At 32.9% G+C, this 51,044-nt stretch overlaps 4 protein-coding genes across 8 annotated transcripts in view; 1 reads left to right on the forward strand and 3 right to left on the reverse strand.

Annotated features, from left to right (window-relative positions):
* The window catches only part of LOC114166649, a 3,613-nt gene extending 2,953 nt beyond the window's left edge, over nt 1-660 (reverse strand). Inside the window, exons 1-2 of the mRNA XM_028051407.1 lie at nt 249-660; nt 1-110 (exon numbers count right to left, since the gene is read on the reverse strand). The exon at nt 1-110 is cut by the window's left edge and continues 262 nt beyond it. Coding sequence (XP_027907208.1) covers nt 1-110; nt 249-563 — 425 coding nt within the window. The 5' untranslated portion in view covers nt 564-660. The remainder of the gene's footprint in view (nt 111-248) is intronic.
* Nucleotides 569-10,005, reverse strand: LOC114165617. The gene is made up of 3 exons (XM_028050198.1): nt 9,286-10,005; nt 678-1,034; nt 569-589 (listed from the first exon to the last, which is right to left on the reverse strand). Exons 1-3 carry the CDS (start codon nt 10,003-10,005, stop codon nt 569-571), a joined length of 1,098 nt encoding a protein of 365 aa, XP_027905999.1.
* Nucleotides 10,006-24,890: 14,885 nt separating this feature from the next.
* Nucleotides 24,891-34,661, reverse strand: LOC114166777 (probable disease resistance protein At4g27220). 4 transcript variants are annotated; one of them, XM_028051599.1, is made up of 7 exons: nt 34,533-34,661; nt 34,163-34,223; nt 33,938-34,022; nt 26,551-29,631; nt 26,219-26,467; nt 25,366-26,084; nt 24,891-25,143 (listed from the first exon to the last, which is right to left on the reverse strand). In XM_028051599.1, the coding sequence occupies exons 4-7, from the start codon at nt 29,590-29,592 to the stop codon at nt 25,062-25,064; spliced, it is 4,092 nt and encodes a 1,363-aa protein (XP_027907400.1). In that variant the 5' UTR covers nt 29,593-29,631; nt 33,938-34,022; nt 34,163-34,223; nt 34,533-34,661; the 3' UTR covers nt 24,891-25,061. The 4 variants fall into 4 exon arrangements, with proteins under 4 accessions (XP_027907400.1, XP_027907397.1, XP_027907398.1 ...); XM_028051596.1 differs by having other exon boundaries at nt 33,916-34,022; XM_028051597.1 differs by having other exon boundaries at nt 33,916-34,022; nt 34,523-34,661.
* Nucleotides 34,662-47,329: 12,668 nt separating this feature from the next.
* Nucleotides 47,330-50,321, forward strand: LOC114167268. 2 transcript variants are annotated; one of them, XM_028052303.1, is made up of 4 exons: nt 47,330-47,486; nt 48,226-48,857; nt 49,056-49,766; nt 49,838-50,321. In XM_028052303.1, exons 2-4 carry the CDS (start codon nt 48,228-48,230, stop codon nt 50,072-50,074), a joined length of 1,578 nt encoding a protein of 525 aa, XP_027908104.1. In that variant the 5' UTR covers nt 47,330-47,486; nt 48,226-48,227; the 3' UTR covers nt 50,075-50,321. The 2 variants fall into 2 exon arrangements, with proteins under 2 accessions (XP_027908104.1, XP_027908106.1); XM_028052305.1 differs by lacking the exon at nt 47,330-47,486 and adding an exon at nt 47,535-48,150.
* Nucleotides 50,322-51,044: the final 723 nt, after the last annotated feature.

The following is a 51,044-nucleotide window of genomic DNA, read 5'->3' on the forward strand; positions in this document are numbered from 1 at the left end:
ATCAAGGTTTCCAAGTAAGTGAAACAAAAGTCGGGGATTTGCAGTGAGAGACGCCATATCTCTTGTAGGTCTTCCCTATCTTTGAACTCAAGATTCGATCTCTTACCAATCTTGCGAAATCATCACATGTAAACGAATAAATAAAAATATGAATTATTTTCTGTATGATTATTCTATATTTATTTTGTTTGTTATGACAGAAAATGTCCCTTATTTGCTACCAGAACGTTGAATAAATAAACACGTACCTTGCTCATAAATTCCTTCCACATAGTAGAGCTAAGATCAATTTCCAATGGAATAGCTTCTCCATAACCAACTATAACTTCACACAACTTACTTGCCTTTAGAGTACCTGGACATAAAGTTACCATCTTGTCGCAAGCTGTTATTGACAATTCCTCCAACGACGGAAAACTTAAACTTCCTCTGTAGAACCTTCTTAGATTCTGTAAGCAATCAAGATTCAAACGACTGAGGTTCGGAAATATTATCTCATCCTCATCTGATTCCTCCTTATTAGACACTATCTCTTCAATTGATTCACAATTATTTATCTCCATTCTTTTCAGTTGACCCAAACTCTTGGCTGTTGAGGATGTGAACAAATATGATAAGCTACGACAACCTTCTACTTTCAAACATATCAGATTGGAGAAAGACACTGTGCATGCTACCAAGCTTTTTAAGCTCCCACATTTAATGACTTCAAAGGTTTCTAAGTTTCTGACAAAGGAATCAGTCCAAGAGTTCTCTAACCCAATGGAAACCAGCTCTCCAAGGGACTCCAATTGTAACACTTTCAGCTGTTGTAACACATTATTACCACTTTCACAACAGAACATCTCCTTGAAGGAATCATCACACACCACAAGTTTCTCTATATTCGGAACCTCTTCTAGAATTTTATATCCAAATACATCCGAACCCAAGCAGAGAGTAAGAACATCCAAGTTGTGCAAGAGGTTTCTCTGAATTTCTCCACGCAAAATCATTTCTACTCCATTTTTCCCCACTGACAAACACTTCCATGACTGAAAAAAGGCACCAATAACGAAGGTTATGGCAATTAGACATCCATCTCTTTTATATACAATGACATAAATAACCTTGCACGTTGAAAGTTTGCTGATAAGTAATTATCGGTGACAAATTAACTACGTGATTGTTTATAAAGGTTGGAGCAACATTAGTTTTAGAAAAGCAAAAGTGAAGGCTGAGAAATCTTTACTCATTCACAACTTAAAGTATGGGCTTGAATCATAGATAATTACTCAATAACTAATTTTTGGTATTCTGATTTATATATGTGTCCAATTACATGTCTAAAATTAATGAACGTTTAGTCACGTTATAAGAATAGGTTATAGGCATGTTGGGAATTCATCATCAGTTATACTTTTACAGTGTTTATTACCCTGAGTTACATAGATTGAGAGCCGGGGGCCAATTATGATATGTAACAACTGTCAGAGTTTTTGATAATGTGGAGGACGCTGTTTGATCTATTATTTTAGGTGAACATACATTTGTTCGTAGAAATGTAAGGAAATACAACACTTGCACCAAAGTGTAAGTCACATGCTGAAGGATATCACTCTCTCTTGTCACCAGAACATCTCATTTATATATAAGAAAATAATTTTTTGACACTACAAAAACCACTTACAATTCTCTTTTAGAGGTAATATACTAACTAAAAAAGTGAAGTATCAGTGCAGAAAGCATATTTAATTATGCATGCTTCGTTTTTAAAAACGAAGCTTATGATGTAGTGACATTTTTTAAATTATTTGTAGAACTATAAACACCGGTTCTAACATAACCGAAACGTATACCCGTAACCTTATAAGTATTGTTTTTTTGACTCATGTTCTAAATAAAGCTTTTATTTTTATGTATATATTTGGTGTGACTGAAAATGTAAGATTTGACTAATGTGTATGGATTTATTGATCCTAACTCATTCATTGGGCAATAAGTCAAGTGACATCCAAACACATATCACCAATTGTTTAGGACAGGGGAAATAAATAAATTTCACCAGTAACAATGATTTTAGTTTCAATTTAGACGCCATTGCCATATTCTTGTAATTTTCCTAAGAGATAAGAGATAAAACTATTGTATGATTTTGTTCATTTCACAAACCTTCCTCAAGAATCTCAAACAAATAATAGATTAGTAAGAACTTCAATTATTTAGAAATTGTGTTGATATATTTATAGTACAGTAAACAAATCGGCTCATATAAATGTTTACCATATTATACAATATATAACGACAATTTTTGTGCTGATATTACGATTGATTGGAAACAAGTAATAATTTAATTTATCCAAAATACTTTACAAGTTTTTCTTTTTATATAGTAATTAAAATTATTCTCTTTTATCTATAAATACGACAATCTCACGCCAATGTATGAGAATTCAATAACGTATTACGTATGTAAGAATATCTTGTGTCAGCTATATTATAAAAATGTACAATAATTTGATCTACTCTACTATGTAATCATTACATTATTTAAAGTACTATCTGTATTCTACTGTGGTTTATGGCTGTATTATGTTTTGAATCGGTTGTCTATTCGTTATTATGTAGGCAAAATCATAAACGAAAAATATATTCAAAAAGAACTTAATAATACACTTAGGTTATTATCAAAATCGAAACATATTAAGAAGTAAAAAGTATAGGCTTTGATTATTACCAAAACCAAAAGCATATTACGAATAATATGTTTTTGTTGTTACTACAACCAGTTCCTTTCCCCTTTTAAATATTTTTAAATTATTTTCGATAGTGATCAACAATAAACTTTGATTATTTTAAGAACCAAAACATGTAGTATCAATTAATAGGCTTCAGTTATATAAAGGAACAGAAAGTTATTCCCATTCTTTCTATTTTTAAATATTTTTGAATTTTTTTTGACAGGCTTCGATTCTTCTAACTAGCCAAAGCATATACTTCAAATAAAATTAGTTTTCTGAAGACAATATGTCTCGGTTATCTCCCAATAACTTGTGCTTATTTCTTTGTTTTCTGATTTTAAACTTTTTCAATTATGTTGGATTTCGCTTGTCATAACGATCGAACTATTTTTGAAGTATAGACTATCGTGAAGAACTCGAGCATACCCACCATTTTTTACTATGTTTGTATATACTCTGGTCGGATAACCAGAGTATACCATCAAAAATAACTAATGTTAAAGTTAGTTACTGTATTAGTAAACTTTTGTATTTGTAAAAGACAAAAATTAAAAAATAAAATAATAAATATAAAGTGGTTGTAAAGATTTATTGAGTCTCAAAGTATTATATTGCCTGTAAAATATTTCATTGTAAAATACATGCAGAGAGTACATATGGTGTCTCCACTAATCTAATCAATGGTGTATATGTGGGTGAGTGTAGGTCATATAAATGGTAGATATGTTGCGGGATGGCTAGTTTCTGCTGTATCGGTAGCTGCTATGTTAGATATGAGGACGTTTGTTTTTTAGTTTATGGTTAGTGACTATGTTTTTTTTTTTTCTGTTTGGTGTAGATCTATTATCAGCGTCACATAATCAAAAGACAAACATTTTGGATGAAAGAAAATACGGGATATTATATATATATATATATATATATATATATATATATATATATATATATATATATATATATATATATATATATTATGTCTCTATAAACGAAAGTCAAATCCGTGAAAATTAATTAATTAATTAATAATTACGCATAGTGAGAGCTTTTATCACATTAAATTCTCACTACAATAAAAACTGAAATTACCGACGAAATTTTACCGACAGATATATTTTTGTCGGTAAATTTGAATTACCGATGGATTTTACCGACGGATTCTCAAATTTTAATTACTGACGGAAAAATCCTTCGGTAACACAAATTTCATTTACCGACAGAAAATTCGTCGGTAAAATTCGTCGGTAATTCAAATTTTTTTTACCGACAAATTTTTCCATCATTAAAAGAAGCGGAAAATTTTCCGCCAAAATTTGAATTATCGACAAATTTTTCTGTCAAAAAATCTGTCGATACTTACATAACTCAAAATCCGTCGATAAAAGAAGCGAGAATTTTTCCGCCCAAATCTCACCTTATAAGAAGACGATAAGAAGAAGAAAAGAAGAAGAAGGAGAAGGAGAAGGAGAAGGAGAAGGAGAAGGAGAAGGAGGAGGAGGAGGAGGAGGAGGAGGAGGAGAAGGAGAAGGAGAAGAAGAAGGAGAAGGAGAACAAGAAGGAGAAGAAGAAGAAGAAGAAAAAGAAGAAGAAAAAGAAGAAGAAGAAGGAGAAAGAGAAAGAGGAGAAGAAGAAGAAAAAAAATGAGAAGAAGGAGAAAGAGAAAGAGGAGAAGAAGAAGAAGTAGAAGAGGAAGAAGAAGAAGTACAAGAGGAAGAAGGAGAAGAAGAAGAGGAAAAAGGAGAAGATGAAGGAGAAGAAGGAGAAGAAGAAGAAAGAACAAGAAGAAGACGACGGCGACGGAAAAGAAGAAAAAGAAGAAAAAGAAGGAGAAAGAGAACAAGAAGGAGAAAGAGAACAAGAAGGAGAAGAAGGAGAAGAAGGAGAAGGAGAAGAAGAAAAAGAAAAAGAAGAAGAAGAAGAAGGAGAAAGAGAAAGAGGAGAAGAAGAAAAAAAAATGAGAAGAAGGAGAAAGAGAAAGAGGAGAAGAAGAAGAAGTAGAAGAGGAAGAAGGAGAAGAAGAAGAGGAAGAAGGAGAAGATGAAGGAGAAGAAGGAGAATAAGGAGAAGAAGAAGAAGAAAGAACAAGAAGAAGACGACGGCGACGGAGGTGGCGGCGACGATGGTGGCAGCGGTGACGACGGTGGCAGCGACGACGACGTTCACAGCGACCACGAAAAAAAAAAAGAAAAAAAAATTGAAAGAGGGAGGAGGAAGAAGATGAACAGTGCAACAAATTTACCGACGGATATTTTGATAATTACCGATGAATTTTTCGGTCAGTAATTACCGATGGATTTCTTCGTCGATAATTATTGACAGATTTATCGATGGATTTTTTTGTCGATAATTACCGACAGATTTACCGACTGATTTTTCTGTCGGTAATTAACGACGAAACATGATTTTCATCGGTAAAATTTTACCGACAAGCATTTTACTGACGGATTTTATACCATCGATAATTTGTCGATAATGTTGATTTAGCGACGAATTTTGACCATTGCCGACGAATTTTGACCGTCGATAATATCGGCTTTTTTTGTAGTGTCTGACAAGTATGAGGTGAAAAAGTACTAGCTCAAGTGATTGAGAGTACTTGGTTGTGTTGAAAGGACTTAGGTTCGAGTTCTATGTATGTCATTTATGTGTTATATACTTTATAATTCTTTTAATAGTGTGCTGGATCGTGATAAGTGAAAACATAACTTTAGAATTGTGTGAATTATCATGAAATATGAATTTGTTAAATGGTTGTGCATTGAATTGAACATTGGCATGGTTATGGGTTTAAACATTGGTAGAACCAAATTAAGCTTTCTTTTTGCCAATTTTTCGTTAGGCATGAATATGAAAGGGAAGAGCAAACCCTAGCTGAATGGGCAGCCAAGGGAGGCTGAAAAACAGTCCATAATGGACTTTGAATAGTAATTAAGTTAGCTTAATGCTAATTCTCGTTTTTCTCTTCATCATTGCTAATTAAGGCATTTTTTAGTGGGAATTAAGGGAGAGAGAAAGAGTTTTGGTGCTGTCATTGTTGAGCATTGTGAGAGGTGCAAATTCAGATAGTGTGTGGTAAGAATTGAGTGCAATTGGGAGCTGAATTGAAGGGAAGTGTTAGGCAGCCTAGTGATCAAAGAGGAACTCTCCAAATTTCCAATTTTAAGCAAAAGAATTCTCGGTTAGGAAAGTTTACCACACTAATTTTATGTTTTGATTGACTGTATAATATGTATAACTTGATTATGCATGATTTCCCTCTGTCAAGTTTATATTTCTGGGTTTCTGGAAAAATTCCAAAAATCGCCTAGCAAGTATGCATAGCTGCCAAGCGATGCATGCTGGTCTTATGGTTTCTAGGTTCCAGATGAGGAACCGCCTAGCGGTACGAGCTTGACCGCTAGGTGACACATGTGCGCCAACCCAATTTATGGGTTTTTGATGAACTGCCTGGCGGTGATGAACACTCGCCAGGCGACGTGAGTCAATTTGACTCAATTTTTGGTGTTTTGGGGTTTTGGGTTGATTCTGTTCGGGGAAAAAGATAGTACTAACTATTTGGAAATTATTGGAAGTCAAAATTCGCTAAATTATGTGTAATTGAGGGTTCCATTGAGTGAAAATTGTATGAACATCTATTTTAGAGTTGATGATTTGGGGATACTCAAATTTGTACTATGTTAAGAGGTAATGTCAGAGGAATTTCGTATATTGAGGATTTTATGAAGGAACCTTGAATCTAAACACGTCAATGTAGCATATTGGATCCTAAATCAATTGAAACCAGAACGGTAGGGGTTAAATAAGGTTTGCAAGTGTTGAGAGGAGTTCTAGGTTCCTGGAATAATAGGAACCGCCTGGCGGCACTCAGTTCGCCGCTAGGCGCTGTATCAGGGATGCGGGCTCTGTGGGTTTGCTGTGTTGTGGTGGTTGGGAAACTCATTAGGATCATGTGAGGTACAATTTTTGTTAGAACTAGAAATATTACAGGGATGGGCCTAATTTGGAACTTAGGGTAAAAGTTACCGAGGTTTAACTATGAAGTATTGTGGTATGGATGACTTAATGTAATGGAAAATTCTATTTTTGGGGAATTGTAAGACAATATGGTTAAGTCATTGTAATGGAAGGATGGTATGAGGGGTAAGAGTTCATAAATGCCTATAGGGGTGATTATATGGATAAACATTAATTTTAATCCATGGAATAGATCACAGTCCTGAGAGGAATTAGACTATACTAAGACTAAAATATTACTAGTAGGATTTCTAAATAATTGCGAGGATGAATTCATAGCAGGGGTGTAAAGCATAAGAGTAACTTAAGACTATGTGTGACTAAGGATTTTAAGGATATGATTTTGAATGAGAAATTCTGGGTGTAGCAATTATGTAAGTGCTTTTATTGAGCCAAGACGTAAAGATTGGATTGGTTGAGTGACTATGTGAGTAAGGGTGTGAATTGTAGTACCTGAAATCAAACCAAAATCAGTACTACGCGAGTACTTGTGTGGCGCCTGGTGGCAGTATGTGACCCGCCAGGTGGAAGTTACCAAAAAAAAAAGAGAACTCGAACGTGAGGCGCCTGGCGACAAAGGGTGTTCCGCCAGGCGACACCTGCAAGAATAATGGCAACAGAGGCGCTTAGCGCTTGACGATACGCGTCCCCCGCCAGGCAGTCTGGAAGCCTGATGTGCCTGGTGCCTAGAGTGCTGCGTTAGGCGATACCGTGAAGGAAAGGTGCTTTGCTTGCTTTGATGTGAGTGGTCTACAAGGCTTCTAGTATATCTTAAAGATCAACTTGCTGGTGTTCCTGAGTTGTGGCTCGGAACGTATCCCTTGAGTTGTGGCTCCAGATAGGGGTTAAGCACGTTGTATTCCTTGAGTTGTGGCTTGTAATAGCATCTCTTGAGTTGTGGCTCGGGATGACGGATGAACACGAGGAACTCTTGAGTTGTGACTCGGGTTGGCGAGTGTTGTCGATGTGAGTGTGCACGTTGTGGCGTGTACGGATTGGGTCTATTAGATTGCCCTCCTCAGTAATAAGCTGACGAGTTTGGTAGTTTTAGGACATTACGAATGTTATTTGTATTGGAAACTCCACCTGACGTTACGCTGTGTGATCTATAGCACGATTTCCCGAACGTGCTCTATTAGTTGTGGCTGAGAGGTGTGGCAACAAGACATCTTGAGATACTCACTAGAAGACGTAGAACACGATGAACATGGTGGTGACCATGATTGTATGAAATCAAAGGATGAACGTTCTTTGGTGTGATTGTGATATAAATATGTTGTATATATGATTATTTATTGTTAGCTCACCCTATCTATTTGTGTTTGGCGATGATCGTGTACGCGATACACGGAAGCAGATGATATTGCAGGTGGATTTCGTGAGACATAGAGCTGGAGTGGGGCTAGCTTGGGAATTTATCAGAGATTTTAATATGCTTTTGAATAAGTTGTAAACTTTTAAATTATCATACTTGAGTTTTGTAATTGGATTTATAATTATGGATTGTTTTGGAATAAATTCTGAGGTATTAAATGTTTTAATTTCTCGCGTTTTTTGGGGAAATGATATTTCAATAAATGGAAGTTATTATTTATTTCTTTATTTTATTTATTTAAATCCATAATATCTGGTCGGAATGTTACAATATGCAACCTCTAGAATATCCCATGCTTCCTTTGAAGATGCAACGTTTGCAATTTTCTCGAAGCCTGACTTGTCCACAACATTGTACAAGAAATACAAAGCCGACTTCTCTTTCACTCGCTTCTTCTTCAATGCGACAATCTTGCCCACCATCTGATTTGCATCATCCGCGTGTTCTTGATACTCGGTCTCCACTATCTCCCAAGTATCTTGGGATCCCATAAGGGTCTTCATCTGTAGACACTAATTATTGTAATTTGTCTTCTTCGACAATTGCGGCACCGTCATACCATTAACAACTTTTGTCATCTCTCCTTCTTTTTTCCAAAGTACTAAAGTGCACACCTTTTCTTTTTCACACTACTCTTTCTCCTTTTTTTCACTCGGTACTCAGAGCATAAAACTTTTTATACATTTTTGTTGGAGAAAACTCACACACACACTAAAAGAATATGCAACATAACTCACTATAGTGTTTTTATTGATAGAGAATGGGCTATTATATAGTCACTTACAAACCAAATATTAAAAAACCAAACTTAATCTTAATCTAATATAATCTAATATAATCTAATATGCCATATTAACAAACTAAATCTTAGATATTCCAACCGACTAAAATAAGAACTAACTTAAATCTAATTCACCGAATATAAAATACCCTATCATTTTGCTAAATAAAAACAATTCTGTAATCTAAAACATAATCTAAAAATTACCTAACAAAATTAAAATTATCTAAAAAAATTAAAGATTATCTAACTGTTAATAGGCAAAGAAGATAGAAGATTTATACGTAAAGTTTATGTTCACAGTATTTCGTACTTCATATGGAACGATGACAAACAACTAACGAGACTGATGATTCCACATTAAATTCAGGAGGAAGTAATGGAAGAGTAGTACGTACCTTTTTAGTACTGACTTGATTCTCGGTATGTGATTCTAGATGTGCAAAATTGTCGCACTGCCGTGAGCTGTAGTAAAAGTACTTGAACATGGGCAGACCCTTTAGTTCCAATGATCTCACCAAGGGACACGGGAGATCTTCATTTGCTCCGCTTGGATCTGTATCATCCTCAGCAACAATTGTCATCAGTTCCTTACAGTCTTCCACTTCTAGATTTTTAAGCTCTAAAAGATCTTGGGCTATTGATGCTGGAAACACATTTGTAAGGCCTCTACATTGCATAACATTTACTTCTTGTAAATGATTCATATTTAAAATTCCACGAGGATCTTCATTCCAAACATTCTCCAGATTTGGTAGATCGTATAAAGTTAAGTTCTTCAGACCAAAAGTTATTGTGTCTTGTGTTGTACATTTGACACCAATAATGGCTTTGACGGAATCACAGTTATTAACTTCAAACGTTACCAAATTAGTTAAGAAAGGAAGCAAACTAAATGGTAGCAGTACATCTTCCTCTACTAGATCTTCAAGTTCCACAAGATCTTTAGGTTCTATTGGTGGAATCACACATGTAAGGCGTTCACATTTCTCAACATGTATTTCTTCTAGATTATGCATGCTCATAATTCTGTGAGGATTTTCATTCCAAACGTTCTTTAGATTTGGCAACTCAGATAAACTCAATTTCTTCAGGGAAAAAGGATCGGCTGGTCCCATAAATGTCACATCTCTGTTTTGTGTTGTACATTGGACATCAAAGATGGTTTTGATAAACTTACAGTTTTGAACTGTTAATGTTTCCAAATTAGTTAAGAAAGGAAGTAAATTGAATGGTAGCAATACATCTGATGAAAACTGGCAACCATCCACCGTTAGAGATTCTAAGAGACCGAAGTAGGAGTTTGGAATTGACCGTGAGCCAAGACATAACTCTTCTATATCTCCCTCACTCAAGTTTGATATACTCTCCTGCAAAAGAACTTACATTTAGAATTATATTTTCGTCACATTCAAATTTGTTTGAACGGTTTGGGAATTTTCCTTCTTTTGATATAATAATAATAATAATAATAAAAATAAGTATAAGACAACATAATAATAAAATGGATTAAATATATTTTTTTTCTTCAAATTATTTTAAAAAATTATGTTCGTTTTCTAAGTTTATACGTATTTGGTTCATAGACTTTATCCTTCCAACCGACGTAGATGTTCAACATTTTCGTTTTTAAACTTCATTTATCACGTAATAAACGTTCAATACTTCGTTTTCTAAAAAAAAATGTTTTATTTGATTTTTGATTCTTGTGTTATTGTTAGAGTGACATTGAGCTAAGTGTTAAGGCTGTATTTATTTGCTTAAAAGAGGAAACAAATACATAAATGATTGCTGTAAATGAAAAGAATTATGATTTATGAAAGTGCAAGATAAAAAACCTGGTTGTCAAGAAATTTCATCTTTCCTTTTATTATTCAAAAGTCAAATTTTATCTGTGATGAAGAATAGGATTTTGCACACCAATAAGTGTGTGGTTTATTTGACAATATGTAAAAAATATAATATTTGTAATCACACTACATATTTAAAAAAAATTGAAGAAGAATCGGTCCTTATATACTTCTAAATTAGGTAAAAATAAATAGTATATGTTGAATTGCTTCACAAATTTGAGGTAAAAAAAAAAAGGTATTCCCCATTTAGATCACTTACACGAGTTTCAAAAGTTCTTAGATCAATAATAAATAATAGGTATCAATTTGGTGAAGCTTGAGATTCCAGATGCTAAAAGAAAATAGGTATAATTGACGACCATTATTCGTTAGTAACAGCATAGTCAGTAATATTTACGGACATAATGTGAAATATGTTGGCAATTGTCAACAAAATCATTTTTGTCATTAAATTTGTTTTACAGATATTTTGTCGTTAGTAATTACTGAAAGATGTATTCTAAGGTAATTATCGTCATCCTTCAACAACTCTGTGTTTACACTTGCAAAAGGGAAAGTAAGTTGTCTATCTACTAGAAAAGTTGAATATACGCATCCTACCCAAGCATGCAAGGAAACTATCCAAATTTAAAGGTTAACGAAGGAACTTAGAAACAAGCAATAAAAGATTGTTGTATATTAATAGTAAAAGTGTGTTTCATATTATAAAGAATTCTATCTTCCACTATAGGACAAAAGTGATAGGTATAATCTATTACTTTGTTCGAGAAGCAGTAAAGCAAAGCAATGGAGCTCATTCAAGACTTACTCAACAGAAATTGAAAGTTTTAGTTTCGGCAAGTCTTAGATAAAAATAGAAAAATAAAGAGATTTTTGTGGTTTATGATTAGTTGAATAAATACACTAATTCTCGAGAATCAAAAAATATTTTATATTTGTTGATAAATCAAGTTCGCTTTTGAGAGTTTGAAGCCGGACTCCGGCTTCACACGATTGTCTCCTTTGTATGCCTTTTACAGAATATCTTACGTTTCTTTTGAAGACTGAACATTCATCCTCTCAAAGTCGGACTCATCAACAACTCGGTACAACACATATAGAGCCGCTTTCTTCTTTTCTCGTGTTGCTTTTTAATGTAGCAAGTTGAGCTATCGTCAGTTCTCCAACGTCCTCTGGTTCTTGGTGCCCATTTTCGACCACCTCCCATACTTCCTGGGAACCAAAGAGAGCCTTCATCTACAAGCTCCAGTTATCATAGTTGACACCTTTTGATAACTTCGGCAAGAGCATGTTGTTAGCAAGGTTGGTCTTTTCACTCAATCTCTCTTACTCTCAAATACTCTTTCTAATGCACTCATACTCTCGAGCTCCGATGCCAATTTGTTGACAAATCAAGTCGGCTGATGTAAAATAAGAACTCAGTGATGAAAGAACACTTTGTATATTATGCTTGCTGCAACTTTAAAATGAATAGTACATGGTTATTTATAGGTCCCTAAGAGATGACCCTTCAACTACATCGAAATCCCAAAAGGCACTCTAGACTTTAAAACATATTCTAGACTCCAAGACGTAATCTACACCCAACAAGGTATTTCAGTACATGCCACAATCATTACCCGACGCTTTCTTTAGTTATCCACCTTTCTAAAATTATTCTACCCACACGGCAACTACCTAGGACACGTTACTGCATTTAATGTTCACCCATCAAAATCCCCCCATAAACTTAAATGTTCTTCTTGTCCTTCATTCCAAGTATCATCTTGTTGTTCTCGAACAAAGTGGTCGATAGTGGCTTTGTAAACATATCTGCAGCTTGAGCTTGGCTTTCGATGTGCACTAACTCCACATTTCCTTCTTTCACTTGTTCTGGGACGAAGTGAAACCGAACATCAATATGCTTGCTTCTCTCATGATTGACCGGGTTCTTCGCCAATTCAATGACCGACTTGTTATCAACTCGGATCACAATCCCTTTTTCTTGATTTAACTCTAGCATTCTTAGAAGGCTTCTAAGCCAACAGCATGGCAGACACTCCAGAATGTTGCAACGTACTCGGCTTCACATGTTGACAACGTTACAATGGACTGCTTCTTCGAAAGCCAAGTGAACGTTGTGTTCCCATGAAGAATACACATCCAGACGTGCTTTTACGGCCATCAATATCTCCACACCAGTCGTTATCCGAGTAGTTGACTAGTTGGTAATAATTTGACATGGTATACATTAGGTCAAGCGACATATATCCTTTTATGTACCTTAGAATTTTGTTTAGTGTCTTCCAATTAGTATACCTCGGCTCGTCCATATACTGACTTGATATTCCATAACTTAGCATTAAATTTGGTCTGGTATTTGTAGGATACCTAAGGCTTCCAATCAGACTTCGGTATTTGATCGCATCAACTCAGTCTCCATCTGCATACCTAGAAAGCTTTGTGTCGGGTTCCATATTGGTGGAAATCGGGTTCCAACTTGTCATCTTAAACTTTTTCAAGACCTCCTCGGCATACATTTCCTGTGACACAAAGATGTCATTCTTTCCTTGAGCAACTTCCAAGCTAAGAAAGTACTTCATAAGACCTAAGTCGATCATTTCGAACTCCTTCATCATATCTTCCTTAAACCCTTGAATCAGCTCGACATTATTCCCCATGAATATAAGATCATCAACATATAGGGCAATAAACATCACATCTTCTCCACTCTTCTTTATGTAAAGAGCATGTTCATAAGGACATTGCTCATACCCATTCTTCTTGAAGTTTGAATTCAGACTTGCTTCACACGATTGTCCCCTTTGTATACCTTCTGCAGAATATCCTACGCTTCTTTCGAAGACTGAGCATTCGCTATCTTCTCAAAGTCAAACTCATCAACACCTCGGTACAACACGTACAGACCCGCTTTGTCCTTTGCACATGTTGCTTTTAATGTAGCAAGTTGGGCTATCGTCAGTTCTTCAACACGTCTTTTAGTTCTTGGTACCCATTTTCGACCACCTCCCATACTTCCTGGGAACCAAAGAAAGCCTTCATCTACCGGCTCTAGTCATCATAGCTGACGCTTTTTGATAACTTCGGCAGAGACATGCTATTAATAAGGTTGGTCATTTCGTTCAAACTCTCTTACTCTCAAACAATTTTTCTAATACACTCAGACTCTCAAACTCTGATTCTATTGAGAAATCAAGTCGACTGATGTAAAATAAGAACTCGGCGATGAGAGAACACTTTGTATATTATGTTCACTGAAACTTTAAAATGAAGTACATGGTTATTTACATGCCCTGAGAAATGACCCTTCAACTCCAAGACGTAATCTACGCTCAAGGTATTTCGGTGCATGCGACAATTAGGGGTGGCAAAATGGGTTGGGCCCAACGGGCCAGCCCGTCAGTCCGTGCTAAAAGGAACGGGCTGGGTTGAAGATTTTAACCCGTCAGTCCGTTTTGGCCTGTCCCGTCCAACCCGTCAACTTGACGGGCCAAAGTACGGGCCAGCCCGTCTTGGTCCGTTGGCCCGTTTTAAATCATTAACATCTACAAATTAAGTTTGAATTATTAGTTATAATTGAATAATTTAATATGTAAATATAAACAAATTTTAAAAATAAAACATTAAAAAATTTGAAAACTAATTAAAAAAATATAAAAAAAAACTAGACGGACCAGCCCGACCCAACCCGTTAGCCCCCTATTGGCCCGTTTCTATTTAACGGTCCGACCTATTTTTTGACGGACCACATACGGACCGGGCCAAAACGGGTCAGGCTGACCCATTTGCCACCCCTAGCGACAATCAATACCCGACGCTTTCTTTACTTCTGCACCTTTCTAAAATTCTTCTTCCAACACGGCACTTAGCTAGGACACGTTACTACATTTAATGTTTACCTATCATTAATATTATTTTAATTAATAGTCTATACACGAAGCAATTGTTTTTTAATGGTAAAATAGTTGTACAAATTGGTATATTAAAAGAGAATAAGAAATCTAGTTAAAGGTGAAATTTAGTGTTTAATTTATTTGTTACAAAAAGGAGCACCCAAAAATCACTTTCTTTTTTATGCTTGATGAAAAAATCAAAGGTAGAAGAGTCACTACAAGAAAAAATATTTTTAACGGAGGTTTATTTTTACATTACCCAGGATTAAAACCTCTACAAAGTTCTTTACCCGGGGTTTCGATTTCCCCCGCTAAACCATCCCTGGAGAAGGTGTTAGCCAGGGTTTTTACGAACCCCAGGAAGCACCAATCAATAACGAAGGTTTTTTATCCTCATGTATTTAACATAGGTTTTAAAACCTCGGTTAAGTTTTGTGGGTTTATAACCCCGGTTAATTACCATGAATTTTGAAACCTCCGTAAAATATCGTGAATTTTGAAACCTCCATAAAATACTATGAGTTTTAGAACCTCCATAAAATAACATAGGTTTCAGAACCCCCATAAAATACCATGGGTTTCAAAACTCCCTAAAATACCCTGGGCTTCAAAACCTCCGTAAAATACTATAGGTTTCAAAACCTCCGTAAAGTACCATAGATTTTTAAATTATTATTATTATATTTTTTTACTCATTTATCATTTATGTATTCATATATATTTTTTCAATCACAATTATTTACATTTATTCTATTTTTTTAATCTATATTTTATGAAATTATACATAAATAAATATAAACTCATCAAATTGACAAATTATTTATAGATGACTAAATGTATTTCAAAGTATAACAAATATACGAATTCAAATTCAAATTCAAGTACAATATTAGTCAGCAAAAACTATCATGAAGTACTGCAATGGTTCTCAAAACATAAAATGATTCAATTAACTTCCACATTATATTATATTCTTCAACTATCACATATGATTTTCCTTATGTACAGAACTTGTTGTATTAGTTGGCACACTTCCTTGATCAGAAACCTATAATATAAATGTGAATCATAATTACAAATGTAAACTCTGAAAAATAAAATAAGTTATGCAATCTTAAACATTACCGGTGCAAGATTGAACATAGTCAACTCAGGAGGCAATTGACTTTGATAATTTTGAGAAAAGAAGTTCAGGAATTATTACTGTGTGCCTTGGATCCATCTTACAATGTAATGAAAAGAAAGATTAATCATAATCCAGGATTCAAGTTGAGTGGATGAGAATGAAAAAAAATTTAATTATAATTTGTCGACAAAAATTTTCCATTAAATTTCACGAAAATTATATCAGATAGCTACAACACCATAATAGTACTTCGTGTAGCATATGCATCAAAGGGTAGTATATTAAAGAGTATCATACGCTGACAATCTTCTTCATATTTTTGTTACCTTGTTTGGAGTTTGAACCACTTTCTACCCCAATTCATAGCATTAGTTTAAAGAAAAAGCTTTGAAATCATACCCAACAATAAGATCGAAATACAGAAAGTAGCAAGACAGCAAATAAATGCGTTAGTTATCATACCCTGTCCAGTTGACTGGTGGAAACAACATATAGGCATATAAGGAATAACCATATTTTTGGCCTGTAGAAAAATGGAAAATTTCAAAAGAAATAAATGACTTGTAGAATCCATGGACGCAAGCAGAGATGGTTATAAACAAATACACACACAAAAGAAATATATATATATATATATATATATATATATATATATATATATATATATATATATATAAAAGATATTAAGATGCAATCATAAATGAGCTGTTTGCAATTCCATTATTTTATATATAAGATATATATATATATATATATAAAATAGTTGTTTCACTCTAACTTACCATGTCTTATGTGTATGCTACACAGAAACAATTAATATTAATAATGCATGAAAGAGATGTCAATAGAATTAGATGAAGAAGATATGAAAGAATAATTGAATTTATCTTTTGTTTATAATTTTATTTTTAAACTATGTAAATCCTAAGTCTTAAATCTTAAAGCCCGGGAAGTTTCTATTGAAAAGTTTTATAAATGTTAATGTAAATATAATTCTAATATATCTTTAAACTATCTTGATTTGTAATAATGTAACTATGATGAACTGTAAGCATCACTAGGCCACTACGCAACTGAGATCTGCGACCTTGGCAGAAATATTTATCTTTGGCTCGGCACTCGATGTTTCCTACCTGATGGCTGAAAAATAATTATTTCAAAGCTAGAGATTACGCAAACAAGTTTTGTCTATTTTAAAATTCATGTATTTCCTAAGGATTGAACACAAACACGACTGTAAATGCTGGAAGTTCCTTAATATATAGACTTACTGTGAACTCAAAGACTAGGAAAAAAGATTAAATTGGCAAGATTTTGATCTAGCTAGATTCTCGTGTATCTCCTTAATTCTCTCTCCTCTCTTAACTTTATCATCATTATCCTATGATTGTCAAGATCCAACACTGTCATGATTATGTCAAATTTTTCCTAGCCCTGATTTAATTCAGGATCTAAATTATCAATAAAGAAGTCCATGAGCTAAATCTCCTTTCCAAGTCAAAGGCTTAGTACCCTTGACAAATAAGAATGCCTAAAACGTTATTGGGAGATATCCCGAATGATGAACAATTCCATTTAAATTTCAACCGAAGAACAAAAGGTGATTGAATATACTTACAGTTCTGTCAAGGCCTTAAAGAATTAGTGGGTCACATTGAATAATACCATATCTTCTGCTTGATTTACTGTTTAATTAAAAAAAATCCAGAGCAACAATGTAAAATACTGCTGGAAAATTTAACTTGACTATGAGAGACAGAGAATAAAGCTCACATTGACTCTTTTGTCACTGTTATAAATGAATGAATAAATGCAGGTCGGATATCACGTGCATCATCCAGTAATTGATCTGATGATGGTTGTATATATGCTGTTTGCAACAAGTGCTCAATTAAACAAATAGCAGAATCAAAATTTATAGTGTAGGAGAGACTACACAAACCTTTGTCTTTATGACTGTTCCCCACGGTTTTGTATCGTCCTTGTCCTTCACCAGCGCCTAACTGCGACTAGCTTTTGCTTTAAATGAATTTTTTCCATAGCTTTTGTTCTTCTTTGATGTCACCAACAGACTCGACTGCTTCATTTTTCTTGCTTCTATCACCCTTTTCTTCTTAGTTTTCTCCAAAAACTTGTATATTCTAACCTGAACCATCAAATAATAAACAGTACATAAGGTTGTACCCATAACAAGAGATTCAATTAAGATACAGATAGATATACAATGTCATTCCAGGAAGTTTACTAATCAGAATAAACTGTAGAACATACATAACCAGACAAAAAGAATGAATATTTTCCCGTTACAAAGTCCCAATCCTCGAGCCTAATAGTTGTATCAGAAGGTGTATGTGATATGTGGAGATATAGATTAGCTTTAGTAAGGACTGTACTCCTCAGCTCTAAAAAACCCTTACATCACACATATCCAGTCCCATTTTATGATTGCCACACCTGGTTCCAGCCAACCTCCAACATAAGTGTACATTTTTTCTATTAAAAACATAACAGGAAAGCCATATTTTTATTTCAACATTACAGGTAACTATGTAGATCTTCAACTCCTCGAGATATTCCACTCTTCCATCTCCATCCTTTTAAACTTCCTCCACATCCCCACGAGTTGCCTAAGGGTGTTCCTAAGTGGCATATAAAAGATCTGAGAACTTTCCAGATCTTCTAAACTGACACGATAGGAACACACTCGAATTTATAGAACATAATTCAAAACAGTGCGAAATGAACAATATAGAACAACCACAAAAAAACACGATCAATGCAACATCCCACCTGATTTTCAATGGCATCACCTATACCGCACGCAGCCTGCACAACCCTGGCAGTGCCAACGGTGGCATGCTCGGTTCCGGTCATCAACAGCCCCATTAACTTATGCACTGTGATAACTGCCATCTTGTCCACCGGTAACTGCACAAAGTACGGTGCATAGGCTGTCCTATTCCTCCCTGAATTATACATTTCCTGTTCCTTGGCAATGGCATCCCTTAGAGGCTCAAACCAGCCAGCCAAGAAATAGCGACTTCATGTACGGCAAGTTGGGTGCCAACTTCTGCTCACACATGTCCGCCAAAAGCTCCCTATACTCCCTTACCGCCTCCTCCCACACCTCGGTCTCGATCTTCACCTGCCTTCTTCTCACTCCTGGTACCTAGACTGCCCCACGCCCTTCACCTGATTCTGCCACTTATGACCAACCACCTCCTTCTGCTTCTCCTTCTTCATCCCCTGCAACAGTTCTCTAATTCCACCGATTGGGGCAGCCTCTTCATCCACCAATTCACTCTTCTCTTCCTTATCCATCTCCTCTAACAGAATGTTTTAAGAGGATATAAAAGCTACCACAATATTTCTTCCGTCCAGCAGTAATTTGGCACCACTCTAACCCCAGATTTAACTAGTCTCTGTATTCTCTCCTTTGCTTGTGCAGCCAATAAAAATATTCGAGAAATATAAAATATGCTTAACAATTGGGCATGACAGTAATGATTAATGATACACAAGATCTTTGCTTCAAATCCAATATGGAAAAAGTAAATTTCCAATCATAAACAAACCTCCTTTGCAATTAAGTGGTCATACTAACAATGTTCTCATAATTATCATGAATAATCTTGCAAATCTCATCAATACCTTGCTCATAAACTCCGTGAGTCGAAGGATGTTACCTGCAATTAAATCAAAATCAAACTAATGTAAACGATGCCTAGGTTTGACAATACCTCAATTAGCTAGCATAAAGTACTTCAAGTGTTTCTTACCATAAGGGTCCCTCTTTTCTCTATGTTCTTCTAGTCATATTTCCTCTTGTTACACAAACTCTTCCTTTGCTTTATTCCATTTTCTTATGCTTTTTCTCTTCCTCTGATTACTATTTAATGTGCCATTAATGCATAAGCAATAACAATGTTTGATAACTACACTCTTAGTCTCCACCACACAGAATTTGAGAAATAAACAAAAGGTTGTCTACATCTAAATCTTGAACCTCTCGAGAAGCCTGTAACATATTTGCATCAGAAGACTTCTAAAAGAATTTATAAAAGCAACCAAAGCACTGAAAACTTAATAAAAAACAACATAATAATTATTAAAGACAAAATATTGAAGAGAAAAACTTGTAACAGTGAAGCCCCCCATCTATATGCTCCTAGATTGATGCAGTCTTTTTGCCAAACCAAGCAGCCCCAAAGCAAGTCCATATTGTGCAGGCACACACTGTGGTGAAATCTCCAAAGCTTGTCAAAATTGTTCAACTACCTTCACGTAGAAAGACTCAAAGTTTAACATATCACCAAAAACAGAAACAGTTGAGTAGTAATAGAACAAATTCATCAAACATTTGTTAGATACAATACACTTTAATATTTTTCAAGTATGGGTTTAGAGACAGAGTATTCTATCTTGTCTTCTGCATTTCCTAGGTGCTATAATTTGATAAATTATAAAACTAAACATAAGTCCAACCATAACCACCAGAAAAAAATGTATAGTAAGGAAATAGAAATCTACCAAATTCAAAGTCCAACCAGATAATGCTAACTAAAGGCACTAAAATCCATCTATTACTTTGTATCAAAGGAAAAAATTTCACAAATGAGGAACTTTTGTTACAATGTCTATATATACTGCAAAATATCAATCTAGAGATAGTTGTAGTTGTCTAACAAATAACAGTTATAAACGATTTTAACAGAAAAAATTGACAAGTAAAAAGTACGTTTAACTATTTATAAATGAATTTGTAATTCTTCATGAAGATAAGTTCACCCTTGAGCAATGAATGATCATAGCAAGAATAATCTATAATCATATTTCTTAAACTCTAACATGAATTTATAATTCTTCATGAAGATAAGTTCATCCTTGAGCTGCTCCAAGTGCTACTTCAGCATATCACCACATTCAATCACTCAATTACTAACAAATTTCAACTTGTATAAATGACAAATTTCAAGTTAGGAGCAGAGAGGAACAATTAATTACCATAAGAATCGAAGCCGAAGGTAGGAGCACCGTTGTTGGGTTTGGGATGTTTGTCGTCGAGTAGAATTTGCTCCACGCGTTGCCAAGACTGATTTCGTTGTCGATGAAGGAGGTAAAGGTGGCGGAAGAACAATCGACGTCGTCATTGCCGTTTGATGAAAGCGTTGGCGGCAAGATGAATGTCGATTTCATATTCTTCAGCGATGGCAGAGTCACCAAATTCCTTCACATGCTCATGGTAGACATACTTCTCGTTATCGGTGAACACAACTTTGAAGTCGAAGGTCTCGTTCCAATCAAACCCTAGCTCGACGAAGGCATGTTTTTCGTAACTGTCCTTGCGCGACGAGTCGAGGATCGACTCCACTACGCTGGCAGAGTACACGAATCATGTGGCGAGGAGGTCACCGAGCTTCAGATCCTCAAAGTTGATCTCCCAACAGTCCTAAAGACATAGGACTCAAAGTTGATCATTGTACTTGTAGCCACCGGAGGAGATGGAAAAAATTTGGTTAAATTATCCTGTCAAATTTCAAATGTTAATTTCCTGTAAATATAAATTTATAAAAAAGTTTCTACGAAAAGATACAAAATTGCTGCGAATTTAAATTTTGTATGAAAAAATTTATAAAATAAATAAACTTTTCAATAACTTTTATATCAAAATTCGACAAAAATAAATTTAGTAAAATTTGTAAGAAATTTGAAATTTTTATAATATTTTCCTGCGAAATTTTAAAATTATTTAATATGTTATTTGCTGATATAAATTTGTAACAAAATTCGTAATAAATATAAAAAAAATTGTGAAATTTGCTAGAAATCAAAATTGGTAAGAAAAAAATCATATAATAAATAAATTCTTGGAAAATTTTGCAAGAAAATTTTATGAATTTTTTTCACAACACATCTTGCAAATAAATCATAAATTTTTAGTATTGTAGAAAAGAGAAAACCTTTACAAAAGTTACAACCAAAACAATTAAATTTAAAATAATATAAAAAAATTTTGACGATTAAAAAAATTAACATAAAACAAAAATGTTTTTAGCGATTTTTTTTCACCGTTACAAAATAACTATAAATAAAAAATGTTTTTATTGTAATGACTTTAGGATAATTTTATATAACAAAATTCACGTGAATTAATTGTGGGAGGCTTTTTTTTAATAAAAAATAATCTACATGTATTTTTTTAATAAATAATTTTTGAGGAACATTACATATATTTTCTTAGAAATAAATTGGCAAAAAATAGTATAAGTAATAATTGTATATATTTTATGGAGTTTGAACATGGAGTTTGAAAGAAACCTAGACTATTTTCTAGAGTTTTAAAACTAAATCTTTGTAATTTAGCAAAGATTTTAAAAATCTATACTACTTTTTAGAGGTTTAACACTAAACCTTTGTAATTTAAGGGAGGTTTTAAAAATCTAAACTATTTTTTAGAGGTTTAAAGTTAAACCTTTGTAATTTAACGGAGGTTTTGAAAACCTACACTATTTTATAGAGGTTTAACACTAAACCTTTGTAATTTAAGGGAGGTTTTAAAAACCTAAACTATTTTTTAGAGGTTTAAAGTTAAACCTTTGTAATTTAACGGGGGTTTTGAAAACCTACACTATTTTATAGAGGTTTAACACTAAACCTTTGGAATTTAATGGAGATTTTAAAAACCCCAGTTAAGTTAATCTATTACTAAGGTTGTATTAACCTTCGCTAAATAACCCCCATTAAATGCAATTTTTTTTGTAGTGAGTATTGTAATTTCCTTTAATAAAATTATATTATTGTGTATTATCTATTTTATTCCTCTTTTCATATTTTATTTAGTTTTGGTTATTTTTTTTTTACTTTGACACCTATAGTATAAGGTGTCAATAAAATTTATATAATATAAAATTGAAATAATAAGAGTAACAATAAATATTATATATCCATGTACTTGAAATAATTTTGAATGTGAGAGTTGGACTTTTTTGTATTTTGGGGTCTATTTAAACTCTAATTTGTAAAAATGGGTCGGTTGAATTTTTTTTTTACAAAATTGGATTAAGTCGTTAGGACGGAGGACGACATTACAGGTGAAGTCGTCCTCCACCCTACCGGTTTCTTTTTTTTTTTTTTCAAAAAACAAAATTGTATTGTGGGAGGTCGGTTTCTATTCACGTAAAAAGTAAAGTCGTCCTCGCACATGACGACTTCACTTTTAATTTTTTTATATATTTTTTTAACAGAGAGGGAAAGGTTAATGACAGATCTTTGAAGGCCATGTATGAGAAACCTTTCCATGTGTCAGGGCACTTGGTCATGATAAATACAAGCTGGCCAAAGTTTGGAATCCAATATGCCAGAATTGTTGATGTGAGTGCACCGTTGAGGCCAAACTTGAACTGAACAGTTAGAAACCATGATAGTAAAACGTGCAGAGAAATTGAAACTGCTGCAAGGTAGGCGATGATCTTGTTCTTGCTCTGTGATTGCAGGAACATTTGGCAGGTGGATGAGACAACGAAAGAAATGCAACGTTACAAAAATATATAAAAAAAATTAAAAGTGAAGTCGTAGACTTCACTTTTTACCGTAAATAGAAACCGGCCTCCTACAATACGGTTTCACTTTTTGAAAAGAAAAAAAATGAAACTAGCAGGGTGGAGGACGACTTCACCTGTAATGTCGTCCTCCATCCTAACGACTTAATCTAATTTTGAAAAAAAAAATTTATTTGACCAATTTTTATAAATTTCACTTTAAATAGACTTCGAAATACAAAAAGAAAAAAAAAGTCGTGAGAGTTGTTACCTGTTGTTTGGAGCAGTGGATAAAGTATTTGAGGCGTGGCAATTGTTCAAGCGTACATTTGGTGAGACGAGGAAACATAGAGTGTTGTGCTGATCCTTCTTCTTCTCCACTCGTCTCGTCCTTCCTATATATCTCTTCCAATTGCTCACACTCTGTTACCATAAACACCTCAAGTCCGGTAAGATCTTTGGCCACCGACTCTGGAAACAAACATGTAAGACTCCTACAATATTCAACCCGCAGTTCCTCTAGCACATGAAGGTCAATAATTCCCTTCGGATCCTCGTCCCATAGATGCTCCAGTTTTGGTAGGTCATATAAACACAAATTTTTCAGACTAAATATTCCGGAAGCTTTTGTCATCCTGTTGTTGTGATTGATATTAAATATGACCTCTGCATTACTGCAATTCCATACATCTAACTCTTCCAAATTGTGAAAGCAGGAAAGCAAATGAGATGGAATTATATGCACCAGAGTATCACATCCCCATGCATTCAACCTTTTCAAATACCCAAACCTGTTTTGCTGCACCCAATGTCTATCGTGCCATAGTTGCTCAATTAATTCAGTATAATCTTCAATATTCAGATACTCAGTGTACGTGAAAGTCACCTAAAAATCAGCCAAATTATTAAATTGCTCCTCCAAATTTAAAATATACAGTAGAAAAGTTCCAATCATCATTTTTTTTCTCTTTGGACAGAAGAAAAGTTCATAAGATCAAGATGAATTGTATCAAATAAACGAAAAAGTAAGTACCTTATCATTGAAAATTTTTTGTATGGTAGCATTCAAGTCACCTTCCCACTGCCATTTGGCTTTTTCATCTCCTTCCACACCAAATACATCTTTCAACTTTGGTGTTATTGACCCTTTTTCACTAAATTTCCTCATCTTGAAACATTCTCTAACAATCAATACTTCTAGTGATGGGAATACAAATTCACACTCCTCATGACTGCAAAAACTTGTGAGGTTGTTTAGTCCCACAAGTTCAATAGAAATCAATTTGCTGAATACAATTTTCATCACTTTGCCTTCTTCACTTCCCTCCTTGCTTACTATCTCCTCTACTTCAGCACAGTCGATTACCTTCATGGTCTTGAGTTGGACCATGCTTTTGGCTGTGGAAAATGCCATTAAATTTCTTAATCCTCCACAAGACTTCAGTTCCAAATATGTCAAGTAAGTCAATGATACAGAGGGAGGAGCCAAATTACTCAATTGGTCGCAATCTTCTAATCTCAAAAGCTCTAGTCTTTGTAGAAGTTGGCCTCGTTCAAATCCTAGATCCTTTATCTGTGAATTCAAGAAAACTAATTCCTTCAGCTGCAATACAATCCCTAATCCTTTTTGTCGTCCAATGTTTGCTTTTGGCACTAACTCTTTAAAATTAGAGGAGTCGAATTTTAGCTTTTCCAGATTTGGTACTCTGTATGGAAACTGGTTGAGAAGATCGACACTTTCGACCGAAATCAAACTAAGTTCTTTTAGGCGGTGCATTTGGTACTTCGGTAACAATTCTTGTGCTTCTTTGAAGTCAATTTCCATGTGCTCCAAGTTGGGGAATACCTAAAAGAATAAAATAAATAAAAGTAAATAATATAAAAGATTAAGTGAATTTTATTTTTATTTCTCTCCAACAAAATAGTTTTTCCTTCATTTAAGTTCTCACCTATTTCGTTTTCTTTTTACTTATTTTTTCTTTGTATCTTTTTATTTTCTACCAAACATATAATAAAAATTTCAATAGTTTTTTTTCTTGAACTCTGACAAAGATAGAGTATTGCTTACCTCTTCAATTGAGAAAACGAAATTTTGCTCTTTGTTTGTTGTTTTAATGGTATCTTTGAGAAATGTTTTAAGCTCACACATCGTCTCACACTCAACTCCTTCAGCTTTGGACACTTTATAGGATATCTCTTCTTGTAGAAATACTTCATGTTTGGTAGATCATATAATCTCACAGAGGTTAGTTTAGGAAACAGCAATAGATCTTTCTTAGCTTCTGATGCATCTTGACTTGCAACAATTTCCTCCATTTTCTCACAATGTAATGCTGACATGTGTTCAAGCTTTGGAATATCTTTGGCAACAGAAACTGGAAACAAATTCCTAAGTTCATCACAACTACCTACCTCTATGCTCTGCAATTTTTTAAAGTTAAGAATTCCATTTGGATCTGTACTCCACAATTGTTTCAGATTTGGGAGGCCTTCAAGAAGAATTACCTGCAAATTTGTGTCTATTCCTCCAAATTCATCTTTTTCTTGAGAAACATTGATTTCAAAAATCACTTCCACCGACTGGCACCAAGAAACTTTCAAGTTGTCCAAACTTTCAAACCATCCTTCCATGTGACTTGGAAAAATCTTGTCTAATTTATTGCACTCTTCAATTTTCACAGAAATGAGACTAGAAAAGGAATCTGCACTCACTTTAGTTTGCCACATATCGGTTAGTCTATTCATTTTGCTAAGGTGGATTTCCTCTAACATAGGAAAGATGCAGACCTGCGTTTTATTGAAAATAAACTATTATTACATATAGAAGCTAAATGAAAATTCACAAGGTAAAGTGTGATCAAGAATCGTAAACTTAATGTTAGGTCAACTAAGAACATTTACTTATTTATGCCAATACACACCTTGTCTGCACTATTTCTTTCGGTCTTAAAAATCTTCTCCATGATTGGACACTCACTTATGACAAGGCTTTTCAGCTTCTTCAAACTTCTAGCCATAGACAATGAACATAGATATGTCAATTTATCACAATCTTTCACAACTAATTTTATCAAGTTTTGAAAGATGAAACTTGACGAGTGTTGGTCGCCCCATATCTTATGGATGTTGAGTGAGGATAAATTCAAAGTCTCTAAGTTTGGAATTTCAACCTGAAAACACATAACACGATTAATATATTTAAAACAATTGAACTAATAATTTAAAATTATAGGAAAAGTATACAATATCATACCAGTTCACCAAAAAGAGGAGGTTCCTTATCACTTTGTTCATCTTCTTCACTAAGTTCTGTGAGGCCCCTATTTGTAGTTTGAGCCTCTGTTAGATGCGGACAGCAAAATTTCTCCACTTTGGTATAGAAACATGTAAATAATGGTAATAGTCGGAGTGTCAAAGTGTGCAACTTAAGAAACTCAACCTTACCATAATGCTTTGGTATTTGAAGGATCTCCTTTAAAGATCCACATTCAGAAACTTCAATTATTTCTAGACTGGAAAGAAATTTATCCATGTAAGAATTATATTCAGAAATCTCACATGTTTGTGCACCAGTAGGAAACATAACCATGTCCAAGGAGTAAAGATTCTTCAATCGGTAACACATCTCAACCTTGATGGTTTTTAATTTGGCAAATGACACAACTGTAATTGGACCGTAACATATCATGTCTAAGTTCCCCAGATTGTTGAGACAAAGAGATTCCAAATTGGGAAAAACATTCACATAATTACACAATTCTGTTGAATTGACATATTTGATGTCACTATTATTTATGATGGATAAGTGTTTCAGATCTGGAAATCCATCTATATTCAACTCATTCACAACACTTTGAACACCATTTATCTTTCCCAACAACAAAATTTGTACTGTTTTTAACAACAATTTTATGCTTTCCTGGGAATGAATGTTAGTGTCATCCTTCAGTTGCAGTGCCAAAACTCTCAATGTTTCATACTTATCGGGCATCCTAAATTCTCCAAGAGAAAAAAAATCAAAGTCTCCAATCATAATCTTGTAATCTTTTAACTTGTCAAAGAACAAGTGATTGGGAAAAATTGAAACACATGGGATACTTAACTCCACCACTTTCAACTGATGTAAATTCTTTAGCTCGGAAAGAAACAAATCTTGACCTTTGTTTGTCTCTCTGTCCACCAACATTTTGATCAAGCTTTCTCTTATATATAGCTCTTCCAAACATGTTAAACTTGATATAAGATTAGGTGGAATAATCTTCAATTCAGAACAATCACTGATGTCTAGCATTCGTAACTTATCCAAGCATTGCAACTCAGCCGGCAAATTTTGAAGTAGAGATCCAGAGAAGCTGAGAATTCTTAATTTTTTCAGCTTTCCTATTATAGATAGGTTGCAACGTAAAGTACATCGTTCCAAACAAAGCATTCTGAGTTTTAATAGGCATTGAATTGAATATGGTAAGCTCGAAAGACGAAAACCAGTCATTATTAAAACATTCAGATTTTTCATTCTTCTAAAAAAACCCTCGGGTATTTCCAAAGATGGATCATTAGTGTCAATTTGGAAAAGTTTCAGTTGAGGACAATTTATGACTTCAGGAAGCCCATCAATGATATCACTATTGCATATAGAAATTGAAGTGCACTTTTCGAGTTCGGGCCAGTCATCTAGTTTTCCATTTCTCAAATTAAAAGCATTGTGATCCTTGTGTGCTATAGACAAAGCAGTGTCTCGAACCATGCCATGCATGTTGAAATGATTATTAGAACTTTCGTCCAATAACAAGCCAGAGTCCTTTAGCTTTTGGATTGATGTCTTAATTTTTTCTCGTGCTTCCCAAAGCGAGGAGACCCCTTCAAGTATACCCAAACCAAAACAATACTTCACTAAGTCCATAATTAATGGTCGACGACCCATTTGTGCACAGAGTAAAAAAATGGACTTTATCTCTTCATTTTCAAGATGGTGATAACTCATCTTCACTGAAATATCCATAGATGTCCCCTCTCCCACCAATTCATGCTTTTTAAGTTTTTTTATTGTTGCTTCCCACACTGACTCACTCTTGTTTCTTAATGCCCTTGCAACTACAACTATTGCCATGGGTAAGCCCTCACAATACTTCTTCACAATTTCTTGTTTAGAGCTAGACATTTCATTATGTATTCCGGCCAACTTTTTAAACAAAATCAAAGCATCTTTATCATCTAATTCCCTTACACAAAAAGTTGTCTTTACATCCATTTCAACACATAACACTTTTTTATCCCTTGAAGTTAGCAAAATTTTGCACCCCTTGTGACCACCAAGGAATTTTTCTTTTTTCAACACTGTGCGATTGTCATCTTTTTTTTCTTGTGTTTTCTGATTAGGATCCTTGTTATCTTTATTTTTTTGGCGACTAAGATCCTTGTTACCACTATTAAAATCATCATCATCTTCATCATCATCAAGTGGAATCCCTAACTTGTTCAAATCTAATTTGTCCCAAAGGTCATCTAAGATTAAAAGGATGTTCCCTGATTCTTTCTTTAGCCTCCTTCGTAGACAATCAGCTCTCACATTTTCACCTTCCCCTTCCAATCTCAAACCCAACACGTAAGCAATTTCTTCCTGAATTTTTTGTGGATTGGGGTCAGCTGTTATCTCTACTTTAACCACCACATCAAACAACTTTTTCTCTTTAGCCTTCCTTGCAATTTCTTTGACTAAAGTGCTTTTACCCACACCCCCTCGCCCATACAATCCAATCATTCTCACACTGGAATCTTGAAGTTCGATCATTACTTTTTCCATTGTGGATTTTATAGAACTAAATTCTACAAAACCACAATTAGACAATGTGGCATCATTAGATGTTACATTTTGCCTATACAAAACTTCATCAACTTTAGGGGACTCATCAATTAGCCTTTTAACATTCACTTTCTCCTTATATGCTTGTCTTCCCAACCTATGTCTATTCCACAAGTACGGAAAAACAAAACAATTGGGTGATCGGGCCTTTGTGTGGCCATCATCGTTCTCAAACACCTCTATTGTAGTATCAATTTCACTCACTTTTCGAACCCATTCAGTAACCTTTTCTTCAATGTTGTTTAGATTTTTTGTACCCTCTTCACATTGGTGAATTATCCTTTGTTTTTCAAATTTAAGATCTCTGACACTATCCTTCAGTTCACGAACATTTTCATTGTAATGGACTATGTAAGTCATGTGTCGAACACCATTTTTCGACACAAAATCAATCACTCCTTCGACAACTTTGCCAAAAGGCCCCAAAAAGTCCATCTCCAAAGATTGTTTGTCTTGTACAAGGTCGAATTACATCTATTTCCCAACAAACATAGAGTAGAAACATATCGGTCAATAACTAATTAAGAAGAGGGGATATTGTTTAATCAATTAAAAAATCATATGTACATGAATTAAAATAAAACCAATCAAAGTTGTGTTACAATTTATAACGGTATGGAAAATTTTTAAGAATTGGAAAAATGTTAGTTAGAAACGTAATGGATTGTTATTTTAAAATGGTATTTTTTTATAAATAAAAAGTGTTGAAAATTTTAAAGGACTATGTGAGTAATATTATAAATAAAAAGTGTTGAAAATTTTAAAGGACTATGTGAGTAATACACTTATTTAATTTTTTTTAAAGACTTTAAAATGATTAAAATTTTGCAATTTCAATTTTTAAGAATTTATGTAGTAAGAAATTAAAATATTTAAAATAATTTTATAAATGTGTAAGATTTGATATAACTTTACTGACTTATAATACTTTCAAAATTACACGATTTTACATTGTTTGAACAAAATAGAAAAAGAAGACAACTCTTTTCCAGCCTTCAAATAAATAAGTGGATTTGAATTCATGTTCTATTATATTTGTTCTTTATATATTATCATTTTTTATTTCTCTTATTTATGGCTTATATTTTCTTGATATATTAAAAAAGATTTTGCGTATACTAGTTCTGCTGAAAAATTTTCAGAATTACATTATTTGCAGAGAAACTAATCATGCAGTCAGTGTAAATGAATATTTGACCTTCGACAAATATAAATTTGTTTCTAAGAGGGTGGCATGCAGGAGAGCGTAAGATGTGAATGGTAACTGCCTCTCCATTGTGCTTGGTTCTTTTCAATAGAGTTTTACGTTGAGATGATTTGTTTAGATAAAATAAGGAAAATGATATTTTAACCCACTTTTTTTGACCCATTTTTAATCCACTACTCTCATCACCTTTAGATCATCTATTTTAAGTTTTTGGAGTGATGTGATGTGATGATCTAAGGGTGATAAGAGTGATAGGTTAAAAATGGATCAAAAAATATAGGTTAAAGTATCATTATCCATAAAATAATTAAAAAGAAATTTTGAAAAATGTTTCAAATAAATAAAATAGAAAAATTTTAAATACTCTCAAAATACAAAATATTTGAAATTCTACTCATTTTTACTCCACTCACAAAGGTTGAGCCTAGTTGGTCGAATCGAAGGACAAAATGAGTAATGTAGGTTGAAGTTCAAGTCTATTGGACACATGTCAAAGGTCAACATAAGTTGGTCGGACCAAAGGTTGAGACAACTAGACCACGGTTGAAGGTAAAGACGAGTCAGTCAGACTGAAAGTCAAGACAAGTCGATCGAGACAAATAAAGTTGAGATGAAACACCTTGAACTTAAGGTCAATTGGATTCAACCCAGGCTTAAGTTTGTGTCTAGTCAACTCGAGCCAAAAGTCGAGACAATTCATCCTGACTGAAGATGTAGATGAGTCAGTCGAATCGTAGGTAGAGAGGAGTTGGCCAAGACCGAAGGTCGAGACAAGTTGACCCAAACTAAAGGTTGAGCCATGTCATCCTGGGTAGAAGATCAAGCCAAGTCGGCCCGACCGAAGGTTGAGCCAAGTCGGTCTGAGCCAAAAGTCAAGCAAAGTTGGCCCAGCCAAAGGTCAACTAGAGTTGGCTCGGGCCGAAGGTCAAGTAGAGTAGTCCCGGGCTGAAGGTCAAGTGGAGTCGACACAAGACGAAGGTCAAGTTGAGTCGGTCAAGGCCGAAGTTCGAGCTGAATCGATCAGGATCAAAGTTCGAGCTAGGTACGCCATAGTTGAGGGTCAAGTCGAGTTAGTCCAAGCTAAAGGTCGAAAGGAGTAGTCTCGAGCCTAGACTCGAGACAAGTTGGCATGGGCTAAAGGTTGATTTGAGTCGAGTCGAGCCAAAGGTCAACTCGAGTCTGCTTGAACTGAAGGTTAGGTCGAGTCAGCTCAAGTCGAAGGTCTAACCGAATTGACTAATGTTGAAGGACACGTTGAGTCGGTCCAAGTCGAAGTGTGAGCTGAGTCGGTTTAGACCAAAGGTCAAGAGGAGTCGATCCAGACTGGAGGTTGAGACGAGTCGGTCCGAACCGAAAGACAAGCTAAGTTGAATTAGGTTGAAGGGTAAAGTCAAGTTATCCAAATATCTTTAAAATAGAATTTTGAATTAAAATAGAAATTAAATTACTTTATCCAAACAATAAATTTGAAATTTGAGATATCACAAATTGTACAATCTTATTCATGATCTAGTCTTCAATGAGGATAGTTTCTAAAATTGGGATGTAGACGGTTTTCGATTTGAAATTTGCGATATCACAAATTGGGATTTTTATACCAAGAATGGATTTAGTGCTATCTGATTCAAGGTTGCCTTTCAAATTTCAAAGAAGACAGTTTCTGATATCCTTATGCTTTGCAATGACGATTAACAAAAGTCAAGGACAAACACTTTCTAGAGTCGGCCTTTATCTTCCACAACCTGTATTCACACATGGCCAACTATATGTTGCTATTTCTAGAGTAAAAACCAAAAAAGGATTGAAAATACTTATACTGGATGAAGATGGAAATGTCACGAACACAACTAAAAACGTTGTGTACAAAGAAATTTTTGAAACTCTTTGACAAAGAAGACATTATAGGTATATAATTTTTTATTTTTTATTTTGATTTGAACTAATTCGTTTGTATAAATATAGATCAACTTATTTCTGTTTTGTTCTGCACTGCAGCAAAATCATTGCCTAAAATCCAAGGCTTACAAGGAAAACTGATGATACAACAAAGGTTGAATTAAGAAGTAATAAACATTGTGTACAAAAGGAATTTATGAAGTTGTTTAATAAAAAAGACATTATAGGCATGTAATTTATTATTTTTTTATTCTTATTTTAACAAAGTGTATTAGTCATCTTTTTGTTGTTGGTTGTTGCAGATAAAAGAATAGACAACAAAAGATAGAATGAAATAAAATATGAACTTCACATACCACTTTCATTACATTCTAAATTGATTTATTCTATTTATACACTTCACAATTTTTTAAAGACATCATATTTTCGTCCTAAGATTATTAAATATCCAAAAACTCCCTTGCTATTACCAAAAATATTATATCTAAAAAAACTCTCTGTGTTGCACGAGTAGAAAAACGAGTAAAAAAACTAGTTGAAAAACTAGTTGAAAAACAATTACAAGTCGATATTGATGATAATAATGATTTTGATGGTAATAATAATGTTGATGATGATAATGAAGAAGGGAGGCAATAACAAATAATGCAAGTGCAAAGTGAGCAACAATTAGCTTAACCAACAAACGAATGTCCACAATGAAATAGTCAGGAGACCTACACGGATGGAGAATTTTGTGGTAGAGAAAATAATGAAAAGGAAGTTAATCATTTTGTTTTGTTTTGAAGATTCTGATCCCATAAGATTGTAGTTAGAGAAGAAAAATGAAGAAAAGAAATGGATGATGGAATCAGTTGCATTGAAAATGATAACGCCTTGTGATCTGAACTGGATTTTTTTTTTCAATTTTTTAGAAAATGGATGAATAAGATGTTAATTTTTATTTTAAAAAATAGATTTAGTATTGTATATTGTTATCTAAGATGTAATTTGAAAATATAAAAGTAAATATAATTTTCTTTTAATTTGTTGCGTATTAATTTTTTTTAATAGTAATTTTTTAAAAATTATGAATTATAATAAAAGTAAAAAAAGTAAAAATAATTAATATATAATGTTTGAGGTGATGTTATATTATTTATTTTTTTATGTTTATTAAATATTTAAAATAAAAAAATAAGTCGAAGTTATAAATAATTTTTTATTCATACAATATTGTTTAAAAAAATTTAATACACAATATACTTTCAATACTTCCATACACAAAATCTATATTTATTTTTATATTTTCAAATTACACTTAAATTAACTTAATATACGATATTAAATATATTTCTAAATAAAAATTCAAAAATTCTTATTCATCCATATTTTAAAAAAATGATAAAAGAAATCCAGTTCAAAATTCGGTTTCATAATAAATGAATTTCGAGTAGGATTGAAAACATAAATAAAAAAAAAGTAACCACAGAATTCAGATCCTTAAGGACCAAATTCCAAACTTCATTCCAAAAGTGTGTTATCTGTATAATTATTGTACACAGTATACAGTATACTATGCCTGTAAATCAAACAAGGAATAGTGGTACGTGGGAAAAAAAATCATCATTTCAGCTATGAATCCATGGAAAGGGTAGTGTTATGGGATCTCTAACCTTGAGTGTGAGAATTACGTACTAAGAATAAGAAACCTCTGATTCATCATCCTCAACCATTTCCCTTTCCGAACGTTCCCCTCGTTTAGAAGTTACTTCTGCTAACACTTGAAATAAGATCCAAATAATTGTAAGTAATATTCATCTTTGTATGGATCAATGTTTTTAATTAAAATCTTGAAAAAACAATGAGTCGATATATATATATATAAGCTACAAAACACCTCTGTTATTGGAATTCGATTACCTTAAGTTGTGATTGCCTTTAGTTGCTATTGTTCCAATCCAAACCGTGACACAGAGCAATACTGCAAGAGAATAATGAGAGCATATGAGAAAGAGAAGAATATTATAAAAGTGATCCCCACTGACTTTTTTCTATTGAGTTAAAGGATATATATTCACTCACTTCTCTCTGAGAAGGTTTCACCAGTGTGTGTGTGTGCGAGAGAGAGAGAGAGAGAGAGAGAGGTTTTATCGGTGTTATACTGAATTGAGGGGAAAATAATCTTTTCGTTAAGCGATGCACTTGATCTATTTGTAAATGTTTGCGTAAATAATTAATTATTTACAACAAGAAACAAGAAATGAGGAAGATGACTACGACCGAGAGAAACCTGAACTTCAAAGGGAACGTATCAAGTTCTCATGAGTGTTTACTTGACCACAATGAGGGCAACTGAACCAGACTCCGAATAAAGCTGCAAAGAGAGCACTGATAATGGCAGAAAAAGAATAGTACAGTATCAGCAATCACTTGCTTTATTTGAAAAGGACAAAGATATTATAATTTCTATTTTTTTTCCTTCTTTTATTATTTTTTGACGTGCTTAATATTTTACTGATTAATGTATTATTATATTTATATTTTTTTAAAATATCAATAATTTATACTAAATTAGGTCAAGAAGTAAAAAATGAAAGTTAAAAAAATGAAAATTATAGTGAATATGAAGAATGAGTTGTGTATGATTATTTGATATGAGAAACATGGTGTGAGATTATATTTTATGGAAAAATGATGAGGTTATGAGTATAAAAGAGAATTAGTGGAATGTTATTGGTAAAAGAGTTTTATGGGAAACTCTTGGTGATGGTATGGTTAGTATATGCCTTAATATATGAGATGTCTAGATAAAGGAAGTATACTGAACTCTAATAATCATTCACACTCAAGTAGAGTAGAATGAATTATATGGTAAAAGTGGCAGGAGGTCCTAATCTTGGGACGTATTGGGCCTGAGACATTAGAGGATTAACCTTGTGTGTGGTTGGCTGATAACCCCTTGTGTCTAGACTCTACAGATTTTAGAAACCAAGATGCATACTTTCTTTAGAATTCTATATCGAGTGCATAATTCGGATAATCGAGTTTAGAGAGTCTGTAATTATATCACTTGCTTTATTTGCTTTATTCGAAAAGGAAAAAGATATTATAATTCGTGGTTATTTCTTTTTATGAATGCTTGAAATATGTTATTTTATAATGTAACAAGTTTAACTGTTATATGATTATTTATGTTATAAACTAGCTTTCCCTTGCACTCTATGTCTCTTGTTGTTTGTCTTTCTTTTGCGACGATTACCTATTCGGTGGGAGCAAATGATGTTACAGGTTTAGAAGCATTTTTGGAGGATGAGGAACCATCCATTAGACTAGTGAAAGGTTTTTGGGAGTTAGAGTAAATGGTTAACATGTTTATAGAGCTTTGTTAGTTTTAGTTGATTTGTATAAATAATATATTTTTAGAGTCCTATCTTCTGTAACACTATATTAATATATCTTATACAATCTCTTTTGAATACTATGATGCAACATCCTAGTTTATTATTATTCTTTTTAGTTGCTAAAATTGGAATGTTGCAAACTTAACTCCTCCGATACAATATAAAACTCAAAATCAACGAAAACAGTAAATTTAATCTATAATTATTTTCATACTCAAATATAAAACCTCAATTACAAATCAAGTTAGTTTTCCTATTGGATAGTTAGTTGTATAAAAGAATGATTAAACAAATCCAAAATCCTAGTTAAACATTGTGAAACGAATCCAAAACAAAAAACAAACTAATTAAAAGAATAACTCTTGTCAACTAATAGAACTAGCAAAAAGATTTACACAATAGTATAAGATTTTAGAATATATGAAAAACGGAATTAGAAATTAAAAAAAAATGGAGAGAAATAATAGATTGAGACACGTGCTAATAGAACTCTGAAATAGAAAAGACAAATAAAGAAAAAGAAGAAAGGGACAAGTGAAGAAAAGAAGAAAAAGAAAAGAAAAAAAAGTTATTGGGCCAAAGGCCTCTTATCTCGCATTTTCCACTTGTTGTGTTCACTTGCTATAAGGGGGGCCTTCTCCCTGCACCCCCAACCTTTCTCCTGTACCCCCAATAATTACTTTTTTCTCCTTCATAAATTTACCTGCTGTTGGTAGTTTCATCAAAATTTACTGCGCTACCAGTAACCTTCTTTTTATCTGTGCTTCACGCTGCACCCCCAACATTTTGCTCCCACATTCCGTTTTCTTCATTCACTCTCTTCAAACAAAGTTCTCTCTGATATGCCAGAACCTCCGCAACAACCTCTAGCACCCCAACGAGTACATTCGCGGCGTCACCCTCCGTTTCCTCTGTCGCCTCAATGAGTCTAAGATCATCGAGCTTCTCATCCCGTCCATCCTCTCCAACCTCGAGCATCACCACCCCTTCGTCCGCTGCAACGCCGTTCTCGCTGTCATGTCCGTCTACAAGCTTCCTCAGGGAGAGCAACTGCTCGACAATGCACCGGAGATCGTCGACACTCTCCTCTCCTCCAAACAGGATCCTTCCAATAAGCGAAACGCGTTTGCGTATCTTCTTGTCTAATAATTCTCTCCCTTTCTGGTAGAGTTGATGGTGCGGGTGTAGGTGTTGCAGCAGATGGTGGTGGAGTTGCTGGTGTGGTGGGTGTAGGAACTGGTGTTGATGCGTGTGGTGGTGGTGGGGTGGTTGTGTAATACGTGGTAATTTGTAACAAGAAAGTGGTACGTAGCTGAATCCAAAGGGTGTTTGAGCCAAAAAGATGTGCCTCTCAGAAGCATAGAAAGAAAGATGTAAGTTCATCCATCATTTCACAAGTATCGGTAAAACGCTGCTTTGTCTTTTGGCAACCTAACAGTGACTTACAACTGTTGCATGAATGTTGAATTCAAAGGTATCTTTCAATCACATTTTGTCACCAGTTGCTAGGTTATAGACCCTCTTTCTTCCACTATCACACACACCTGCAAAGTGGTTTTCTATCTTCTTTTCACGTGTGTGCCGTGTGTGCCTTCTAAGTGGTAACCATTATTTATGGCATGACTTTGCTGGGGATCGATTCATACTCATGCATACATAAAATATATGTTGATATATAAATGAGATATGCATGATGATGCATGCATGCAATGCAACCGTGTCTACACATGCAACCTGTTCGTGCATGTATAACCATATAAATATATTAGCAGTGCATAGACGAAAGAGTAAGGTTTAGTTAAATATCAATTTTCAATTCCTCATGATGTCATTCATATAAAGAAAGAAAAATTACAAACTTAAGGATGAAGTTATGATAATAAAAATCGACCAAGTTCGTAGCTAACTAGATCCAATTCCAAACATGCATTATTGGGTGAAGTGAAGGTCATTTTTCAAAAACGGATTATGAAATCCGTTTGGCTATTTTTTTTTTTTTTGGAAACGGATTGTGTAATCCGTTTCCTTTTTTTTTTTTTTAAAAAAAAAAAACGGATTGTGAAATCCGTTTGGCTCTCTCTTTGGTCAACTTTTCATCATGTTTAAGTAATGTAGAGGTTATATAGTAGTTTATACAGGAAAGGGTTCAAATCACATTGCTACAACGAGAAAATTCAGGGATTTGCCTTACATTCCCAAGTTGTTCGTTGAAAATTAAAATTTGCCAATCAAACTAATTAATATCAAAATTGATGAATTCTACAATATGATTGATTAATTTAAAGACATTAAATAGGTAACGAGGTGAATGAAACGGATTATAGAATCCGTTTGACAGTGTGTGAAACGGATTCTGTAATCCGTTTCATAATCTCTGCTGTTTCCTTCGTTCAATCTCTCTGCTGTTCGTTCATTAAATTTTTTTATGAAACGGAATACAGAATCCGTTTCTGTATTTATGAAACGGATTTTGTATTCCGTTTCATAAAAAAATTTGCAATTTTTTTTATGAAACGGAATACAGAATCCGTTTCTGTATTTATGAAACGGATTCTGTATTCCGTTTCATAAAAAAATTGCAATTTTTTTTATGAAACGGAATGCAGAATCCGTTTCATAAATACAGAAACGGCTTCTGTATTCCGTTTCGTATAAATTCTGATTTTCGTATCATTCCATATGCCTTTTATGGGGTGCAGTGCATTAACTGGTTGTGAGGGGTGCACGTTTGGGGGTGCAGTGCATTAACTGGTTGTGAGGGGTGCAGGTTTGGGGGTGCAGTGCGGTAAAATTGAGAAAAGCACAGTAAAGTTTTTTTTAACCAGGGGCAACGTTGGAAATAAAGTATGTTTTGGGGGTACAGAAGATTTGTTTGGAGGTGCAGGGAGAAGCCCCCGCTATAAGGTCAGGGAACAGCCAACCAACATTGCGTTAAAGTTGCAATCATTGTTGCCATCCTCAATACATTATTGCAGGGCTATTGTGTGAAATTATCATGAAACTAAAGAAGCTAGATAGTGTACAAAACTATCTCCTTAAGATATTTTTTGTAGTGTTGTTGACCTATGAGATTGAAGGGGCAAATATATTGTAGCATTCCAATAAATATATTAATTTATAGACTTTAAGGGCAATAATGTACATTTTGGATAATTTTTTGTAATGTTTTGTTTTGGGAATGTTTTCCAATAAATAACCATTTATTTGTTTAATTTCACTTTTATTAATGTCCATCCAAAATAACATTCACCTACTTATACTATAATTTTACATAGTCAAAATATCTACTTCTAAATGTATTCAAAGTAGTAAAACAATATTTAACAAATTTATTTTTTTCAATTATATACTTCTTAGATTTTTAATTATCCAAAATAATTATTTTTCTCGTTTTTTATTACTAACTTATTTTTAAATATTTTTTATTTCTAAATAAATATACATTTGTGAATTTTAATTTAAAAAAAAATCATAATTATAAAATAATATTATCTCATCTAGAGGTGTTATTGGGATGGGACAGAGACGACTTTCGTTATTCATACTCATCTCCAAAAAAAAAAATCATCTTTATTTCCATACCATCTTTCTCTCCATACCTAAACTCATCGAGTATGAAATTTTTGATTGATCCCCGTCCTCACCAGATAATTGGTATACACTTGTACTCGTACTTATACCTATACCTATTTTATTATGGTTTCAATATCAATTAATTATTTTTTATAAAAAATACAAAGGAAACGTAATATTATCAAATATTCAATATCAAAATTATTCTTCAATATAAAATATTTATAAAGAAGTTATAATTGTATACAAATCAAGTTAGAGTGAGAAACAAAATTTCACGAGGCCATAACATTTATTAAATTTGTGCAGTTAATGAAATAAAGTTGATAAAAATTAAATTTTTTTTTAAATTACAAAAAGAAAATAGATCTAGATAATCAAATTTAGAAATATTTAAATGTCTTTTTACTCCCATTGTTTAAATTCTAATAAAATCTCTTTTTTACTAATAAAAATTATAATACACAACTGGAATAAAATCACACAAAAAACAAAGATTAAACTAATAATAATTGAAATTTAGCATAGATCTTAAACCTTTTGAACTTCGATATATGTTGGATGATGATAAACAAGATTCATGACAATGACATTAAATTACTATATTACAACAAATGATTTTTTTTATACAATTCTAGTGATATAAAATAAAAACAATTATATAAAAAACATCAAAATAATCTTTTACATGATAAAAATAAACGACAAATCAAAATATTAAAAAGAAGTCATCAATAAAAAATATTATCGTCTTTACCCCTAAAAATCATCCTATTAACACAAAAAAAAAAAACAAGAATATAACTTGAAAATTCCAAATACAAACAAAAAATCAAGGTCGTTGTCCAAAGACAACCAAGGAATAATCACTATGTGCAAACTTTTACAACACACAGAAAACACTCTCAACTCTAAGGAACGTAAAAATACTCGTGTCCGTGAGTATCCGTGACGGATAGTTGGTATCCATGAATATTTACTATCCGCTAGTAATGAATTGTATGTATCATATTATCCGTACCCACAAATATCCATTACCTAAAAAAAATTATTATTATTATTTATTATTACTAAAGTAAGACATTATTTCATTTACATTACTTAATTTTGTGTTACATGTTTTATCACATGGATCTAATATTCAAAAGATCCTATAAATATAGTTAGTATTTCGAAAGATATACATACTCTTATATTTTCATTCTCTCTTACAAAATATCTTTACTCTATTATTGAATTGAGAGTCTATAAGTCTTTTTACAGATAAATCTTTTCTCGTGTTTGAACCCTTAGAAGTAGTTGAGAGTCTGAAGTGTCACATCAAAATTTAGAAAAATATCCTGATCTTGTCACGTGAATGAAGAGTCACCTCAAGCTCTCGGTAAAAAGAGAAATGTTTCAAAATATATCTGCTGCTCAAACGCATAATCTGCTTTTAGAATGTATGAAAAATGGAATTAGAAATTTAAAAAGAAGTGGAGAGAAAAAAAGCGACAGAGATACAGTGTAACAGAATAATGAAATAGAAAAAGAAGACAAGAGAAGAGTAAAGAAAAAGAAAAGGTATTGAGCGAAAGGCCTTTATCTCAAATTTTCCACCTGTGATGGGTCTGGTGACAGCCAAGCCAAGAATAATGCATTGAATTAGTAATAAAAAGGTCACCCTTTCACCCACTCAATAAAGTAATCAATGATTAAACCTCAAATTTATTCTAAAATGGTTGTAAGTACATTACCCAAAGTAGTTGAAATTTATTTTAGGTGCATACATAAAGTAATTTAACTATGCCACAATTGAAATATGTATTGTAATTATCATGGTTCAACTCAGCTAAATTAATATCAAACTCAATTGCATAAAAATACATATCATTATTCAAAAAGGAAACTGCATTTAAATTGTTTGTTATATTAATTGAACTTTTAAAAACTCAATTGTTCTTAGACAAGACTATTAGAAATAAATTGGATCATAAGTTATAGTTAAAATAAAGTATGAAGTATATTATTATTTAAACAATTCGAATAGTTGAATTATAGTTTTGTTTAACAATAGTTTAGTTATTTGTACATTTTGCCCATTCCTAATTGCAGCAGTGCCTCCAACCACAATTTCTATAATGTGATCACATTATCTCAAATATAAAGTTAAAATTTTAAAATTTATATTTATAGATTCTTTTTTCGTATATCAATCACACTTTTCATTGTTAGGTCAGGGTTAGTTTTAAACTTAAATTATATAAAAGGGTTGATTGACCGTTAAATTATAGATATGACAAAGTCATGCTGATTTATGACGAATTATAAAGTAAAGTCGTTAAGTATATGAACGATTTTTTTATAATTTTTTAAAAAGGCAGAGTCATCGTATATCATGGTTTCAATGTAATGACTTTTAACTAAAATAATTGAAATCGTGAGAAATGAGAAAGGTTTCGATTAAAAGCATTATATTGAAATTGACTTTGTCTTTTTAAAAATTTTCAAAAAAATTGTTTACATATCTAACACCATGAGTAATTTAACGGTGAACAAATCCTTTCCTATAATTTATGCCTAAAACTAACTACGTTTAAAAAATAAAATTATAAAATATTAAAATATTAAAATATTAACTATGAAATTATAAATTTATAAAGTTTTATAATTATTAAATATAAAAATATAAAAATAATAAATAATAAAATAACATGTGAGAATAATTTTGATGACATGACAAAATAACAATTATTTGAATCATTTAACCATCACATCACCTCTACTAATAAAAAACTTAATAGAAAATACCGAATTAAAAAATATAAATTTATTTAATAATCAATCTAATAAAACCATTTATTAAACAATTTCTAAATTTTGTTAAAAGTTTAAAAAATAATTAATCTTTTATTTAATTACAAATTACTTCTGGTGTTCACTGGCAGCAGCCAACCAATAATGCTGCTTTAACTTTGGTATTATTTCCTTTATTTATACACTATTATATTCGCTACTGCACTGAGTGAATAACTTCTGGGTTATAAAACATGTTGTCCTTAAAGATTAATTAGATATGTATCAGCATCTAGAATATATAATTGTAAAGCATTAATACACTATTTTACAGTCTACTTTGGAAGTTTTACTCATGGAGCTTTAAGTAACACCCCTTTCAACTCCTGAAAGCAGGTTCTTCGGCTACTTTAACATACTTATTCTTATAAATCAACGATTCATACCTCCATTTCAATATTTTTTAGTGACCGGGATGCGGTCAGTCATTCTGAACCATCAACTCTAATATCACTGTTGAATTATATATATTGTCAGGTTTTACAGAGGAGTTTCACTGGGGAGAACAACACCAATGAAACCCCCTCTGTAAAACCTGACAAGTGGTATCAGAGCCTGGTTTTAGCATTTTCAACATTGAACCTACTAAGCAATTTTTTTATATATTTTTCCTGAGATAAGTTTAGAATACCTTTAGATCTATCCCTGGAAATTCTCATACCAAGAATTTGCTTGGTTGGACCAAGATCCTTCATTTCAAAATTTTTTGACAATTGTTTCTTCAATCTGTCAATTTCTGTTATATTAGCACCAACAATCAACATGTCATCAACATACAAGGCAAGAATGATATAACTATCAACATATTTCTTCACGTAACAACAATACATATTTCTTCACGTAACAACAATAATCTTCTTCACATCTGTGAAATCCTGAGTTTCTCATAAACTCATTAAACTTCTTATACCATTGTCGCGGTGCTTATTTCAACCCATACAAACTTTTATGAAGCTTGCATACAAGATTCTCTTTGCCTTGTACTTCAAAACCTTTTGGTTGTGCCATAAAGATTTCTTCCTCAATATCTTCATGTAGGAAAGCAGTTTTCACATCTAACTGCTCCAAATGAAGATTTTCTGCAGCTACTATACTCAAGATAACTCTGATGGTAGTCATCTTGACAACAGGAGAGAAAATTTCTGTGAAGTCAATTCCTTGTATCTGTTGGAACCCTTTCACTACGAGTCTGGCCTTATATCGTTTGCTGCCATCTGGTTCTTCTTTTAACCGATAGACCCACCTGTTTTGCAAAACCTTCTTTCCTTCTGGAAGCTTGGTTAAAGACCATGTCTTATTCTTCTGAAGAGACTTTATCTCATCTTCCATTTCTAGCTCCCACTTAATACATTCACCTCCCTGCATAGCCTCAGCAAAATGCTCTAGCTCACCAGCATCAGTCAACAACAAGTAATGCAATGAAGGGGAGTACCTTTGTGGTGCTACAATTGTTCTGCTAGACCTTCTAGTCGGTAATTCAGGAGTAACTGACTCTACTATCTGTTCAGGCTCTGATACCACTTGTTACATTGGTACACTCCCCCTCCAGCGGAAGCTGCCCAACTACGAGTACTCCTTTTCTGCCCTTTTTTGTACCGTCTTCTTCTTAACGGGACACGCTTACTTGACCCACACTGTTAGAAAGACTTTCGATACTAACATATATATATATATATATATATATATATATATATATATATATATGTATATATTCATATATATGGTGGCTTATAATCATAGTCATTGAAAGATTATGGTTTCATATGGTTATATGACATTAGTCTTATATATATAAGACATTTGACACCACTTTTACACCAAAACCTTAAGATAATGGTATTATAGGTCTTTATTCTTATATATTGTTTAATTTTGTCTATTCTATCTAATAAGAGACTTTGACTCACACTTGGACAATTTACAATAGTGGACAAATCTGACAATTTCTCATTGGACAAACCGGCGTTCTGAACAAAGGAAACTAATTTTTAGACAATTCTGATGAATCAGATCTGGATATATAAGCTACTTTAAAAGTTTTACTCATCTTTATAGGGCTCTCACTCAATATCCGTTTCAACGTTCTAAACATAGTTATTCTTATATAGTTGGATATTCATACCAAACTTGCCTTGTTCCGTAAAACACAGAGGAATGTTTTATCTGATAAACACAGAAGAATGTTTTATCTGATTCGAATTAGATGAATTTTTTGCTTTCCAACTTCAACTTTTATGCTGTCTGGTTTAGTGCTGCATCTACACCAAGTATCCTTTTGAACAGTTCAAATCCAACAAGGCTCGTGTATATAATGTAACCCTTTTGCTTTGGATGCTTTTCATTATTAATCATCTACACAATCTGTTGCCATAAATTTTGGAGTTTGAGGAAACAAAAGCTGTTTGGTTGATGAATTCTCTCATTCATAACTCAAACATATCCAGTGGTTCTTTAAGAGTTTGTCAATTGCAGAAATTATATTAATTAAGAATGTTTCTTTCCTCTATCATGAACTTGTTCTCTACATTTCTCAATCTGGGTTCATCATCTCTCCATTACTTTTTAAATTTTTCTCTGTCTCTTCCTCTCTCTCTGAAAGCAAAGTATTTTTTATGATTTCTTAAACATGTAGGGTTTTGTTCTTGCCCCCTTATCAAAGTCTCACCGGATCCGTTGTGCTGTTGTTTGCTACTCATTTTTTTTTCTTTCTTTCTTGAGTGATTTGGTTGCAATGTTACTAATTTAAGTATTATAATTCTTCGATGTTGAGTGAGTTCATGGGAGAGTGGGTAGAATGAGTTGACTTTATTTATCTCCTTCTAATTTAGAAAAACTTCTAAAAATCTAATTATAATCCAAAAGAAAATGGATCTGAAAACTGAATTTGCTTTAACAAATTATAGAACTTCAAATTTAAAAGCATCTGGAAGAACCAAACTGTTTCTTTTCCTTCGCAGATTCCTTAATTCCAAGAGCATACACAACGCTCTCATCATGTTTTCTTATCCCTTAAACATACCCACAAGTATAATTCTTAAAAGTATCGCGTAGGGAACACAACTCAATGACTAAAATTGGTCGATGGAAACATGACCCATTTAGTAACCAACAAAAGCGGTCATTATTTTGTTCGTCATAGATTTATAATCACTATATGACTGAATTTGAATTTGTGACCGAATTTATTATAGAATTAATCAGATTTTTGAGTAAAATTGTGATTGAATTTGTGATCGAATTTGTAACCAAGTTTGTGATTGTATTTATGATACAAGTAGTAACTAAATCCATGATTGTATTAGATTTAATTATAAAAATTTAAATATTTTATTAAATGTTTTTAGAATTATTCTTAAACCAACCCATTTTTTACATGTACTAAAAATTACTAAAAACATATACCAACTAGAAATATCAGTATAATTAGAATTTTGTTTAAAAATAGGATTGGTTTAAAAATAATTATAGAAATACTTAATAATAATTCTTCATAATTAAATCTAATAATTTAGAATTGAATTTCATAAATATTTAATATAAAAGTTGTTTTAATAAAAATAGGAGTATATATATATTTGGTTATAAAATTATTTAATTTAAAAAATAAAATTAGAACTAAAATAAATAAAATAATGAATATATAAATTGAATCGAAAAAAATCAATAATGACACAATTAAAGTGACATGTGACACATGAAATTATGTTAAGTTAACATGTGAATATTTTTTTAAATTAAAAAATAAATAATAAATAAACAAGCTAAAATATAATTAAAAGATAACAAAAAATAGGAACTAACACCTCACACGTTCCGATTATATATTATTAACTATTTAAATGTCGTCAACACCAAATTAACAAAAATTATTAAAAATTTAAATTTATTCAACATGCTAAAATAAAAGAGGATCATATTGATCAGACAAAAATAAAGATCAAAGTAATATTTAAGCTTAGAATTAGAATTCATGATTATAAAGTACTGATCAATTAAAAGAAATAATCAATATAAGTTTTGGCATAAAAAAAGAACATATTATGATTTGAAGGTCTCCTAATTCCTTGCGAGAATATTTTGGCATCAAGTGGACTAATTGAAACTTTTTTTTACCTGAAAACTTATGAGCATGAGCAAAATAAAGAATAAAGATGTGAAAGAATTGCTCTAAAACTGTGTGGTGACAAGCTATGTGATTCTGCTTTTTATCCTTTGTTACTTTGACATTGACACCCATAGACCTTTAATTACAAATTACTTCTGGTGTTCACTTGCTATAAGGTCTGGTTACAGCCAACAACCAATAATGCGTTAATTTTGGTATTATTGCCATTGTTTATACATTATTATATTCGCTTCTGCACTTGCAAATAGACATGTCAAAGTGAGCCAACCCGGCTCACATGGGTTGGTTCACCACGAGCCGGGTTCAAAATGAGTGAACCCAACCCGGTTCACTTTCTGGTGAGCCAGAAATTTTATAACCCGGCTCAACCCATCACGGGTTGGTGGGTTAAGTGGGTTGGCTCACCAACCCACCTAAAAAAATTATTTATTTATTTTTTTATTATTCAAATATTTAAATAAATTTTTAAGTAACCCATGAGATGACAATCATAGTAAAATCAAGAATCAATGTTTTGATCATGCTCACCACCAATATATGAAGAATTATTTCCAAGAAAGTATCCATTAGTCTAAGAAAGCATGACTAATATTACAAATTTTCTGTCATGCTATTCAGCAAAATATAAATAAAAAAAACTATACATTTTTTTCATGCTAATTTAGAAAAAATTGTTTATAAAACGGTTACTTGAGTAATTTACTATAAAGATTAAAGTATCAACATATATATAACTTGACAATCAAATTAATTAAACATTCAAATAATTCAAATATAATTAAACAACATTCTAGCATTCAAAAATATGAAATTGTGAACAAATATAATTGGAGTAGTAAATAATTTTAAAAAAATTAAAAGAAAATTAAAAAAAAATAAAAAAAAAATTGTAAAAAAATGTTGGTGGGTTAAGTGGACCAACCCACCTTCAACCCGGCTCGAACCCGTTTAACGGGTGGGTTAAGTGAGCCGGGTTGAGTTCAACCCACTTTTGAAAAAGTTGAATTTTTCTCAACCCAACCCGACTTGAACCCGTGGTGAGCCCGATTGACTCACGGATTGAAACCCATTTTGACATCTCTACTTGCAAAGTTGAAAAATCAAAGGTAATGCAGCTGAGAGAATAACTTTTGGGTTATAATAAAACATGTTGTCCTTAAAGATTAATTAAATATGTATCAGGATCTAGAATATATAATTGTAAAGCATTTTACGGTCTACTTTGGAAGTTTTACTCATCCCTATGGGGCTTTAGGTCAACTCTCGCAGATATGTGCTGAATTCTTTCTGCGGCCATAGGAGAAAACAGGTTCTTCAACGACTTTAACATACTTATTCTTATAGATCAACATTTCATACCAAACTTGCCTTATTCCGTAATACACACATATAGAAGAATGTTTTATCTGATTCGTATTAGATGAATTTTGGAGTTAGAGGAAACAAAAGCTTTTGGTTGATTTCCCTCTTCTGATGAATTCTCTCATTCATAGCTTAAACATACAGTGGTTCTATAAGAGTTTTTCAATTGCAGAAATTATATTAGTTAAGAATGTTTCTTTCCTCTTAGTCTCTACATTTCTCAATCTGGGTTCATCATCTCTCCATTGCTTTTCAAAATTTTCTGTCTCTCTCTCTCTCTAGAAGCAAAGTAATTTTTATGATTACTTAAACATGTGGGGTTTTATTCTTGCCTCTAATCAAAGTCTCTCCGGATCCGTTGTGCTGTTGTTACTCAATTTTTTTTCTTTCTTTCGTGAGTGATTTAGTTGTAATGTTACTAATTTTAAGTATTATATTTCTTCTATTATGAGTTTGTTCATGGGAGAGTGGGTAGAATGAGTTGACTAATTCATCTCCTTCTGGTTTAGAAAAACTTTCAAAAATCAAATTGCCCCTTAAAAATACACCCACAAGTATAATTCTTAAAAATATCGCGTAGGGAACACAACCCAAGCAACAATTGAGTTGAGGTATAAGAAATTTCACCAAAATCGTACATGTTTTGTTTGAATAGTTCGTTAATATTCTCTAGTTTTATGTTTCAGTTATGTCTTCCAACGAAGAGGTAACAATCCCTTTGACATATTGGGTGGACGATAGCAAAAATCGTGTAGTTGTGGCAGAAGCAAGTGGGGACTTCGTAGATATTCTCTTCAGTTTCCTCACCCTTCCTTTGGGAACTATTATTAGGCTTGGAAACAAGTTGGAGCAACATATAGAGCTTGGCTGCATCAATAAGCTCTACGAAAGTGTTGATAAATTGGAATCTAATGTTTTCTGGAACAACGTCTGCAAGAAAATGTTGCATTCTCCGCGCAACCCGTTAGAGAGTTCTTGCCAAAGACTAAAAGTGAAAGTGGATGATACAGAACCCACCAGGTATTTCGTGTGTCACAGCTGTTCAAAGGAAAAAGAATTGTTGCTGAGTACCTTTGATGGTGGAAGGTGCCAGTGTGGGAAATTGATGAGAAAAGAAACGAAGTTGCTGGAAGAATCCAAGGAAGAGCTAGGTAGGGACAATGGTGTTTTTGTTAAATCAGATGCCATGTTCTTGATCTTGGATGACTTGAGAGTGCTCCGAAGCTCTGTAGGTGACTCTGTTCAAACGTTTCTCAAGCATCGACACAAAGACATCAGCAAGCTCACAGAAAAATCTGAAAATGTTGGCCTCAAGGAGGTAATTGTTTTTAAGCTATACATTTCTAATCAAACTTGTAAAAAAATAAGAAGGTAAAATCTCTCGAGTTTAATTTAACCCTATGTTTTTTGTGGCATAAAGTTAAGATATTTTCAGTTCAAGACATTTTTCCGATTTGCTCAACTGATAAACCTTCCTAGAATTCCTTAATGGTTTCGATTTTGGTGCTATTTTCAGATATTGAGCATACTAAAGCAAGCCTTAATCTCCAAATGTCCTCTGAGTGATGTGTTATTGAAAAATGAAGGATCTAAGAAATACTCTTCCTCACAAAACACCGGTCCCATTCATTCCAAAGGACATGTAAAAATCAAAGTAATGGTGAGGAAATCAGAGAACAAGATTTTGTTTGCTGAAGTAGATGCAGGTTTTGTTGACCTTCTAGCCAGCTTCCTCACAACACCTATTGGATCTATTGTGAAGCTTATGAAAGGAAATTTGTGTTTGGGAAGCATTCGTAACTTGTACAAAAGTGTGAAGCATCTCAATCCATCATGGTTTGTAAGATCATCAAATGAATCTTTATTGAATATAAAGGTTGCTCCTCATTTTGGTTGTAAGAGCAATCCATTAGGAGAGGAGGATTCTCCTCAGTATTGGTATGGCCCTGTAGTGGAGAAAGATAACGAGGGGCGTACAATGATTTCAAAGAAAAAAGAAATGTTACGAGATCCAAAAAAAGTGAAACTTTTTGACCCAAGATCTTCTGATGGAGCAAGAGAAGCTGGTGTGGGATTTATGAAGAGGCCATGTCTATTTCTTGTGACCGATGATCTGGAAATGAAACCAATGACGGCTTCTTCTAGCATTTCGTATTTGAAAGAGCTTGGGATTGAGAATTTGAATGATTTGGAGGAACATTTTATTAAAGTCAGAAAGTCACATGAGGTAATATTCTCAATCAACTCTTGAATACTTTTCAACTTATAATTGACATTCATTGTATCTATTTTGGTCAGGCACTAGACTTGTTGAGGGTTTCTCTGACAAACAATAAAGATGCTTTGACAAAAAGCCTATTCTCTCAATTCTGGATATGTCAAAGATGCATCCCTTGCTTGGGTGTATTGGGAAGTCGACAACAAGGTAAAACTGAAATAAAAAAGGAAAAGAAAGAAATAAAAAAGGAAGAAAAAGTTATATCAGTTAAAAAAAGGAATGACGAGGGAGAAAGAGATAAGAAGGAAGTGAAGTAGAAACAAAAAGGTGCAAGAGAAAATAGGTATATGTTATTCATAAATTCTGAAAAAGTCAGAGGAAGAAATTTAAGCCTAAACTAAATTTATGAATGAAGATTGAAAATGGGTGTTCTAGTGCATTGTTGTAATATATTGATGAGTGAAATAGTTATGTTCAAGTAAATTGGACGACCATGTAATATTTAATACAAATTTGATTATTGAATTAAATTTCAGAGCTAGTCAAAGAACTAATTTATTTGAACATGGCAAGGTTTTAGGGAGGAATTTTGCAATGAAATCTCATATTAGAATGAGATTACACTATCAAAAAGGTAAAGAAAACTACTTGAACTACATAACATAAAAAATGGGTCTGAAAGATACAAGAGCAACTTATTTGAAAAACGCTTGTTTGGAGTAATGTAACACTTTTTATGATTAGTTGAAGTCAAAACTTTGATAATCAAGTGGGTTCCGTTATATTACCTTAAATTGTATGTATTATTCTAGATATGAGAATATATCATATAAGGTAATGTGCCAAAAGGGGTTTGTACATAGGGAACTTGTGCAAGGTAGCACAAGTTAATCCTTGTGAAATTGATTAAATGTTTAAAGGCATTATGCAAAATGAGGGTACTTACAGAAAATTGTATATTTGAAATATTATGAATACCAACTAATTTTAAACTTACGTTTCTTAAGGTTGTAAAATTCAACACTCACTACAAGAATGTTGGGTATTAGCTGCCATTAAATGACACTGGTAAAAAAAGAGATGCTACAAAATAACTTTTTATTAATATAAACATAGGTACGGTATGTAAAGAAAAGAACTAAAAAAATGAAAACATTAATGAAAGATGGAGTTTGACTCACTCTAAGCAAACACAAATTAACAAAAAATTATAACATTAAACATTGAGAGGGAAAAGTTGACGCTACAAACTAATTTTTGATTAATATAAGAATGCTCTAACTAGCG

Source organism: Vigna unguiculata, chromosome 10 (assembly GCF_004118075.2).
Source record: "Vigna unguiculata cultivar IT97K-499-35 chromosome 10, ASM411807v1, whole genome shotgun sequence".
Taxonomy (NCBI): domain Eukaryota; kingdom Viridiplantae; phylum Streptophyta; class Magnoliopsida; order Fabales; family Fabaceae; genus Vigna; species Vigna unguiculata.

What these genes read in the sequence shown, in the direction of transcription:
- LOC114165617 (XM_028050198.1), bottom strand. Translation starts at nt 10,005, where the DNA reads ATGGGACCAGCCGATCCTTTTTCCCTGAAGAAATTGAGTTTATCTGAG. An exon ending in ATCAAGTCAGTACTAAAAAG is followed by an intron (nt 1,035 to 9,285) that starts GTACGTACTACT and finishes GCCTTTTTTCAG; the next exon opens with TCATGGAAGTGTTTGTCAGT. An exon ending in GTGGGAGCTTAAAAAGCTTG is followed by an intron (nt 590 to 677) that starts GTAGCATGCACA and finishes CATCCTCAACAG; the next exon opens with CCAAGAGTTTGGGTCAACTG.
- LOC114166777 (XM_028051599.1), bottom strand. Translation starts at nt 29,592, where the DNA reads ATGGACTTTTTGGGGCCTTTTGGCAAAGTTGTCGAAGGAGTGATTGAT. An exon ending in CTCCTCTTTTTGGTGAACTG is followed by an intron (nt 26,468 to 26,550) that starts GTATGATATTGT and finishes ATGTGTTTTCAG; the next exon opens with GTTGAAATTCCAAACTTAGA. An exon ending in TCGTTTTCTCAATTGAAGAG is followed by an intron (nt 25,144 to 25,365) that starts GTAAGCAATACT and finishes TTATTCTTTTAG; the next exon opens with GTATTCCCCAACTTGGAGCA.
- LOC114167268 (XM_028052303.1), top strand. Translation starts at nt 48,228, where the DNA reads ATGTCTTCCAACGAAGAGGTAACAATCCCTTTGACATATTGGGTGGAC. An exon ending in AAAATGTTGGCCTCAAGGAG is followed by an intron (nt 48,858 to 49,055) that starts GTAATTGTTTTT and finishes TGCTATTTTCAG; the next exon opens with ATATTGAGCATACTAAAGCA. An exon ending in AAGTCAGAAAGTCACATGAG is followed by an intron (nt 49,767 to 49,837) that starts GTAATATTCTCA and finishes TATTTTGGTCAG; the next exon opens with GCACTAGACTTGTTGAGGGT.